This window comes from Pelodiscus sinensis, chromosome 1 (genome assembly GCF_052426305.1).
Source record: "Pelodiscus sinensis isolate ZL-2025 chromosome 1, ASM5242630v1, whole genome shotgun sequence".
Lineage (NCBI taxonomy): Eukaryota > Metazoa > Chordata > Testudines > Trionychidae > Pelodiscus > Pelodiscus sinensis.
In genome coordinates, this window is record NC_143052.1 from 293272997 (window position 1) to 293345085 (window position 72089).

General features: G+C 43.4%; 1 protein-coding gene across 1 annotated transcript; it reads left to right on the plus strand.

The window, feature by feature from the left end:
* The first annotated feature begins 25791 nt into the window (after positions 1-25791).
* LOC149525762 (uncharacterized) lies at positions 25792-51824 on the plus strand. Its single transcript, XM_089777292.1, has 6 exons — positions 25792-26535; positions 26731-27059; positions 30417-30574; positions 49504-49651; positions 50627-50714; positions 51802-51824. Exons 1-6 carry the CDS (start codon positions 25986-25988, stop codon positions 51822-51824), a joined length of 1296 nt encoding a protein of 431 aa, XP_089633418.1. The 5' UTR covers positions 25792-25985.
* Positions 51825-72089: the final 20265 nt, after the last annotated feature.

Sequence of the window (72089 nt, forward strand, 5' to 3'; positions counted from 1 at the left end):
GGGGTGAATTTCACCTTGAATACATAAAAATAGCTTAATCCAGGTACAAAGGTTTAGGCTAATGCAATTTAAACCCCTTAAATCAGGATCTAATGGGACTCCTGACTAATCACTAAGCACAATGCTGTATTTATTGGTTAATTTGTTTGTTTGACAGTTTGAAAGACTCGTCTTCTCTTGGAATTGATTCCCTTCCCTCTACCCATCCCTCTTATCAGTCTGCTGCAATTTAGCAGACATTTCAGGAAAGTTTGCTTTACAGAACATCAGGCAAGCACAAGAATCCAAGTTGCTGCTATTGATGGTGGCTCCCTGATCACCTGTAAGGAAAACAGGTCCCCTGCTGGCAAGTAACATTTTTAAGTTTTAGCAGAAGTATGTTATGCAACATCCCTAGCAATCCAGTTCAGAGAAATATATTTAGCAGGCTTCCTATCCAATATTGGCGTGAATTGTACTTACATTGAAACTTGGTTGTTTTGCTTTTTATGCAATTTTTTAGTTAAAGAGATATTCTTTTTTTAAAAGACACCATTGTCAAAAAGTTTTGTAGACATTTCATGTCAGATGAGATGACTGTGATCATCTATTCTGACCTCCTGCATAATACAGTCCATAGCATGATTCCTGAATATAGCTCTGCAACTGGTGGTTACACTTATGCTGTTCTCTGTATGCTGTGTCACTCAGGTTTAACTATCTGTATGTGCGATGTCTTATCTAAACCCCATCTTTTTTTTTTTTTTTTACGTGAAGATTCCTGTTGCGGGCAATACAGTTTAAAGTCTCAACATTCTTGACAATCAATTAGGAATAATTCTCTGATGCTGCAGACCTGGTTTAAAACTTGTTCAAACACAAAGGGAGCTCTTCAACAGAAAGGATAACACATTTCAAGGCTGCAAAATCAGCCCCTTTATGCTGTGGTTGTAAATGAAGGTGCAATAGCCAATGGCATCTGTATTTGAGTGAACTAAATTTCTAGGGTTTTTCCAGTCCTGCGGGCTGTTAGGAAAAAGATTTTCAAAAAGATATCTAGTCCTCTTTATATTTCTGAGTGGCTCATGTAAGGAGTCTGTTAACCTCTTGGTAATTTCCCAGTGCTTTGAAACATACAGCTTTCTTCTTAAATATTATTTTTTCTTTCCGTGGTTTGAACCACAACTTCCATGGATCATGCAAGGAGCAATCTTTCCTTAGCTCCATAAAGTTAGTTTGCTGTTATCTGCTCATGATAGATGCATAGTGGAAGTTAAGGCTGTTTTATGATTATGTTCCTGTGCTGCCCCCATATGGTTCAAGACTTCAGTTCAGTGCTCGGTTTGGAAACATGTAAATATTCTGAAGAGAAAAAATTACCTCAAAATAATTGAAAACTTGAACTTCTTGCTTCTTGCTCTCTCTATGATTCTAAAAGCCATAGCCCTGTTCACTGCCGTGCACATTGTGTATTCACTTTCACCCGTGCAACATGGATGTTAAATGCTACCATTCAGACCTGGTAGTAGTTTACAGTCATGTTGCACTAATGTAAATGGTGACGCTAGATGCAAAGCAGCAAAGAATCAGGTCTGTAACATGCCTTGTTAGCACTGTTGAGAAAAATAGCTATGAAATGGCAACATCTTCACATTACGGGCATGTAACTTGCACAAAAGAAGGTAATCATGACCATTGCAGACCATGTGGTCATGTGAGGCTTTATCAATCATTTCATACCATCCAAAACATTCACAATGAATTTCTAGTATCAGAGGGGTAGCCGTGTTAGTCTGAATCTGCAAAAGCGACGAGGAGTCCTGTGGCACCTTATAGACTAACTGAAGTGTAGGAGCATAAGCTTTCGTGGGCAAAGACCCACTTCGTCAGATGCATCCATCTGACGAAGTGGGTCTTTGCCCACGAAAGCTTATGCTCCTACAGTTAGTCTATAAGGTGCCACAGGACTCCTCGTCGCTTTTAATGAATTTCTATTTTATCTTTACTTTCCATCCTCAAATAACAAAGCATGGAATCAGAACATAAGAAAGGCCATACTGGGTCAGACCAAAGGTCCATCTAGCCCAATATCCTGTCTGCCAACAGTGGCCAATACCAGATGCCTCAGAGGGAGGGATCACAACAGGTAGTCCTCATGTGATCCCTCTCCTGTCACCAGCCTCCAGAGAAACAGAGGCTAGGGACACCATTCCTACCCATCCTGTGTATCACAGAAGAAGCTTATTGAGTTTTACTCTCAGCTCCTATCTATGTCTGGCATCTAGTTGCTTTCTCCCAAAAATCTGCCCTAAGAAACATCTACAGTGTAGCCTACTAACTTATATCTGCTTTATCTTGGCCTACTAAAATGATATTTGCTTTTTTTTTTTAAGTTCATTGATAGTTGTTTTATTTCATTTTGTTTTTCCTTTATATAGATTTGAATAGGCTGGTAACACAAGGTGCCTGCAGAATTAATTTTCTGAGATATGGCTTATAGCAGTAAGGGGATAAACTTAAAAACAACAAATGGTCTGGTAACACTTTATAGACTAACAAAACATGTAGATAGTATCAAGAGCTTTCATGGGCACAACCCATTTCTTCAGATAACTGGAGTTAGTTTTTTGTAATTTTCCATAAAAGGGAACCAAGAGTTTGTGGTTGGTGCAAGAGTTTATTTTTTGAATTCTGCCTGGAATTTGCAGAGAAAATCTGCTAACATGGTGATAACTGCCATTTCAAATCTCCTGCGCAATCGGTCCAGATGTTAAGTTCTAAAACTACATTCTCCCACTTTTTCCAAGTGGTTTTGGGAGGTCATCCAAGAAAACATCAGTCATTCCTAATAAATATTCATAAAGTCTCCGAATATTTTGTCCAATCAGAGATGGTACCCTCAGAAGCCTTAGGGAGCTAGGCCCAACTATGGACAAGGGGTTGAACATCCGCAACATTTTGGTGCCAAAAGGGGTATTTAGGCCTAGGGATTTGGGAGATCGGAGCTACTGACACAATCCACTCTGGAGTGTTTTATCCTTTCAGGTCAGAAGCTAAATACTTATATATATCTTATTTCTACACTGCTTTCTTGCTTCCTTAATTTTGCTTAAGTTTGCATTTAGGAATCTCACTACCACCTGCTCCCAGGTCTTTCAGGGGAAGGAAAGCCACCCTTCTCCGTCCAACATTGTATAGAAAATATTGTTGTATTCTGATTACTCTTTGTATACTTAGATAAGTTTTAATTTGATTGTGTTGATGACATCTTGGGAAGGAATTCAAGTGATTTGTGTTCTTGCCACTGTTTTTGCTGTGGTGGTTATCATAGTCATCCCTTTAGCAATAAAATAGTTTTCTATTTCATTTCCTGAGTTAAAGTGTGGTTGCTGTTGGTCACCTGCCAGCCCTCAAGAGGGGGAATGTTATGGTTCCACTGAACTGTAACCTGGGATTGAGGATGAACCTAGACTTTATGGGACATAGGGAACCTTCGCCACACCCATAAAAAAGTAGATATCCGGCTAACTAAAATCATTCTGGATGATGGATGTTTCATATTCAATCTGTAGTACATAGATGCCCAAAGATGAAAAGTAATTAAACAATTACTTACTGTAAAAATGTTTTATAATCTCAAATGAGGCTTGATTTCAGTAAAAGGCTAGAGAGGTATTTATTTTATCAGACTGCATTTGTCTAGCCATGCAGCTCGACAAATGCAGCCTTAAAAATAACTGCCATATTCAGAGTTTCATAAGTTGCCATTCCACATTTTGATGCAAAAGACTTACAGTTCAAATACACTATTATCTTTGCCTGTTCACATCAAACTTTCTCTCATTACTGACTAGACAAAATATGCATTAAGGCCCCATTTCAGCAATACATTCAAACACATGTTTAATTTTAAGCATGTGCATAAGTCTGTGCATATTCATGGGCTTTGTAGAACAAAGCTGAAAGTGAAGACTTTCTTTTCATTAGAGTTAGACAACTTCCGTTAACAAGTATTTTGCAATGTCAGTGCTTCTAGAGTACTGATTTATGATTCTTTGCCACTCTATTATACAGCGTAATGATTCTTGGATCATTACTATAAAAAATTCAGTACATTTTATAAGGACAAGATATTATAGAATATCATAGCTAAGATTTTTTTTAAATTGTGTGCCTAAAGTTAGGCTTCTGGGACATATATAAATGCCCTGACTTTCAAACCTGCTGAGGACTCAGCACCAGCCTTCACTGAAGTCACCGTTTTGAAAATTTTGGTCTCTCCCTATTTTAATGAACTGCTAGAAAGTAAGAATTTTTATCCCACAGGAAATGCTGATATTTTGAGATTTGTTCTCATCCAGAATCAAAAAGAAAAATGAAAGTATCAACAGGAAAAAAATTAATCCAGAAATGGGGAAACCTCTTTTAGAGTTAGTTTGACAGTGAATTGTGTCTACCTAAGCTGCCACACTGCCTAGAGTGGGTTGTAGTTTGGATGCCTCCTGACCCAATTCTTCGTAGGGGCCCAGACTTTTCAGACTAGATTACCTATGATGCACTGTGGTCATGGAATTTCAATGATCGTTGATGGGGTTCAGTTAGATGGTAGACCGCCATGCATTATGGGAAATATAGCCTAGCCAAGAAGCTTTCTGCATACAAAGAAGAGGACAGAAGGCACCCAACCTACATTAAGCACTGCAGCATCTCAAGCAGCTGTAGATTAATGTTAGACTGAATCAAAATTCAGTTCAACAAATATAACTGCTTCAATGTGAGTTGCTTTGACTTTCTGGATGGAAGATTGAAACTGCCTTCAAAATTTCATATTTCCCAAAAAGCATTTCCATTTTATGGAAATCATATTTCCCATATCAAAAAAAGAATTAACAGAAAATTCCCAATCAGCTCTATTATTTTATGTGGCACCAAAGCTTCAGTTGTATTTACAGATGCAAATATCTCAGACTATGTCTAGACTGCAGACTTCTTATGGAAGAAGCTTTTCTGGAAGAGATCTTCCTAAAAAACTTATTCCAAAAGAGAGTGTTTACACAGCAAAAGTGCATCAAAAAAGCAATTTGCTTTTTCGAAAGATAGCATCTATGCTCAATGGAAGCTGTCTCTCATTTAAGCTGTAATTACTATGGACAGAGTAGCCACCAGGGCATTTGTACTTTTTACTTTTTCCTCTTTTTTCGGAAGAACTCCCTCTTTCCTGTCCACACACGCCTTTTTCCGAAAGAGCTCTTTCATAAAAAGGCTTCTTCCTTGTAGAAAGAGGTTTACCAATGTTGGAAAAACCACTCTGTCCTTTTAATTTTTTACCAAAAGAATGCAATTGCAGTGTGGACATAACTGGAGTTTTTTTCAGAAAAATGGCCATTTTTCGGGGACAAAAAAAATCCCTCAGCAGTGTAGACATACCCTCAGAGAACACCATCCAGAGGCAAGTCATAAGTATGATGCATAGAGCAAGTGATTATGATAGCATATGACTTGTCAGAATAAAAAGCTCTCATTTAAAAAAGTTATAATGCAGATAGATCAAAGAAACTCCTCATTCAATCTCTCTGAAAGCTTCTGTTAAAAATTGCTGGGATCTTGTGCAGGCCATGACCTGACCATAATTATTGTTATATTGTACCAAAGAAGCTTCGAAATTGAAATATGATGTCACCAAGTTTTTATTGTTAGACCTTGTGATATCAATGTTGAGCACAGAGGTAATTACAAGGAGCAAAGAGCTATGCGCTGTTTATTAGCTTCAGTAGTTTTTCAAGGAGGAGAAAGCCATTTGGATGACACTTTTACTCTGTTTTCTTCAGCAGAGGTTTGCCCTACATTTAGGAAAAGCTTTTAAGCCTCAAATGTTTTCACATATAACTGATTTTGTACTGCATTTTGGCTTAGTGGCTACTGGGCTTTTTTGGTTTTGGAAGTGAGCTATATTGCAGCAAACTAAAACAAAAAAAAGTACTTGGAAATACACCATGCTATGCATCACGACAGCCAGAAAAAGACTTGAGACATACTGGAGAAGAGTGTCACCCCTAATTTTGTTTGTTTGTTTTTGTTTTTGTTTTTGCCACAGAGATTAAAAGGAATATGAAATTTCAGCAAATCAGAGAATCTATTCACCCAAATATACATAGAATCTCTCTCGCTCGCTCTCTCTTTCTCTCTAGCATCTGGGGATTAAGAGGCTTCAATTTGGTGCAAAATCAAATGAAAAGAACATTGAGAGGAAATCGGGACACTGTAAGTAGGAGCATAAGCTCTGTCATCTCCTGGCTAGGGAAGCGTGACTTATCCTCAATCACAGAATAAGCACACAATGAGCAAAACAAGTCACCAGAGAAAAACAAAATCTGCAACATGAGGAAGAAGAAGCTTTGTACATGTGTCTGGCAGGAAATTAATTGAACAAAAACAGACTCAAACTCGCCAGTTGGGCAGTGCCAGTCATTTGTCAGGAGAATAACAACCTGGCTACGTCTACATTGGCCGCCTATTACGGAATAGGCATGCTAATGTAGCACTTGGGAAGAGGCAAATGCGCGGGGGATTTAAATATCCCCCGCGGCATTTGCATTTTCATGGCCGCCGCTTTTTTCCGGCTTGGAGATAAGCCGGAGAAAAGCGTCCAGACTGGCGCGATCCTCCGGAATAAAGCCCTATTCCGGAGGATCTCTTATTCCTACTTGCAAGTCTGGATACTTGCAAGTCTGGATATTTAAATCCCCCGCGCATTTGCCTCTTCCGTAATAGGCGGCCAATGTAGACGTAGCCCCTGTGTCTTAACAAGGGATGAAGTTGGCTGGACTCTGACTCAGAACATAGAATCATAGAATACTAGGACTGGAAGGGACCTCGAGAGATCATCGAGTCCTGTCCCCTGCCCTCATGGCAGGACCAAATACTGTCTAGGCCATCCCTGATAGACATTTATCTAACCTACTCTTAAATATCTCCACAGATGGAGATTCCACAACCTCCTTGGGCAATTTATTCCAGTGTTTGCTTACCCGGACAGTTAGGAACTTTTTCCTAATGTCCAACCTAAACCTCCCTTGCTGCAGTTTAAGCCCATTGCTTCTTGTTCTATCCCCAGAGGCCAAGATGAACAAGTTTTCTCCCTCCTCCTTATGACACCCTTTTAGATATCTGAAAACAGCTATCATGTCCCCCCTCAATCTTCTCTATTCTAAATTAAACAATCCCAATTCCTTCAGCCTTCCCTCATAGGTCATGTTCTGTAGACCTTTAATGATTCTCGTTGCTCTTCTCTGGACCCTCTCCAATTTCTCCAATCTTTCTTGAAATGCAGTGCCCAGAACTGAACACTATACTCCAATTGAGGCCTAAGCAGCGCAGAGTAGAGTGGAAGAATGACTTCTCGTGTCTTGCTCACAACACACCTTTTAATGCATCCCAGAATCATGTTTGCTTTCTTTGCAACAGCATCATACTGCTGACTCATATTCAACTTGTGGTCCACTATAACCCCTAGATGCCTTTTTGCCATACTCCTTCCTAGAGAGTCGCGTCCCATTCTGTATGTATGAAACTGATTGTTCCTTCCTAAGTGAAGCACTTTGCATTTGTCTTTATTAAACTTCATCCTATTTACCTCAGACCATTTCTTCAATTTGTCCAGGTTATTTTGAATTATGACCCTATCCTGCAGATTAGTCGCAGCCCCTTCCAGCTTGGTATCATCTGCAAACTTAGTAAGCGTACTTTCTATACCAATATCTAAATCATTGATGAAGATATTGAACAGAGCAGGTCCCAAAACAGACCCCTGCGGAACCCCACTTGTTATGCCTTTCCAACAGGATTGTGAACCATTAATAACTACTCTCTGAGTATGGTTATCCAGCCAGTTATGCACCCACCTTATAGTAGCCCCATCTAAGTTGTATTTACCTAGTTTATTGATAAGAATATCATGCAAGACCGTATCAAATGCTTTACTAAAGTCTAGGTATACCACATCCAACAATTGCAGTCTAGCCACAAACACATGCATATATTTTCTGCAAGGGAGTCCTTATAAACCTGATGCTACTCTCAGCATAACTATACTTAAATCAAAAACAATGAAAAAGTGAACACCTTTGTTTTTACATTCAAGACAAGACAGAAAGCAAAGTCCTTAATGCTTCACATCCAGCATCAGAAATGATAGCTTGGATGGCAGTTCATTAATACTTCCAAAGACAATAGCCAAAGAAATGAGCCCCCCCCCAAAGAGCAGACACACTGGAGCATAAAAATGTCTGCACACTATGGCTATGTCTATACAGTAGCCTTCTAGCAGAAAAGAATATGCAAATGAAGCGTGGTGTGGAATATCGCTGTGCTTCATTTGCATAATTAATTAGCCGTTTTTGCGCAAAAACAAGCCATGTAGACGGCTCCTTTTTGCGCAAAAATCCCCTCTTGCGCAAGAGCCATGCTTCCTCATTTTTTCAGGAAGAACGGCTCTTGCTCAAGAGGGATTTTTTGCTGAAAAAGGAGCCTTCTACACTGCTCGTTTTTGTGCAAAAGCCTCTTACGCAAACATGGCTGGTCATTACTTATGCAAATGAAGTGTGGCTATATTCCACGCCGCGCTTCATTTGCATATGCTTTTCTGCAAGAAGGCTACAGTATAGACATAGCCTAAAAAAACATATCTTACTTTATTTCCTTGGTGGTTGCTTCCATCTGTTTTGGTAACTTCTCTTATTCCATTCACAACTATTCCATTCTATGATAGGAACTGGGATGGGGAAAGTGACAAAGGATGCACTGTATATCTGCAAATATTAGGATGATCCAAGAGTTCATTGTGAATACATTATCTATGAAGTTAGCACGTATTTCTTTCCATCAGGCCTTAGCCAAGGTTCTTATTTCTCTGCGTGTATCAGCTGAACAGATCACTGAGGTAAATTTTGGCCTGTGGAGTGTTTGTGGTTAATTCAAGTTGCTTATTTGCTATTTTCTGATTATTTTTTCAAGTGTCTAGTTGGTTATATAAGATTTTTCTGATACTAACTAGATGACTGATTTTTTTTTTTAAACAAGAGAACAACAAATAATCATTAGTGAATAGCAAATAGCTAATGACAGACTTGTTTTCGCTGGTGGAATTTACTCCTGCCTGAAATTCTGAGTAGGTCTCATATGGAAAAAATGTAGCTTTGCCCGCCTGTTTTAAAGGTTTCATTGTTACAGTTACACCAATAGCTATAATCAGTGAAAATGCCACTGTAGACTTTGCGGTGATTTGTGCTAGTTGGAAGTCTACTCATTTTTTGCCTGGAGATGTTGGCAGGTATATAATAAAGAACAGTGAATATTCTTGTTTGGACGCAAATACCTTTGTTTGTATCTTGATACAGGAGGGGCTTGAGAAATTGTGTGTGATCACTGGGCTATGCAAACACATCTGGAAAAATAGAATTTTCTGTTCTCTAAGAGTATGTCTACATTACAGCGTCATTTCAAAATATCTTATTTCGAAATAACGTGTCTACACACAAAATGCATTTAAAAATAGCTTTTTGCTATTTCAAAATAGTGCATCCACACTGATTAGATGCTGAATCACATTTAAGGCCAGCCAGAACTGGTTCTGGCAGAGCATCAGGTCAGAAGTTACCTTGTGGCCAGGGAGGCTAGCAGGGCACCCTGGGAAGGGCTGGAGGCCCTCTATTTCGAAATAAGCATCTACACAGTGCTTATTTTGAAATAGCAATTTCAAAATTGGTGTTATTCCTCATGGAATGAGGTTTACCAATTTTGAAATAAGCCCTCTGCTATTTTGAATTAATTTTGAAATAGCAGTTGGCTTGTGTAGATGCTAGGAAAGTTATTTTGAAATAACGGATGTTATTTTGAACTAACTTTGCTGTGTAGACATACCCTAAATGTCTCAGAGGGGTTAGTGTGTAACTTTTAAACCAAAAAAATCACCCCAGAGCACCTTTGAGACTAACAAAAACATATACATAGTATCAGGAGCGTTCATAAGCAAAACCCACTTCTTCAGATGAGAAAAATTGAGGAAAAATCTCTCAATTTAAAGCAGAAAAAGAAGGGTGGGGGGAACCCCGTTAGTTATTGTGCCGGAGCTAAATGAGGCTAATTCAGTGGGCTGTAAGTATCCCATACTTAGCTTTTGATGTCATTATGGTGTTAAATATAATGGCCCATCCAGTTCATGTATTTGTTTAGTCCCTGAGAGATAGTGTCAAATTTGCATATGAAGGCCAGTTCTGCAGTTTCTCTCTATAGATGGTTCCTGAAATTCCTTTGTAGAAGAATGGCTACTTTTAAATCCATTAAAGAGTGCCCAGACAGGTTAAAATGTTCCCCTACAGTTTTCTCTGTGTTACCATTTCTAATATCTGATTTGTGTCCATTAATCCTTTGTCATAGAGACTGTCCAGTTTGGCCAATGTACATGGCAGAGGGGCATTGCTGGCACAAATCATATTAGAGCAGTGTTTCTCAAACTGTTCCGCGGAGCCCCTGGGGCTCTGCGAGGTTGACAAACAGGAAACATCGATAGGTACAACACATACAATCAGTGGACCGCTGGGACGCAGCATACATTTTTACGCATGTAAAGGGCTCCGGAGCCCAAAAAGTTTGAAAACCGCTGCATTAGAGGATGTGCAGTTGTATGAGCCTCTGATGTGGTCTCTTATGTGGTTAGGTCCTGTGAAGGTGACACTTGTATAGCTATGTGGACAGAGTTGGCAATGGAATTTATTGCAGGGATAAGTTCCTGGGTGCGTATGGCTGAGATGTGATGCGTTGTTGCTGGAACAGGACAGAGGTGGCACATTACACATGGGACAATGCACAGCAGAGTGGGACCATCCAGCCGGCATCTTGCGTTATGCACCGGAGGGGGATCTGAGTGCTGGCCCAGTTGCAGCGTGCTTCTTCCCAGCGATAAAGGTATAGGGTGATAGGCCCGTCACATCTACAGTGTCTATGCATTTGGTGCCCTTGAAGATTTTGTTAAGGCGTGGGAAGCAAATATCCCCTTGGGAGCACCAGCACTGCTATCTGAGATCTGATGACGACAACTCAACAATGGAAAGGAGCTTGCAATGGGAATAACTGTTAGGGGGACAGAGGAACAGTAAAGCAAATTTAAAAGAGAAAGTTGGGGAAAGTCAAAGAGGAAAGGCCTAGAAAGGGAGGCCTTGTTGAAAGAGAGAGAGGAAAGGAGAGAATGGGCTAGTCTACTGTGAACAGATCCTCTTCTGCTCCATTTTTCTTTCTGAGTTTAAAAATACATTTTAAGAGCCATATTTATTAGTAGATTTGGAACTTCTTAACATAACATGCCACTTGCGAGTCTTCTTGAAAGTCTGTCCAACAGAAATGTTTGGTTGTATGACTGTCATTTGTTGCAGTGCTTCTGCACATGCAGTGCTTGTTATGTGCACTAACTGGCTGAATTAAACCAGCCACTCTACCCTCAATTCTCATATTGGCACGAGGGTTCAATTTTAAATCCCTGTCAAGGAGAGACACAGAATCCTTCTATGAATTTTTTTCTCAGTCAGTTACCAGAACCAGCTAGAGTTGAATAATAGTTATGTAAAGCTGAAATTTTTGAAGGGAGTGTTGTGTTTGTACACTGAACACCCGCTGTGAGAAAACAACATGACAAGGCATTTGAAAGCTTATAAATGTAGCCCGGTAAGTGTTAGCAAGAAACACCATGTTTCAGAATTTTAGTCCATCCACAAACAATAAGGGCACGTCTACACAGCAGGGCTAAAGACAAAATAAACTGTGCAATTTCAGCTACGTCAATTGCATAGCTTAAGTTGAAATTGTTTTGTTTTGGCTTTTGGCACTGTCTGCATAGCAGGAAGTCTGAGGTAGAGCATTCTTCTTCTGACTCCCCTTATTACTCATAAAATGAGGGTTACAGGAGTCAGAGTATGAAGTCCTCCAGCTTGCCATTATTTTTATATTCTGTCAAAATAACTGCTTGTAGTGTAGACAACAGACTATGTTATTTCTGAATAACCTCAGTTATTCTGAAATAACACTGCTGTTTAGATGTACCCTAACAGACTCTAGGGTACCCTAACAGGGACTAGGAAAGTGTGCAGCCTACAAAGACTATGAAATGTCTACCTGTTAATACCCTGGGGCATACTATACCAATCAATAAACAGTCACTTTCTGTTTTGGTTGATTTGGGCCTTACAAGGTATGACAATTAGGAATGCTGTCTCATGAATTCTGTGTGAAATTATGAACTCTCTGTATGTCTCCACCAAACTGCAAACTCCATTTTCCATGTGGAACCTAGTTACCTTCTCTTTGCTTTTACTTCCATCTTGGCCTGAAATTCCAAGGCAATGACAATAAAGAGTCAATGCATTGGTAGGATTCTGTTTCAGTGCAAACATCCTAGGCAATAACCAAAAAAATAGCTCCTACTCAGAAGAAATGGTTAAGGGGAGAAGCTGCCTGGCCGTGAAGTCACTAGATGGGGGCTTTGGTCATCTAACGAAGATAAGCAGGAGGTCCCCTGGTAGAGGGACAGGAAGGCTGTAAAAGGGTAGAAGTTGCTCTATTTGGAGTTCTTCAGCCACTTTTCACTTACAGACACAGAGAGAAGCTATGTGCCAGAGCCTCTTGAGGCAGGGGAAACCCTGCCTAAACACAGATGGTTTTCCAAAGGAAGGCACAGCTAGTCAAGGGCATTGCATTTAGGATGTTTGCTCTTTTCTAAATTATCTGTACTCTTTATGCTTTACCTGTGAAGTAAAGAGAATTGGTGTTAGCATTCCATGTAAAGCATCTTTGTGTTATATGCTACACCTGTCATGTGGCCCATTAAAAAAACAAAACGAGAAGATTCGCTCCCTGGGGTGGAGTTCTGGGACAGGGTAGGTGTAAGCTACAAAGGACATGATTAAGGGGTAGCACATGTTCCAGTGCTTGGGCAGGAAACCATAAGATTGCTGCTAGATAATGCATCTGACACCCAAGCCTGGTGTGTAGACGCCTGAAGACCAGGGCACTGATTGGATGCTGTTCAGACTCCAAAGGCAGAAGAAAAGCCTTAAAACACTTGTGAATTCAACAGCTGATCAGAAATCTGGTGAGCCTGGCCAGATTAGTGACAATGAGCAAATGATACTGTTGGAAACTTATCTCCTTTCCCACCATTTTTCCATAAATACCATGATACCTACTATGTGAACAAATTTGCACAAAAATGCTATTGAGGTTAGAGCCCCCATCTGTTGTTCATTCACACCACATACTCCCAGTAGCCTTAAATTGCCTCCAGTTTTCTTACAGGCTTTGGTCATGCTGGATGGATAAACCTTTCAAAAGAACATGTAGTTCTGCACTCTCTAGCAACACTTTTTTCATGCTTTCCCATTTCTGAAATACGTTCAGAATATACTGCTCCTGACTTTGTCTAAAGAGGAAAATCCCATGTACATACCTTTTCTTCTCCAGCAACTTAGCTATGGTTTTCATGTGCTTCTCTCCTTGATCTCTTCCTCTCCAGGATCACAGTTCTGCACCTCTGACAAAATGTTTTCTTGATCTGTCCTCTTTAGTCTCTAAAATGCATTGTCACCCCTGCTTTTCCTGGCGTTGGGTTCATTTTGCTGCCCTTTGTTTCTATCTCTTTCTATCTGCTTCTTTGGGGCCTGATGCTACTGACGAACGTATAGCAAATATACAGCACTCTCCACTACTGCTGACTTCAACTGAAGCTGAAGGAGCAGAGATCCTCCATGACGTATGCTAATTCAGAAATGACCAGTGATTTTGGATGCTTCCATTTTTGAGTGCCTAACTTGAGACACCCATGCACAGTGGGCATCATGACTAAGACAGCCTATTATTTCAAGGCTTGAGCTCTGCAATTCAAAATAAAGCTTGGCCATAATCCATTACACATGGCAAAAGCCAAACCACCTAGAAGGTGGATTTTTGATGGAGGGGCTTTATGACAGCTATACAAAGTATAGATACAGGATTTCCATAGTACTGCAATGGATCAGTAGCTTCTTCATTAGAGAAGTCACTTATTTCTGAAGAAACATTTTCAGTGTGGGAAGGTTCAAGATAACCAGGACTGCAGTTTGCACATGGCCATGAATTAAACACCTTTATGACTTTCATTTTATTTGAGCTCTTGGATGAGAGATTGGATGTCAATGCAAGATATTACCATTGTACCTTTCCTTTCATAGCCTTTTTATAACCTTGAATGTGACAGTCTAGAACACTGTTTCCTAAAAGTGCAATTCACCTCTGTGCCACACAAGATGTACCACTTACATCCTACTTAATTCCTCAAACTATGGCCTAAGTGAAACAGAGGTGGTACGTAGTCTTTCTCTGGTACTCTAAGTTCTTCATCTGAGTGGTAGAATGTTTTTCTTCCCCACACACTTAAGCTTTGTCTACACTACACAGCTTTTAGTGACACAGTTGTGTTGACACAGCCAGGTCGCTAAAAGTTGGGCAGTGTAACTGCCATTTGTCAGTTCTTTTGCTGAGAAAAAAATTTCACTCCCAATGAGCCACATTCATGTTGTCAGCAGGAGAGCACGCCTGCCGACAACATGCTGTTCACATTGGCACTTGCCCACGGCAAAACTTTTATCTTTCAGGGTGAGGGGGGTTAGCACCTTTGAATGATGAAAGTTTTGTCATTCAACTGCCAGCGTAGATATGCTCTAAATATGTTACTAGTCAGAACTAGTTTGGCTGGGAGCCCTTGTCAGTTACTGAAAAGCACCGATACGTTAGGCCTGGTCTATCTTAGAAAATTAAGATGGATTATCTATGTCACTCAGGGTGTGAAAAATCCACACCTTTGAGTTCCATTATCAGGCTCACTGACAGGGGGAGGAAAAGGGGCAACTGCCCTCGGACTTGGCGATTCAAAGGGGCCCAAGATTCCCAGCCCCTGCTGCCACTACTGTGGCAACAGTGGCCTTTATATCACTGCTGGAGTCCTGGGCAATATGCTGTAGAGCCCCAGGCGGCAAGGTCCTGATGGCACTGGGGGAGCAGCATGGTCCAGATGGTGCCAAGGGCTGACTGCCCCATCCTCCCTTCAGCCCAAAGACTCGTCCTTTCCAGGTGCATGGAGCTGCCCCCCACAACTTTCCCAGAATCTCTCAGCTTGCCTGGGTATAATTAAGCTGACCTAATTTCTAATGTAGAAAGCATTAGGTCAGTGCAAGAATACTTCAGTTGACCTAGCTATCACTCCCAGTGAGATGAACTACATACACCACCTGGAGAACTCCTCTGTCGACATAGGTAGCATCCACACTGGCACCGCTGTGTTGCTGCAGCCTTTCAGATATAGGCAAGCCCTGAAATACCTAATGGAAAGAAATAGACATCAATTAGGGTGTGTCTAGACTACATGCCTCCGTTGACGGAGGCATGTAGTTTAGACGTACCCTTGGGCTATGTCTAGACTGCAGGTTTCTTTCGAAAGAGGCTCTTTCGAAAGATCGCGTCTAGACTGCAGGCGGATCTTTCGAAAGAGAAATCCGCTTTTTCGAAAGAGAGCACCCAGCGAGTCTGGATACTCTCTTTCGAAGACGGCCTCTTTACATTGAAGAACGCCTTCTTTCGAAAGAGGAACTTTCGAAAGAAGGCGTTCTTCCTCGTAAATTGAGGTTTACCGCCATCGAAAGAAAAGCCGCGTTCTTTCGAAATAATTTTGAAAGAACGCGGCTTGAGTCTGGACGCAGGGGAAGTTTTTTCAGGAAAAGGCTACTTTTCCCGAAAAAACCCCTGAGTCTGGACACGGCCTTAGAGAGCATTGGGGAGCACAGTGGGGGGAGTGTTTATTTGACGGGAGGAAGATAGAGCATAAATAAAATATAAAATATCTTCCAGTTCTGCATATGTATCTCAGAAAATGCTATTAAGGTAAAATAGCATAGTTTAGTCCAAGATAACTATTTTAGGCACAACAAAGTGAAGATTCTTCTTGAAATGACCACAAAATAGTTGTTGTGGTAATATGGTAATATTTCCAATTTTTGTCATTTTCTGTGGTACATAAATGTTCTAAAAGGATTCCAGTTCTGTACAGCAGAACTGAAAATAGGTACTTGTATATTAACTTCTAAAAGCTCATCTGAAAGGTAAGTGAGACTTTTCAAGAGCTACATATTAAGGAGTCATCACTGTAACAAACAGAAGTACAATATTTTTAGTATTCTTTTTAGCCCTCTCAGCAGAGAACTCCATTGCAATATTATGCTGCATGACGAATTCAGTTTATGTTTCTAGGGATGTAATACTGTATGTCTAGCATGTTTGGAACTGCAGTTACTTTTAGCATAAAATCAATTTAGTGTGATTTTCAAGTGTTACCAAGATATTTTATATCCTCTGCTGGATTAGAATTACTCCAAGGATAATAGGAAATGCACTAATCATAACATTTCTAAGTGCCCATTCAAATAAGACAAGGCATAGAGCAAGGGAAAGCAATTTCTTGTAAAATTGAGCTCGTCCACTGGAGTTTGTAAATATGAATCCACCCGGTATTTCCTGCCGAGAGGGAGTGTGATGTCCTAAAACAAATTAATAAGATGGAGGTTAATGAGGACTGGTTTATAGTCTTTAGCTACTTATATGAGAAACACAATTTGATAATGGGCTTTTCAATGCAGCAGACAAAAATATAACATGACTCAGTATCTGGACATTAAAATTGACATGCTCACACTGGGGGAAAGATATACATTTTTAACTGAGATGGTAATTAATCACTGCAACAATTTACCATGAGTCATTTAAAATTGCAGGCAGTTTTAAAATCAGTATTGGTTGTTTTTCTAATGAATATGCTCTAAGGGTTATTTTGAGGAAGTTCTCTTGCTTAGGTTATAGAGGAGATTAGTATAGATGATCACAGTAGTCCCTTCTGGCCTTTAAGTCACTAAATCTATAAATCAAGCCTTATGTTCATTTCTATGACATGGAATTCAGACTTAGAAAAAAGTTCAAGTGTTAGAAGTATGTAAAGGACTTTTCCTTCTGACTTTGTAAATATCATCAAATTAGGTCCAAGTTCATTGATTTTGGATGGGTGGTGGGTAAGGCTAAAACCCAAAAGGGATGGGTTTTAAAATTAAGGAGGAAAGGGAATAGTTTCAGGTTCATAAAGAATAACGTTTGAAAAAATGGGAGGAAATTAAGCAATCAAAAATTTAGGGTGAGTATCAGGAAAAGCAATTGCTAATGGTAAGCTCTTTGAAGCTGAGAAATAATCTGCCAAAGGAAATGGTAGAAATCTTATTGCCTACATAATTTACAAAGCATGAGACTATATTCCACAGAGAACAATCCAGTTCTGACTAGCACAAGGGAATGAATTTGATGACCTAACAGGGGTTTCTATCTTTAATTTATATGGTATAATTCAGAATTCAGCCTTTTGGCTGTTTACCAATCCATAATGAAAACATGTTGTTTTTTTTAACACTCTGCCTCTAATTCCAATTTTCAGGACAGAAATGGCTGGGAGTGCAATTGAGATAATCTGCTTTCAAAGTGGGGGTGAGCAGAACTAGACATACCATAAGCATTTCTGAGATATGGAAAATTATTACCATCACAAAGCAGGAGTAAAAGTCAATAGCAAAAATTCTCAATCTCAAAATCTATTAAAATTGTTCAGTTTTTAGCCAATTGGAAAGTTTCCTTGAGCTTTTGACTTTTGAAAAAATTGTCTACATTTACAAACAAACAGAAAGCACTTCCAACCCAAAAGAATGAAACTTTCTGGCTTGAAAGTGTCAACATGTAATTTCAAAACTTTATTCCATAAAACTTTTGAGTCAGCAAAAATGGTAAATCATGGGAAAAGCTTAGCCTCACCTGATAAGCTTTCCTATGGATGCTTCAGCCAAAATATAGGTAATGTCTTCAACGATTCACTTGCTCCAGGGGGGAGCCGAGTTAGGGTATGTCTACACTACCCTCCTAGTTCGAACTAGGAGGGTAATGTATGCATACCGCACTTGCTAATGAAGCCCGGGATTTGAATTTCCCGGGCTTCATTAGCATAAGCGGGGAGCCGCCATTTTTAAATCCCCGCTGCTTCGAACCCCGTGTAGCGCGGCTACACGGGGCTCGAACTAGGTAGTTCGGACTAGGGTGCCTATTCCGAACTACCGGTACACCTCGTTTCACGAGGAGTAACGGTAGTTCGGAATAGGCACCCTAGTCCGAACTACCTAGTTCGAGCCCCGTGTAGCCGCGCTACACGGGGTTCGAAGCAGCGGGGATTTAAAAATGGCGGCTCCCCGCTTATGCTAATGAAGCCCGGGAAATTCAAATCCCGGGCTTCATTAGCAAGTGCGGTATGCATACATTACCCCGCTAGTTCGAACTAGCGGGGTAGTGTAGACATACCCTTAGTCTGTACAGGTTAAACTTTTTTAAAAAAATAGTCTGGTAACACTTTAAAGACTAACAAAACATGTAGATGGGAGCATTCGAGGCCATATGACTAAATCATGTCATATTGGATTAATGTTGGTGCCTGTACTTTCCTATAAACTGGACAGAAGAATTCTTCCCTGAGTATGTAAAACCTGTAACCTCTCTGTACTAGCAAACAAGGTGAGACATTGCTTGATTCAAATTCTATCTGGTTTATAAAGCTTAGATTTTATTTTTATTCTGTTTTATTTCTTATGTTTTGAGCTACATTCTCACTATTTATAATCACTTATAATCTATCTTTTTGTAGTTACTGTGTTTTATATTTGATGGGAAAGGGGAAATCTGCTCAGTAACAGGGGCTAGTGCATTGTCCTCTCCAGTTTGAGGGAGGGGTGGACTGAGTAATAAATTTATATTGGTCAGGCTTTTGACCAGGGCAAGATGGTAGAGCTCTGGGGTCCAAGTAGCTGGGAAGTAAGCTATTTGGAATCTCTTTATTATTAGTTCATGAGTGACTGAGGAGAAGCCTTCATATAACTACAGCTGGCTGTGTCTCTGCCGGTGTAAAGTGGGTGGGGAGTTGCAGGACTGGGAGGAGTCTGCAGCTTGTCATAACCTCATAGTGTGAGAGGGGGCCCAGAATGATACGCCAAAGTTACCACAACTCCAGGTGGTACTCTGAGGAAGTCGGTCACAGTAATATTGACCCTAAATTGAAAGAAAAGGTGACATGTTGATGACTCTCCTTTGGAAGACTGATGGCTCAAGCAGGGAATCTCTGGCTCAAGCAGGGAAGAATTCCCTTTCACTCAGTACGGGTTGTACCTCCCTTAACTAGAACTCTCTGGTTTGGCAACATCTGTGGTCCAGTAGGACTATGGATGTTCCTGGACCACAGTGCCCAGATATAGGGAGGTTGGGCAGTGGGGAAGGAGCGGTGGGGGAGTAGGGAGCATCAGCTGGGAGCCAGGGGGCAGAGTGTGGAGGGGCAGGTGGCGCAGCAGGGAGCTCTGGCTCCTCTGGCCAGGTGGTAGCTGGGGCCTGGCAGTGGCAGCCGCAGAACTCTGTCCCTGACTGTGGAGCTCAGGGACTGCAGCAGAATCTATGGAGCTTGGGAACAGCAGCAGCAGCCGCAGAGCTCTGGCCCTGGCTGCAGAGCTCTGGCCCCGATCGCAGAGCTCCAGCCCCAGCAGCAGCCAGGGAGCTCTTTCCCCGTTTGTGGAGCTACAACTCCAGTGGCAGCCATGGCTGGACAGGCAGCAGGGCTAGGCTGGAGCACTAGCCGGGGGCAGCAGGGCAGCACAGGCCGTGTTGGGAGGGACCTCCCCTGGTCCAGCAAATCCTCTTGTTTGGGACCACTCAGGTCCCAAGGGTGCTGGATGAGGGAGGTCCAATCTGTACTTCAAATTCACACAGAATACAGGAATACAAAAATTGTGATTTATCAACAAGACAACAAAAATAAATTGATGGAAATATAATGTGTGGTAAGTCCAGTTGGATCAGTAGTTATTGTAAAATCTACATTACTTAATGTAGTTCCCCAATTATCACCTGTAATACCATTAACTCACAAACATCCCACTCTCCCTACCTTTAATATCAGCAATTCACAGACACTTACCTTCCTTCCTCCCCCTTCCCACCCCCCCGCATCCCCCTTCTGTTCTGCAATGTGATTTGTCCTTTTCATATTTGTTCATTTTTTTAAATTCTATCCTTTGGTATATATGGTTGTGACTACTTTCTTCCACTATTTGATCTGAGGAAGTGGGTCTGGCCCACGAAAGCTCATCATCTAATAAACCATCTTGTTAGTCTTTAAAGTGCTATATTGTCCTGCATTTTACATTACTTAAGACCACTTTCTGTCCTTACCTAATAAGAGAGGAAGGGAGACAGGGAAAGAAAGAGGGAGGGAGGAAGGAAGGAAGGAAGGAAGGAAGGAAGGAAGGAAGGAAGGAAGGAAAATTCTCATTTGAAATGTGTCCAAAGCTGGTAGTTACATAGAGTGTCCTGACTCATTTTTTAGACTATAGACAAGGCAGAAAGATAGATAAATGAATTATAAAACTTCCTTCAAAGTCTAGGTTGTTACAATAATAGCCTTTTCCAAATTATTACTCAGACAGAAGATGACACAGCAATGAAAGTCAGGATGTGATGTTCCAGTGAAGTTCGGCTGTTATCTGATTTAATGGGAAATTAAATGTGCAGACAGTGGCATGAAAAATGTCATGAAGAGAACTAAAACGTAAAGTCTCCCAACCCTCTTGGAAAGCAATGGGGGAGAAAGATCAGCAGAGGAGGAACTGATGGGCAGTATTCTTGTTCCTTTTTAGGACAAAGGAGATATTCAGAATTGATATCTCTTTCTACAATGGGAGCTAAGCACACAAATAACTGAGGATCTGGGCCTTTCTTCTCTCTAGCCATGTGTACGGACGAACTCTCATAGTTTCGTCACTGTCATCAAGATTAGTTACTTTGTAGTGCTCACAGGTGCCAGGCCCTCATGGAACACAGATCCTGGTAAAATATATATTTTGGACCCAAAGACCTTTCAATCTAAAGGCCAGACCTCACCAAGTAATCCAAATAGGAGCTGAGTGGTTACTTGGACCTGTAGAGCCACATGGAATCCTTGTAGAAAGATTCTCAACACCTTTGAAAAAGAGCACACTTTTATTTAGGTATATAACTATGGATTTAGGAGCTGAGTTTTGGGCACAATATTTTTAAATTATTAGACAAAATATACAAATAATTGAGTCTATGAGCTGCTCCAACCCTCTTTACTTCCTTCTCCATAAATCTCCTCAATAGTAAACTTGAACTGTAGAAAACGTAAGAACATAAGAACGGCCATACTGGCTCAGACCAATGGTCCATCTAACCTAATATCCTCTCTGTCAACAGTGACCAATACCAGATGCCCCAGAGGTAGGGAACACAATAGGTAACCCTCACGTGATCCCTCCCGTCACCCATTTCCAGACAAACAGAGGCTAGGGACATCTAAGGATATTGTCTACACTTGAAATGCTGCTGTAGCATGGCTGCAGCACTTAACTAGAGACACTTCTTACTTCCTGTCATCCTAGATAGTCTACTCTCTGAGGGCCTGTCTAAATTACATTCCTCTTCTGAAAGAGGAATGTAAATGAGCCTGATCGAAAATTCAAATGAAGCGCGAATTTACAAATCTTGTGCTTCTCTTGCATAATTGTGAGCGAGCACTTTTTTGAAAATGAGTTTTTCAAAAACGAAACTGGAGTGTAGATGGGGTTCTTTCAGAAAAAAAAAAACCCCTTTTTCAGAAGAACTCGTACTCCTAATTTTTTCAGGAGTATGGGCTCTTTCAAAAAAGGGTGTTGTTTTTTTTTCAAAGAACCCTGTCTAGACTGCGGGGTTTGTTTGTTTTTCTGAAAAAGTGCTCTTGTGCAGTTATCAAATGAAGCATGAGATTTGTAAATTTGCGCTTCATTTGAATTTTTGATTGGGCTCATTTACATTCCTCTTTCAGAAGAAGAATGTAGTTTAGACATAGCCTGAGAGACAGTAGCTAGGTTGACAGAAAAATTCTTTCATCAGCCTAGCACAGTCTACACCAGGAGTTAATTCAACTTAACTATATCACTGTGGATTTTCATACCCCTGAGTGAAGTAGCTGAGATGACCTAACTTTTTAGTGTAGACCAGGCATCGGGGTTTCTCCTCTAGGTTTGATGCCTTATGCTGTGCACCGAGCAGGAGAAATGCCTGCAGCTCTATTAAAGGCAAGATTTGAAAACATGACAAAAAAACTGGGAAAGTGGATAAAGTCCCATCCCAGCAAAACATTAAGCTCAGACAGAGAGATCACCATGGAGACATCGGTCCCTCTGTGCTGCTTCACAAAATCCCAGGCTGAAACCAGGCACTGAAGAAAATACAAGTTTATGTTACTGCTGAAAAAGAAATATGATTCCTTTCAGGGGCACAAAACCAAACTTCAGATCATCATGACCAGTAGAAACAGGAATGTAAATCGAAACACTTTGCAGGACCTGGACAGTACAAATAACAGGTCTAAAGAGGTAAACAAGCCATGCCAGTGAAACTTATATATCCCGAATCACTGCTATCTCAGCAATAGCAATAAGAAGGCAGCAAGCCAGCAGATAGTGTGAAAACATTCAGATGAGCTGAAGAAGGGAAAAGTCTCAGGTTACAGTAGCCACCCTGAAAAGCATAGTGTTTTCTGTTGCCTGTTTGTGAAAGGCAACATTCTTTCATCCAGTGTTTAAAGCCCAAACAGATTATATCATCTGGATGGATTTCCTCTGTCACATTACATTTCATCTTGTTATTCCTGTATTGAGCCCACTTACAGGCAGTCCCCGGGTTACATGGATCCGACTTACATCAGATCCCTACTTACAAACGGGGTGAGGCAACCCCGCACTAGCTGCTTCCCCCCAGCAGACCAGGGAGACGCGAAGCTAGCGCCCCCCCCCAGCAGACCAGGGAGACACAAAGCGGCTTTTCTCAGCAGACACCTCAGCTTGAGAATAAAGGACTGAGGGAAGTGAGGTGTAGGAGAATAAAACTGAGCTCTGGAGAAATGTTTGGCTAGAGTTTCCCCTACAATATGTACCAGTTCCGACTTACATACAAATTCAACTTAAGAACAAACCTACAGTCCCTATCTTGTACGTAACCCGGGGACTGCCTGTATTTGTGTTGGACTGAATTGTATCTTTCAGCAAGGCATCTGGCCCTGAGCTAGAGACATCAAGGCTTGGAGACTCCACCAAGCCCCTTAGAATATTGGTCCACGTGTTAATTGCCCTTACTATTAAAATACCGATAACTCAAATTTGTCCAGCTTCACTTTCCAGCCATGAACTGAAACTGCCTTTAACTACATGAAACCCTGCAGCAACCATGAACCAATTTCCCCCAAAATGGCTGTGCATGTTCACAACTTGTTCATGTGCAAAAGCACACACCCACCTTCATCAGCTACCATTACACTAGGCTGGATTACCATTGTTTTTTTAAAATGGGGATATAAATTGTCCTGCTGCATATCACATGCCAAGCACTGAGGCCCCGAGCCAGCAAATCACTTCTGTGTGCATTTAATTTGACATCTGTGAGGAGTCCTATTGAAGTCAATAGGGATATTTATATACTTAAAATTAAGTATGTGCTTAAATGCTATGTTGAATCAGAGAAGACCTGACTGGGCCTAGAAGGAGAGTTCTTCTATTGTCAGTTTAAGCCATAAATATTTACTATGGAGCTTAAGAATGCAATGGCCATACTGGGTTAGACCAATGGTCCATCTAGCTCACTATCCCATCTTTCAGCAGGAGCTGGTGCCAGATGCTTCACAGGGAATGAATAGAACAGGGCAATTATTGAGTGATCTGTCCCTTGTAGTCCATTTCCCATCTTTTGGCAGTCAGGTTGTGTCCCTGTCCGTCCTGGCTACTGGCCATTGACGGATCTATCTTTCATGAGCTTATCTAATTTTTTTGAACCCGGGTATACTTCTGGCACTGTCCCCTGAAACATCCACCATGAGAGATGGGGCAATGTAATAAGTGAGAATATTCTGTACCCTAAGGTGCTAGGCTGCCAGTAGTGTGCCTGGTGTGCCCCTTTTCAAAGTCAAGCATTATAGATGCTTCAGCAGGTAGGCTTTGTAGGTGCTAATCCTTCTGAGTCCCACTAGCCACTTACATACATGGCTGGGGGAGGTTTTTGCTAGTTTTGGCAGGAAATTGGAAAGGTTACAAATAACCTAAGTACAAAGGCTCCCATAGGTACAGTTCAAGGCGAGCAACAGTGCTTCTGCTTCTCCTTGGGCCTCTTTGTTCTCTGCTGTTGTTCCTACACAGACCTACACCCAGCTGTGGTGTCTGGCAGTCAAAGCCTGTTTTGCACATGACTGTCCACAGTTCCTAAGGTTTCTCTGCAGCTTCTTCCTATCCTGTGACTCCTAATCCCAAATAGATTCACTTCCAGGGTCATGGTCTATCCCTTTACCTGGCAAGAGGACAGGGAAGTACAATGGGGAGGGCTCTGATGGGAAACACTCCTTGTTTTGCATCTCTATCACAATCTTCAACTAGTGAAAAAAACAGCAAGCAAATTGTCTGGTAGCACTTTATAGATTAACAAAACATGTAGATGGTATCATGAGCTTTCGTGGGCACAGCCCACTTCTTCAGATGCTCATGATACCATCTACATGTTTTGTTGGTCTATAAAGTGCTACCAGACCATTTGCTTGCTGTTTTTTTCTGTAACAGACTAACTCGGCTACCCCCTGAAGCTCTTCAACTAGGCTATGTCTAGACTGCAGGCTTCTTTCGAAAGAGGCTCTTTCAAAAGCATCTTTCGAAAGAGCCTCTTTCGAAAGATCGCGTCTAGACTGCAGGCGGATCTTTCGAAAGAGCAATCCGCTTTTTCGAAAGAGAGCACCCAGCGAGTCTGTATGCTCTCTTTCAAGGAAGCCCTATTTACATTGAAGAACGCCTTCTTTCGAAAGAGGAACTTTCGAAAGAAGGCGTTCTTCCTCGTGAAACGAGGTTTACCGCCATCGAAAGAAAAGCCGCGTTCTTTCGAAATAATTTTGAAAGAATGCGGCTTGAGTCTGGACGCAGGGGAAGTTTTTTCGGGAAAAGGCTACTTTTCCCGAAAAAAACCCTGAGTCTGGACACAGCCCTAGTGACTCACTGGTCTGATGGCAGCAAGACAGTCCCTATGTCTAAGCCTGAACTCTATAACTTTGTGCAGCACAGAAAGCAATAAGACAAGCCTTTTGTGCTTTATAGATGGATGAATGTTCATATCACATCCAATCGACTGAAAAGAAATCATTGCATTGCATTGAGCTGACTGTATGCTAAGGACGGACATGCGGCAGTAAGTTTAAAAGCTAATATTGTTGTCAAAAGCTATGGGAGAGATGTGAAGATAAAGGTATTTAGCACGGAACATTTTCTGTATGGGAAGAGGGAGATATCAAAATCAGACAATACAAAAGAAAGGAACAAGACATTTTAGAGTAAGTGTTTCAATTTCAGCGGGTGGCTCTGAAGATAAAATTATTAGACTGTCGGCCACTATATGGGTATGTCTACACTAGAAAGTTAGTTCGAACTAACGGACGTTAGTTCGAACTAACTTTCCTATGCGCTACACTAGCGCTCCGTTAGTTCGAACTTAATTCGAACTAACGGAGCGCTTAGTTCGAACTAGGTAAACCTCATTTTACGAAGACTAACGCCTAGTTCGAACTAGCTAGTTCGAACTAAGGGCTGTGTAGCCCTTTAGTTCGAACTAGTGGGAGGCTAAGGCTTCCCAGGTTTCCCTGGTGGCCACTCTGGCCAACACCAGGGAAACTCTATTGCCCCCCTCCCGGCCCCGGAGCCCTTAAAGGGCCACGGGCTGGCTACTCACTTTCTGCCAGTTGCAAGGCTGCAAGCACCCGTGCCTGCACAGCCTGCACCTGCCACACTATGAGCCAGCCATCCGAGGGCTCCCAGCCCTCCACTGCTCCCCACGACCAGCCTGGCGGCTCCCGGGAGCCTGCCCGGGGGCGCAAAAGGCGGGCGCCCGCCTGGTCAAGTGCGGAGATCGTGGACCTCATCGAGGTTTGGGGGGAAGCCTCAAATGTCCACGATCTCCGCACTAGCCACCGGAACGCGGCCGTCTATGGACGCATGGCTGCCAGCCTGGCCGCCAGGGGCCACCAGCGCAGCCGGGAGCAGGTGCGCTGCAAGATTAAAGACTTGCGGCAGTCCTACTCCCGGGCCTGCCTGCCAGGGGCTGACCCGGAGGCCTGCCCCCACTTCCATGCCCTGGACCGCATCCTGGGGCCTCATGCCGTCCCTGCCCCCCGGGACGTGATTGACCCCGGGGCAGAGGGACCGCTCCTGGACACCGAGGAGGAGGAAGAGGGCTCTGAGAGCCAGGAGCCTGCTGCCAGCCTTCCCAGGACCCGGGACCCCCGAGGCACCCCACAGAGCCGCTCGCCTGCATCATCAGAGGCCGGGGAGGCATCCACCTGTGAGTACCCTCGTGTTCCCCTTATGTGTACGGGGGGCTGGGGCGAGAGGGAGCCCCGGGACCGTGCGCCTGGGCCTTGCCCACTACGGAGCAGCAGCTGGGGATCCTGCAGGGGCCCTGGCCTTGCAGAGGGGAGCTGGGTTTCACACACCTGGGCCCCTGGGGTAATTGACCGCTGGTCTTCTTGCACCACAGCTGCAGCACCGGGGACTGCAGGGCGCACCACCCCGCCTGCAGCAGCCGCCCGCGCCCGGGCAAGCAGGACAGCCAGGAACCAGGAGGACTACCAGAGGCGGCATCTCCGGTTCCTGGACCGACAGCTCCGTCTCCAGGACCACTGGGTCCAGGAGGACCTCAGGCTGCGCCAGAGGAGTCTGGAGGCCCTGGAGGAGCAGGGCCGTGCCCTGCGAGGCCACCTCCAGAGCCTGCTAGACCGCTTTCCATTTCCTCCTCCCCCTGCTCCCCCTCTTGCTCCCCCTGCTCCCCCTCTTGCTCCCCCTCTTGCTCCCCCTGCTCCCCCTCTTGCTCCCCCTGCTCCCCCTCTTGCTCCCCCTGCTCCCCCTCTTGCTCCCCCTCTTGCTCCCCCTGCTCCTCCTGCTCCTCCTGCTTCCGCTCCTGCTTCCTCCACACCCCCTGTCCTCTCTGCCCCCCCCTCCACAACCATTCCCCACCGACGCCCCCGGACCCGCAGTGTGGCGAGACGGGAGAGGCACCCAGACTCCCACCCCTGAGCTTTCCTTTCCCTTCCTCCCTTCCCTCCCCTCCCCTTCCAGCTCCCTCGTCCCAGGTTTCCCCCTCCCTTCTCCCACCTTCATTCCTCCCTCCCCCACCCCAGTTCTGTGAAATAAACAGACGTTTTTGTTGGAAAAACAGGTGTCTTTATTTGACAGTAGGTAGGGAGGGGAAAGGGGAAGGGGGGTAGGGTGGAAGAAGGCCCCGGTGGGGCATGCAGGGAGAGGTCAGTCCTCCTCCTCCTCCACCTGGAAGCTCTCCCGCAGGGCTTCCCGGATCCGGATGGCCCCCCGCTGGGCTTCCCGGACGGCGGCGGTGCGGGGCTGACCGTAGTGTCCAGCCATGCGGTCAGCCTCAGCCATCCAGGCTGGCAAGAAAGCCTCCCCCTTCCGCTCACACAAATTGTGGAGCACACAACATGCCGCCACCACGGGAGGGATGTTGTGCTCGGCCAGGTCCAGACGGGTGAGGAGGCATCGAAAGCGGGCTTTCAGTCGCCCGAAGGCCCCCTCCACCACGATGCGGGCCCTGCTCAGCCTGTTATTGAAGGCCTGGCGGGAGGGATTGAGGTGTCCCGTGTAGGGCTTCATGAGCCAGGGCTGCAGTGGGTAGGCGGCATCCCCCACCAGGCAGACGGGCATGTCCACGTCCCCGACCCTGATGTGGCGGTCGGGGAAGAAGGTCCCGTCCTGCAGCCGCTGGCACACGGAGGAGTTCCGGTACACCCGGGCGTCGTGTGCTTTGCCGGACCAGCCCACATTTATGTCCGTCAACTGTCCCCGGTGGTCACATACGGCCTGCAGGATGACGGAGAAGTACCCCTTGCGGTTCACGTACCGGGACGCCTGGTGTTCCGGGGCACGGATGGGGATGTGCGTCCCGTCGATGGCCCCCCCGCAGTTGGGGAAGCCGAGGGCGCCGAATCCCCGGATGACGGCATCCGGGTTGGCGAGGCGGACCACCCTGCGGAGCAGCACCCGGTTGATGGCCTTGACCACCTGCGGAGAGAGACACAGCAAAGCGTCAATCAGTGGGGCGCCCGGGTGGCTGGGAGCGTGCGTGCCCTGGCAGTGCCCCGCGCCCCACTCCCGGAAGCAACCCCCCTGGCGGCGTGTAGTACGGCCGGGACAGCCCGACCCCTCCGGTGCGGGGCGCTTTCGCCTCCTCCCCCCCCCCCTTTGTCCCTGGGGCGGCCCATCCCCTCCTCGCAGCCCCCCTCCCCCCCGGCTCGGTGGCCGACGAGCGCCGTACCTGCATGAGCACTGCTCCGACAGTGGATCTCCCCACGCCGAACTGGTTCCCGACGGATCGGTAGCTGTCCGGCGTGGAGAGCTTCCAGAGGGCGATGGCCACCCGCTTCTGGAGGGGGATGGCGGGCCTCATGCGAGTGTCCCTTCTTTGCAGGGCAGGGGCGAGCCACTCGCAGAGCTCCAGGAAGGTGTCCCTCCTCATCCTAAAGTTCTGGGTCCACTGTCGGTCGTCCCAGCGCTCCAGGACGATGCGGTCCCACCAGTCGCTGCTGGTGTCCAGACGCCAGATGCGGCGGGGCACGCCGGTGCCGGGGCGCCGCCGCGGCTCCTCCACGGCCCCTAGGGCGGCCAGGCGGAGAGGCAGGGGGCTGACGTTCCCCAGGTGGTGCCAGGCAGCCTCGAGCCATTGCTGGCAGGCTTGCAGCAGCAAGTCCAGAACGTGCACCAGAAGGTGCAGGGCGAGCCGTGGCTCCATGTTGCCACCTGCGGCGGCCCCCCCGAAGGGAAGCACCGACACAGACGGGCACAGAGACCGACGCTTTGCTGTCCCTCGGCGAGGTTGGCAAGCAAGCAGGAAAAGCTGAGAACCGGCTGTCCAGGGGGGGTCCCTTTAAGCACGAGCCTCAGATAGCCTCAGACAGCAGCCACACAAAGCAACTGCTGACCTGATGCCCTGCCAGAACCGGTTTCAGCTGCCCTTAAATGCCCCCCTGCGTCCAATCAGTGTGGACGCGCTAGTTCGAACTAGCAAAACGCTAGTTCGAACTAGTTTTTAGTTCTAGATGCGCTAGTTCGAACTAGCTTAGTTCGAATTAACTAATTCGAACTAAGTTAGTTCGAACTAGCGCTGTAGTGTAGACGTACCCTATCTAATGGTGGTGTGGAAATTCCCAACCCTTTAGAAAAACAACAAAATCATTGATTTTATCATTGCACTTTCTTATCCTCTCCTACCAGCTCAGCAGTTTATTCAAGAGACAATATCCAGGAAAACTCAGAGGTACATCGTTAAACTCCCTGGTCTGATTCCTTCATCAGTTATTCTGGCAGCCTCCTGGCTGCAGACCCACCTGTCTGGGGTACAGCCCTGATTTGCAGAGCTTCCGTTGACTTCAGTGGCACTCTTTCAAAATAACAAAGTGAGCATCTACACAGCAAGCCTGTTATTTTGAAATAATTTTGAAATAATGGGCTTCTTATTCTGAATTCATGAGGAATGACACCTATTTCGAAGTAGTTATTTTGAAATAGGGTGTGTAGAGACAGCGCTGCTGTGGTTATTTTGGAATAAGTGGCCTCCAGGGATTTTCACAGGTGCCCTAGTAGCCACTCTGTCCACACTCATCAAAACTCTATAGTTCCCCTTCTCCTGCAGCCTTTAAAGATGCAGCCTCAGGGGAAAGGGCTTGTGGCACTAGGAAAGCCCTGCTAGCCCTGTGGCACACAGCAGCAGCCTGCTCTTTCTTCCCCGCCCTCTGGTGCACCTACTGGGCCCTCCACGGCTGCAAGGGAGACAGCAGCCTGCTCTGAAGCCCCTGCCTGGGGGCAAAAGAGGTGGGCACCACCCTGGTCTGGTGTGGAGATCCTGGATCTCATTGAGGTCTGGGGAGAGGAGACAGACCTCCAGGATCTCTGCACCAGGTGCAGGAATGCAGACATCTATAGCTGGAGGGCCAACAGCTTGGGCCAGAAGGGCCACAGCTGTACCCAGACGCAGGTGTAGATGAAGGTGAAGGAGCTGAGGCAGGCCTACACTAAGGCCCGGGAGCACTGCTCCCATTCTGGGGTGGCACCCCAGACTTTCCAGTATTTTGACCAGCTCCCCAACATCCTGGGAAGGGGGGTCAGTTCCTTCCCTCCACTTGTGGTGAACTCTGGGCTGGAGACTCCTGTCATCAGCCTTCCCGGGGGCGTGGCTATGGAGAGGAGGAGGTGCAAGAGGAGGAAGATGAAGAGGCCGGCACCGACACCATGCCCACCAACCAGGAGTTCAGCCTGTCCCTGGAGCCATCCCCACCTCCCAGGATGTGTCCAAGGGGTCAGGGAAGGCCCATCAGGTGAGTTCCATGACTTTAAGAATCATAGAATCACTTTAACTGGAAGGGGCCTTGAGAGGTCATTGAGTCCAGTCCCCTGCCCTCATGGCAGGACAAAGCACCGTCTAGACCATTCCTGATAGATGTCTATTCAACCTGCTCTTAAATATCTCCAGGGACAAGGATTCCAAAATCTCTCTGGGCATTTTATTCCAGTGTTTAACCACCCCGACAGTTTTTCCTAATGTCCAACCTTAACCTCCCATATTGCAGTTTGGGCCCATTGCTTCTTATCCTATCATCAGAGGCCAAGGAGAACAATTTTTCTCCCTCCTCCTCCTCCTTGTGACACCCTTTTAGATACTTGAAAACCGCTATCATTGCCCCAGTTCTTGCAGTCTTCCCTCATAGCTCATGTTCTCTAGACCTCTAATCATTCTTATTGCTCTTCTCTGGACAGGATGGTCCCTTTGAGCATGAGCCTCAGCTAACCTCAGGCAGCAGCTACAGGAAATGATGCCCTGCTGTTCTGATGCCCTGCCCAGAGTGCTTCCGGGGGGGCTTTAAATGAGATTCAAGCGCCAATCAATGTGAATGCGCTATTTCAAAATAAGCCATTTTTGGGGGGAGGGGTTCTGAATAGATTATTTCAAAATAAGCGTGTAGTGTAGACACAAACCCTAGTGACTGCTTGGGTGGGGCAATGTACAGGACTGGGGCACAAGCTATTTAAACCTATGCCCATTTGGAGTAACTCCATTGACTTCTATGGAATGTAAAAATATCCAGAACACATTGTCAATGATTTACCAAATATGGTGTTATGATCTTTGGCAGTCCTGTATGCAGTTTTCAAAGCGTTGATTTTCTCCCCACCCCTGAGATCAAATCCGCTGAATCTCCTCTTCCGCCAGCTATTTGGAGACTTCCTGGTAGAAGTGTTGGTTTCAGGTACTTTCTCCCGAATTATAAGTCTTCCTGATCTCACATATGAACTTCCACAGAAGACAGGCGTTATCTTCAGACCAGCTGGCAGCACACTGGGGGAGAAGGATTCCTCAGACAGCATGTCTGTTCAAATGCAGCAGAAGCACGGCAGAAATGTAGCAGGCAAATGTGGGGTTTAAATGTCAAGCCAGGGTAGAGGATTTATGGTGTAGAAAAAAAAGAGGGGTTCGAGAGCTAGAAAATAAAGCCCTGTGGAATTATGGGAAAGCTTTGAAGGTCCATTAGCACCTGGGCTTGATTAGCCTATCCTCAGTGCAAAACAGGTGGATTGCCAGCCCAGGCTGAAGAGAAACATGCTCAAATCTATAGCTGTGACTTCTAGAATAGGCTTAAAGCACCCTGAAGGCTGACTGAACATCAGCAGGGTTGGAGGCCATACACAAGAGCCTGAGACTGATTCTGTGGTGATGACCTATCCTAAAGGAAAGAAGGAATCCTGATGAACTCCTAGATCTTGTATGAAAATATGTTGTCCCTCATTTTAGAGTTGTTTTACACATTGTGTCTGACATTTGGGCATTGGTAGGTTGAGAGGTAAGAAATATGAAGAGTTGCCAGTATTTATATGCTGAGGAAGCCAGTGGAAGCACAAAATGGACCAGTACTAACTCAGGGTACGTCTACTCAGCTGCATTATTTTGAAATAACGCCAGTTATTCCGAAATAACAAAGAGCGCATCTACACTACAAGCCATTATTTCAAAATAGTGTTGAGCTGGAGGACTTCTTACTCCAACTCCTGTAACCCTCATTGTACGAGGAGTAAGGGAAGTTGAAGGAAGAGTGTTCTTGCTTCAACTTCCGGCTCTGTTGACAGCACCTAAAGCTGAATTAAGCTATTTCATCTTAAGTTACGCAATTGACATAGCTGAAGTGGCATAACTTAATTCGAGTTTTGCCCTGCAGAGTAGATGTACCCACAGAGATAAGGGATTTTAACTCTTCCACGCCACCATCTCACATTTCTACACTCCCCCACCACGTGGAACAGAAAGCAGAGCGCCAGTGTAGATAGCCAGCATGTAGTTCTGTAGATTCTTAAATCTGTTTTCAACCTACACATGGTCTATAAATAGATCTGAGTCACACATCCTAAGGAGCAGTTGCAAAAGGGGAAAAAATTGAGTGTAAGAACAAATGCCACTTAAAATTTTCAGTGTAAAAAGGACACATATTTGAGGAAACCATTCTCACTGAATCCAAAACACTGCCAGCAGAAATAAAATATCGAGTTTGAAACTAAAATCCTTCATTTTAAACAGGCACATTTCAAGCTAAGCCAAACATAGCCTGAAGCAAAGGCTTTTTAAAACTGATTTCCTCTCAGTCTATACAGTGTCACTGAAACCAGTATAATCATTGGCAGGGCTCCATCAAATTCACAGCCATAAAAAGAAATGTCACAGACCATGAAATCTGGTCTTGCCCAGTGAAATCTGGTCTTTTGTGTACTTTTGCCCCATACTATACAGATTTCACAAGGGACACCAGAATTTCTCAAATTGAGGGTTCTTACCTAAAAGTGAGTTGTAGGGATGGTCATGGTATTGCCACCCTTTGTTCTGCACTTCCTTCAGAGCTGGGTAGCCTGAGGCTATGTCTAGACCACAGGCTTCTTTTGGAAGAAGCTTTTTTTGGAAAAGATCTTCCGAAAAACTTCTTCCAAAAGAGAGTGTCCACACTGCAAAAGTGCATCGAAAAAGCAATCTGCTTTTTTGAAAGAGAGCGTCCAGACTGAATGGATGCTCTCTCGCATGTAAGCTGTAATTACTATGGACAGAGTGGCCACCAGGGCACCTGTGCTTTTTCCTCTTTCCTCTTCTTCTGAAAGAAACTCCCTCTTCCCCATCCACACACGCCTTTTTGCAAAAGAACTCTGTTCTTTTGATTTGAAGAACGCAATTGCAATGTGGACGTTCCTCAAGTTTTGTCAGAAAAATGGCCGCTTTTCTGACAAAACTCTGTAGTGTAGACTTACCCTGAGGCTATGTCTACACTGCAGAGTTTTGGCGCAAAAGCTCGCAGAGCGTCCATACCTCAAGCACGTTTTTGCGCGAGAAAATTTACAGTGAATTGACAGAACAGAGGGCTTTCTATGGTATGGGTATTCCTCTCTCTACAAGGAATAACTCCTTTTTGCGCAAGAGTTATTATGCAGAAAGATGTGTGCGGATGGGCAGCAGGGTTTTTTTGTGCAAAAACAGCCTATCAAAAGAAGCACAAGTGCCCTGGTGACCATTCTGTTAATGGCAATCAGAGCTTTCTTGTGAGAGAGTGTCCATGCAGTCTCTCTTGCACAAAAGTGCATTACTTTTCTGATGCACTTTTGCAGTGTGGACATGCTCTTGCACAAGTTTTTGCGGACGTTCTCTTCCACAAAAAGCTTCTTGCGCAAGAAGACTGCAGTGTAGACGTAGCCTGAGAGTGCTGTCTGCTGACCAAGGGCACAACTTTTCAGGCAGCTTGTGCAGATATAAGGGTGGCGATATCACCCTATGCCTTTCTTACTTCCACTCTGCTGCTGGTAGTGACTCTGCCTTTGGAGCTGGGCTCCCAGCCTGCAGCTGCCACAGTTCAGCTGCCCAGCTCTGATGGCAGTGCCCCCACTAGCAGCAGCATGGAAGTAAGGGTAGCAGTACCATGACCCCCTCTACAACTCTTTTTTTGGGGGGCAGGAGCCAAACAATTACAACACTGTGAAATTTCAGATTTAAATAGCTGACATCGTGAAATTTACAATTTTTAAAATCCTATAGCCATGAAATTGACCAAAATGGACCATGGATTTGGTGGGCCCCTATTCATAGGGCTAAATACATTTGCTAAGATTTTCTGTTTGCTGTATAGTATGAGTCTCAGAAAATAATTGACAAGTGATGCAACATGATCTAGTAGACAGAGCACTGACTGGGAACCAAAAACTCCTGATCACTACGGTGAGCATTTCCAATAACTCACCTATATTGATTTAAGCAAGCTATACAGTGTTTGGTTTTCAAAAACACATAGGCACAATATGTGCTTAATTTGCCCTGTAAGTTTCTGGGATTCCCTGCACAAATTGGACATTTGCATGTGCAAACAGCTAGTCAGACATTGAGCAGTGATTTGCATTAATACCAGCTGGAACAGCTCCTTATCCTGAGTGGGATCCTGCCTTACACTGGCAGTTTAATTTACTGAGTTGTTGGGCTAAGGTCGCATCCACAAAGGAAGGAAGAACAAGTGTTCCCACAGTAGACTGTGACTGAAACCACAGATCAGTGAAGCATTAGGAATCACAGGATGTCCGGTCAGAAGTTCAGCCCGGCACCCATCCTAATACAGCACCACTGCGGATGCAGCCAAATGAGTCTGGCATGGATAATATGCCAAAGGCATGCCTGTGCTCATTCTGTGCTGAAGGTAACCCCATAGGATACGTCTACACTGAAGGCTTCTTGCGCAAGAACATCTGTTCTTGCGCAAAAACTTGCAGAGTATCTACACTGCATGCATGTTCTTGTGCAAGTAAATTTACAGTAAAGCGTGAGAGCAGAGGGCTTCTTGCACAAGAGTTATTCCTCTCCCCACAAGGAATAAGCCCTTTTACACAAGAAGGTAGTGTGGACGGGCAACAGGGGTTTCTTGCGCAAGAAATCCCTATGGCTAAAATGGCTATCAGAGCTTTCTTGCGCAAGAGACCATCCACACTGCCATGGATGTTCTTGTGCAAAAGCACATCTCTTGTGCAAAAGCACATGGCAGTGTGGACGCACTCTTGCGCAAAAACTTTTGTGCAAAACAGTTCTTGGGCAAGAAGCCTGCAGTGTAGACGTAGCCTAAAGCTTTGTCTACACTATGAGTGTTTCTGCCTTTTCTCATGCTTCATTTGCATACTCTCTTTCATTCCGTTTTTGCACTGGGGTTTTTGTACAAAAACCCCTAGTGCAAAAACCGAATGAAAGAAAGTGTGCAAATGAAGCACGAGAAAATACTAATCCGCACTTCATTTGCATTGCCTCTTGTGGAAAAACTGATACTGTAGCCATAGTATAAGGTTTTGTCTACACTATGAACTTTTTGCAGAAGAGGCATAAGGATATTTTAGAGGCATAAGAATCTTGTGCAAAAGGGTTTTTGGGGGGAGGTTTGCTTGATTTTTGCGCAAAAAGGATCGGAAGAGACTATGCAAATGAAGTGTGCAAAGTTGCTAATGAGCACTTCATTTGCATTGCCTCGTCCGCAAAAAGTTCATAGTATAGACGAAACCTAAGAGTAAAGAGATCATTGTATCATCTTGGTAACATAATTATTTCTGAGGTAAATCATTTTCAGCACTAAAAGTCAGAAAAACACACGTGTGTGAAGTGTAGATAACTTTAGGACTAAAATGAATGACCTTGAAATAAGGTGCCTTTGAAAAGTACACAACTCTCTGATTGAGCAATACTACAAATTGTTATTTGTCTTCGGCCATTTATGACAAAGGGTACATGTTATTTCTGCTCATGACTCCAAATGATATAGTGACGACATTACCTACAAAGTAAGGAATATTTAGGTGCAGTCTAAATAATTAGGGAAAAAAGGTTGTTAAGCAAAAGTTCTGGCATTTCTTCTTTAACAACTATGATTAAATTAAGACCATTGGACTGCTGTTCACTAAAAACTATAGAAAATCAGGGTAAAATCAGGGTTAGCCATGCATCTTCAAGTCCTTATAACACGAATAATAGATTAGAAGGACAGCTGAAATGAGAAAACTCAAAACTGAGAAACTCACCAGAACTTATTGAACACAATGGATGATAAACATTACCTCAGAACTATAATGTCAAGTTACCAGCAATGTGCTGATGTTGAACTCAAACATTTGGGTTTAAATGCAACACAGGATCCTTGCTGTTAGACAACAGTTCTGGTAATTACATTTCATAAATATTTTCCTCTGATAATGCTGTGTTCATTTTCTTGTTTATTTCACAACAGGGTTTTGGAGAGGCATAAGGATCTTGCGCAAAACAGGGGTTTTGCACAAAAAATGCCCATCCACACTACTTTTTTTTCTGCAGAAACCCTTTGTGCAAAAAATGGCTTGCATAAATTATGCAAATGAGGTGCAGTGATATGCTAATCTGCACCTCATTTGCAGGCTCACTGCCGGAAAAACTGGCAGTGTAGACAAAGCCAATGGGTATGTCTACACTACAGAGGTTTTTTTCAGAAAAACAGCTGGTTTTTTGAAAAAACTAGTTACATCCACACTGCAATCACATTCTTTTGAAAAAAATCGAAAGAACAGAGGGATTTTTCCGATATTAGTAAACCTCTTTCTACAAGGAAGAAGCCTTTTTCTGAAAGAGCTCTTTCACAAAAAGGTGTGTGTGGATGGGAAAGAGGGGGTTCTTTCGAAAGAAGAGGAAAAAGCACAGGTGCCCTGGTGGCCACTCCATCCATAGTAATCACAGCTGAAATGCAAGAAAGCGTCAATTAAGTGTGGACACTATCTTTCGAAAAAGCAGATGGCTTTTTAATGAGCTTTTGCAGTGTGGACACTATCTTTCAGAAGAAGTTTTTTCGGAAGAGCTCTGCCAGAAAAGCTTCTTCAGAAAGAAGCCTGCAGTCTAGACATAGTCCATGGTGCTAGGCTCACTCCGTGGGTCTTCAGTGACTCAGTCCTCCAACTAAACAACACACTCCACAGATGACTTTCTTCCAGGGTAACAAAGTTTAACAAATAGTTGGCTCTTACCAGGGTCTTCTTGTCTCTGTACCAGCCCCTGTCTCTGCACCTGTTTAAATTCCAGCCAACTTTTCATGAGTCTTTTCCAAGTGGAAGTTGGGCCACTTCTCCAATGGCTGGTATGGGGGCCTAGGCCTATCTACTACTCTGCATCTTTCCCCAGAGACCCCTCACGTAGCAATCCGATACTGCTTCCAGAACCTACCCTTCCCCAACAGAACCTACCCTGCTCCTGGGTCTTTCCTTATTCAGGCAAGTCCAGGCTTCTCTGCAGTCTCCCCTTTGTCCCTCCCCTCCCCGCCACTCACCAATTTAATAAATTGCCATTTTCGCAGTTGCAGGAAATTGGGAGAGGAGGGGAGTCATTGATTTGTGTGTGTATAGTGCACTCAGTGTTTATTGGTAAAAACCTAATCCCTCCAAGCATACATATAATAATAACTAATTCTTATGCAGCACTGTTCAAAAGTACATCTCAAAGAACTATATAAGGTAATCAGTATAATTATGCCCATTTTACAGATGGGAAAACAGGGTCTTGAGAATTAAAGTTGCTCAACATCACTCGGCCAAAGTACTAGAGCCAGGCCTAGAATCCAGATCTCCAGAATCCTATCTAATATACTATCCACTTGGACAGAATCCTTCTTGTATTTATGATAAATGAGTGTATGCAAAGGCAACACAAACCACCTCCACTCCAACTATTAGTAAAAGTGGTTTAAAAATCATACTACTTATGTGAGGGACTAAAAGATTTCTTGGTTCTGGTAGCTCCTGCCTAAGCCACTAGCCCACATGGAAAGGCTACTTAACCCTTATACCTTAGCTATTGCATGTGAAATATATGGCTACTAAGAGGCACAGTTTGGACATCTTTTCTATAGGACGTGAATACTTCAGAGGTTATTAGTTTTCAATATATAGATATTCTATTTTTTGCATTCTTCTAGTCTAAAAGCAGCTTTGGTTTTAAACGGAAGTCTGAAATTGAGGATGGTTTATGACAGCTAGAACAGCAGGTGGCCAAAGATCATTTCATTTTAAAGGGAGCTGACTAATTCTCTCCTGTCACACTTGAAAGCTATTTCAATATCAAACAGAGTGTAACTTTGAGTGACTGCATTACCCTTTGAGCACTTGAACCCTGAGATCTCTCTTTTCATGCAAAATTCTCTGTACTCCGCATGCATAACTTTCACATCATGTTTCTCAGGGGTTTCTGAAACAATCTTGCCCATTTGTATTATAGGGATTATTCTAGTTGCACATACAGATGTATCAATTCTCATTTCTGCTGCTAGTATTTCACAGAGATGTGTGAAAATAAAACATGCCCAGTAAAGGAAAATGGGAGACAGGGACAGTGCAGCAAGGGACAATATCAGATCAAGTTTTGTAAAATGTAAAGAAAGTTGAGTAGACTGTTCACACAACCAGAGGCAGGTCCCCATCCCCATTCTGGGGGCTTAGCCCAACAATGGGAAAACAAACAAACATAAAGCCTGTTCAATGGCCCTTTGAAACTTCTTTCTAAGTAGCCACCATCAGCGCATCCTATCCTTGCTCCCTCCCAACCCGCCTTAGTTAAGTCGCACTTCCAGGAGAAGAGACATAGTCAGGGAATCCCTATATCCCAGCCTCTGGGGGTTTTGAGCACCCACTGTATGTCACTGTATCCATTAGACTGCTGTAGTTTACACCAGGGAATGGCCTATGATCAGAAGGCTTCAAGAACTGAGAGCCACGCAGCTGACTTAAAGCCGCCTTTGCTCTTGCCTCCTCTGATCCTGAGTCAGTAACAGTTTGGCTGGACCAGAAGATCTGGTCACTCCATTTAAGTCAGTTAAATTCCATTGATGCTAAAAAATGATGTGACTGTCAGGGAATGAGCCCTTTGGATTTCATTGAGGAACAGTGGTCATGGTCCAGGATTCTGTGCTTGATTTCCCCATCTGGAATCCTGATTTTCAATCTACAATATTTACACTTATTCTCATTTTTGCATCTGTCATCTCCTGAATTCGGTCATGGCCTGGGATTTATAGCTCCTATTCCTAACAAGAGGTTTCATTCCACAGCATTATTCACCTCGGCTTCATCTACACTACAAGGTATTTTGGCAGAAAATATGCTAATGAGGGACTCGCTAGCATGTGTCGTGACCTCATTAGCATATTTTCTGCCATTTCTTTTTTCGCAAGGGATTTTTGCACAAAAAGAAGCAGTGTGGACATTTTTTGTGTGTGTACAAAAACCCCATTTTGCGCAAGAGCCTGATGCCTGTCCTGGAAAGGCATAAGGATCTTGTGCAAAACAGGGATTTTGCACCCAAAAAAATGTCCACACAGCTTCTTTTTGTGCAAAAACCCCTTTCACAAAAAGAAATGGCAGAAAATATGCTGATGTCGCAACTCATGCTAATGAGTCCCTCATTAGCATTTTTTCTGCCAAAAAAACTTGTAGTGTAGACGAAACCCTCTAGAGTAGGTCCATCATGGAAGTCTAATGCAAGAGCAGTCCTGTGAAAAAAATAGTATGTGATCCTACAATGAAAGACTGCATCATACTGCAGTAGCTCAAGGGGATCAAATTAAGGCTGCACAAGCAACCTTGGTTCTGGCATTTCCTATCTTTTGAGTCCATAGTCTAAACAAATGTTTTCAGCTACATCATACTCTAAGCCCTGTAAAGAACTGAGAGGAAATATATTCATACATTACTAATGGGAATCAATAGATGCTCTCTGGTTAAAGGACAGACTTTGTCTGCCTATAAAACAATAATGTGGTACTTAAAGTAACCCTGCAGTGACAGAGGGGCTAAATGGACCTATAAAAGTCAAAAGCAGATAAACTCTGTGCATTTGGCTTAAAAGCAGCTTCTCTGTGAACCATATGGCCATGAGAGAGTACTACTAATAATCGCTCTCAAAGTGAGATGTGATCAGAACAGAATTAGACTGACAATGGCCTTAAAGCTAATTGTTATGTAAATAGATTAGAAATGGTAGTGTGGATACAAATTGTATAAGCAAAGAAATGAGGGGCCAATGATCTCCTGCTTGCCCGACTCCTGCACACTGCCTTGTGTTATGGAGTGCATTCATCACAAGTGAAGTAACTTGGATCAGGAGGCGAATGTTGGCCCTAACTTCAGCTCTGTGGACTCCTGCAGGCCATTTGCCTACCAGTGGGTCTTGGCTCACAGAATGGTCCAAATGAAAGTCCAAGTAAACCTTTTAAACTAATAAGACTTTCATCCTCTCAGTCTCCAATTAAGTGTTCTTACTGAGCCTACCTCTGGTTCTCCATCCACAGGGCCTAACCTGCTCCTGCAGAGTTCATCCTCTGTCGCTTTGCGTCCCCTCCCGGAAGTCTTCCCCTAGGGTTCTCTTTGCTTCTTCTAGGCCTGGCTCAGGCCTCCCCACCAGAACCTATCCTGCTCCTGGGTCTTCCCTCCTGCAGGCTTCTTTGAAGTCCCACTCCCCACCACCCAAGCTTCTTCAGTCTAAATAGGTCCCAAGTGACTAAGAGTTCATCACCCAGCTCTGCCCCCTCTGTCCAGGAAGCTATCAATTACCCCACAGGTGTGGAGTATTGCACTAATTGGTATTTTCCCCTTCTGTAGCAGATGACAATGGTTCATCTTGTCACACCCAAGTATTACAGACATTTCAAAGCAGCAAGCAATAGGGACTGCGTTATGGAGATGGGGGGAATGTCTACTCTTTCATGAGAAGTGTGACTGCAGCATGCAGAGACAGACCTAAGTTGGCTTTGACCTAACTAGTGCAAGTACTAACAGTAGTGAATACATGATAGCACAAATTTCAGTGTGTGGTATATATACATGGCCACTCTGGACACTGAGTCCTTTCTTAGGCGAATAGCCCATGCTGAAGTCGGTGTGGCTGTGGCTAGTCACACTAGCTAGATGAAAGCCAACTTAGGTATGTCTATGCATGCTGTAATCTCACTTCCAATGGCAGTCTAGACATACCCTTCATAGAATGGGATAATCCAAGGTAAAATGTCAGCTTTCATTGAATGCTTACCAGTATTGTGAAATTGTTTCATATTTTATTTCCTATCACATTTTTAACAGTCACAGACTTTTCAACAAAACGAAAGCCCATAATAATACATGAAGTATAATGTGAGACCTAACATCATATGTGAATTGAGCAATTACACAGAACCACACTATTAACCTGCCAAATTACATTACAAAAGCATATGCAATCCAGCAATTGAAAGGCTTATTCCAACCTGCCTTTAAGGAGTACTGAGAAACTGTTCTTTCAAGGCCACAAACCAGAAGCAGGTGGCAAGTGAAATGAAACGGAAGAGTTCTTCAAGCAAGTGTTGGAGCCCAGTGATACTGCACCAGAATGCAATGTGCTGGTGATTTCAGGTGGTTTCACATTTCATTGCTTATCTCAGGAGAGAGGTGTGGGGAGAATGGAATGGATGGATTGAGAGAGATTGAATGAGAACACTGATCCATTAAGTTCTTCTCCAAGAATCCATTTGTTCTTACAAATACTTCACTTGAAGGTTAAAGCAGGAAGAAATACAGACCTGCTCAATAGTCCATTACACTGGTGGAAGTTTCATCTAGTGGTTAGAAGAAGAGGCTGGGAGTACTCCTTTTCTGCTCTGTCTCATACTCACTTTCTTACTTGGGGCAAATCTCTTAACCTGCATGTAAAATGGGATAATAATACATGCCTACCTCAGCAGGAGGTTGGGGTTTATGCTGTTAGTTAATGTACTAGAGTGTGGCATTTCACTGTCCCCTGGATTAGGGGCATCAGAGAGTGCAGTGCCCCAGATGGATCTCTAGATAAGTGTGCAAGCAGAGGGTGTACATGCAGCCCTGTCTCATGGGGTGAGATGGGGCTGCATGCACCTACCACCTCTCATGTAAGTGGTTCCTACACTGTCTCTGAAAGCAAACAACTCTCTGACATACCACCCCTGAAATGTTATGTAAACATCACATACTGAAAAGGAGCAGTGGTGACACAAGCATATGTCTGAGCACAGTATACTTCCATGTTCAATATGACATATATGGATATTCAGCATGGATATAGGATCTAAGTGTTAGCAGTACATGCATGTATAATTGTGTACACTTGCAAGTGCAGTCGTAGCTCAAGGATGAAAAGTATATGATGAGGGCAAAGAAAACATAAGAACGGCCATACTGGGTCAGACCAAATGTCCATCTAGTCCAGTATCCTGTCTTCCAACAGTGGGCAATGCCAGGTGTCCCAGACAGAATGAACAAAACAGAGAATCATCAAGTGATCCATCCCCTGTTTGTTACCCATTCCCAGCTTCTGACAAACAGAGGCAAGGGATACCATCCCTGCCCATCCTGGCTAATAGCTATTGATGTACCTATCCTCCTTTAATGTTTTTTTTTTGAACCCTTCACAGCAACCTCTGGCAAGGAGTTCCACAGATTAACTGTGCGCTGTGTGAAGAAATACTTCCTTTAGTTTGTTTTAAACCTGCTACCTATTAATTTCATTTGGTGACCCCTAGTTCCTGTGTCATGGGAAGACGTAAATAACTCTTCTTTATTCACTTTCTCCATACTGGTCATGATTTTCTAGACTCTAACATATCCCCCCGCTACGTATTCTTTTTTACAAGCTGAAATGTCCTAGTCTTATTAAACTACGTTCATACGGCAGCCATTCCATGCCCCTAATCATTTTTGTTGCCCTTTTCTGAACCTTTTCCAATTCCATTATGTCTTTTTTTAGATGAGGCGACCACATCTGCACGCAGCTGTCTAACTCTGACACAAAGAAAAAGTATGCAGCAGTACAGAGTAATGTGTAAAAATTGGTAAGAGAAAAAAGCAATTCTGACTGAGCGGTGAATGATCAGCAATGGAAGCAACCCCTGAGTCTCATTTGGATGTCAAAGCTTATTACAGACTTCCTGTCAAATATAGACAATATTGAGCAGTCCCAACAGCTAGAAAAAACAGAATAGACAACTGAGGACTAAGTCCCCATGGCCATGTTGGAAAATTGAAAATCTGAGTATTAGTTTTAAAAGGTCTCTAGGGGGACTGCTTAGGCTCCAAATAGCATTTGAAAAATCAAATAAAGATTTTAAGTGTTCATATGTGGCCAGAAAGGACTCAAAATGCCATTTGTAAAGCTAGGGGAACAATGATACAGTGCACAGTTCTTGCAGTTTTGCTTCAGGATGAACACACTTTTAAAGTGACAGTAATTGTACCATCAAATGAAACAACAAAGTCAAGGGTCAGTGTAGAATGGTGAATGGGGTATTTTTCATGTGACATGAAATGGAAGAAATGGAATGCTGGATTTCCTCAAATAGAAGACATTCCAGCTATTGCTAAGAAGGAACTTCTAGCTTAATAACTGGGACACAAAGGATTCCCACCACTTAAGTGAGGAAAAAGTATCTGCATGTACATAGACATATAGATAATATTTGCATGTGTCACAGAAAGGTATACAAAAATGTGTTGTGCACTAAGCACAATGCTCACCTAACTCTGAGGGTGTGTCTAGACTACTGAGTTTTGTCGACAAAAGTGGACTTCTGTCGACAAAACTATACCTGCGTCTACACTACCGCTGAGTTCTGTCAACGTAACGTCGACAGAACACAGCAGTTTTGTCGACGCTGGCAAACCTCATTTTACGAGGCATAACGCCTTCTGTCGACAGAGTTCTGTCGACAGAAGGTGTTATTGCCTGTAGGGTTGCGTCTAGACTACAGGGTTTTGTCGACAAAGCGGCTTGCTTTGTCGACAGAACTGAATGTGTCTAGACGCTCTATGTCGACAGAAGTTTTGTCGACAGTATCTGTCAACAAAACTTCTGTCGACAAAATTCTGTAGTCTAGACATACCCTGAGTGTTCCAGGGCCTGGCTAATTAGATACATTCATCTGCCTAAAATTTTCAAGCCAGGATAGCTGTACAATCAATCTGAGTAAGGTAACTAACCTTAATTGTTCACAGACAGCAATGAGTGAAGCTGGAGCAGATCTGTAAATCACTACTAATAATAGGTGGATTAAAAAACTGCTCTAAGACAGGATGTTCAGATACCACAGTTGAGACTTGGGGAGCTGGGAGTTAAAACAAAAGGAGAAATGCTGAATTTGTTTGTCCCTAAGCAAAAGAGAAAGAAAACAGGAAAATAGAGTAAATATGCCATTGTGACTGAATGCATTCCTGTACTCACACCCATTATAGAAATAAATTTTGTACAAAATATGCCCTGCGAGGTATCACTTGAAAACAACTCACTGGGCAGTAATATCATGGTCAAATATATGTAGCAACATTATATGTTAATTTATGAATATAAGTGAAATTATGATAGAAATGTGGTTACCAGACCTGTCTGAGGAGTGCACAAACCTGTTCCTCAAAGACAAAAGACATGCTGATGTCTCTAGACCAGCTGTGGCCAACCCAAGACTCACGAGCTGCATGTGGCTCTTCCCCCGCACCGGGTGCGGCTCGCGAAGTTCCCACCCATGCTGCCCCTGCGCCCCCAAAAACAGTCCTCTCTTCCCCCTCAAAACATGTTTAAATGTGGTTAAAGGGGCAGAGGCTTTTTCTTTTCTTTTTCTCAACCAAACATGACCAGGGGCTCCTTTCAAAGGGATAAAAAGGGCAGTCTTTTCTTTTTCCCCCCTTGACAACTTTGCCCCAGGTCTTCGTACTGGATCCACTGATATCTTGGCTCTTTGCCCAGAATGGGTTGGCCACCCCTCCTCCAGACAGTCATCAAAGTTGTTGGGCAAGCCACTGTCAAATGACCTTTTCAGGCAAAGAAAGGGGACAGAAACATGTTCATTTACATTTTAGCACACAACAGCATGGAACTGTTTTACCACAAAACACATGGTTCCATCCTCATAGCGGGAATGAACTTTATCTACAGATAAACTTCAGGAAAATGCATTTTGAAGGGATGACTGGAATATGAGAGTGAGGGGCAAAACCATCCTAAGGTATGTTTCCCTATCCATCTCTCTTTCTCATTCACCAAAGAAGACAAAAGAAGCAGCCATTTGACTCGGTGAGGGATTCTGACCCGAAGTTTGATCAGCTGTATTGCTGAGAATATGTGGTATGAATTTGATCTTGAACCAAGTCTAGTTTGTTCAGTTTTGACACTAAAAAGTATTTTATCTTTATTTCTTTTGCAACTGTTTCTGACTTGTATGCTTATGCTTGTACTCTCTTAAAATCTCTCTCTTTGTAGCTACATAAACTTATTTTGTTCTTTAATCAAAACTAATCCACTGTTGTATTCAAACTGAATTGTTTAGATAACTCCATTTAAAGTGACAAACTATTGGATATTGTACCCTTCTTAGGGCTGTGGACCTTTAATATCTGAACTGTCCAGGAATTCAAAACCAGAAGTATGTTGGGATTACCCTGCAAGTGGCAACCAAGACTGGTGGAAGCTCGACAGTAACTGGAGTTTTGCTGTCAGCTGTACACAGACATTCAGGGTGTGACTTGTCTGTTGGTTGGTGGTTTCTGAAGGGCCTGGTTTGGGAACTACAGCAGCAAATGACTTCGAGGCATGCCAGGTTGCAGGGCAGCTGGTGACATACCTGTCACGGGTCTGGATTGCACCTGGAATGTGACAGCAATATAAAAACTTTCTATACCCAATAGACGAGAGGTGATTTGAAAAGAAATAATCCATCTCTGTGGAAAGCATGCCACTGAACCAACTGTCTAATAATAATTGGGGCTAAGGGAGGGAGGAATATATATGAAGGGAAGAAAGACCAAGGTGGGCAGGCCAGAATAGTTTTTTGATCATCCATTCTCTTTTCTAGTGATGAATGAAAGGCTTCTTTTAGTGACAATCTGTGTGGCTCTAGAAGCTTTGACTACCATCCCTGCTAAGGTACTCAAGGCCTGATCCAAAACTCACTGAAGTCAATAGAAATCATTCCTTTGAATTTAAAGCCCTCAGTTTGCATTTTCGGTTAAGATGCTTCGGTAAGGAATAGTACATTACTGTGGCCTATATTGTTATGATTCACATTTTGTTGTATTTATTTCAATGTTAAGCAAAATTTTAATATTTTCAGCTTTGTAATTAGAAACATGAAATTAAAAACTCTTGATTAAACAATCTTAATTCCTTTTATATTTCCATAAATAATGAACTAATTTTTCATCACTACTAACCCTCTGGAGTTATTACAATTTATGTCAGCACTGTGTTTTTGAATGATGACATTGCCACAGTCAGTATGGGTATGTCTACACTACCCCGCTAGTTCGAACTAGCGGGGTAATGTATGCATACCGCATTTGCTAATGAAGCCCGGGATTTGAATTTCCCGGGCTTCATTAGCATAAGCGGGGAGCCGCCATTTTTAAATCCCCGCTGCTTCGAACCCCGTGTAGCGCGGCTACACGGGGCTCGAACTAGGTAGTTCGGACTAGGGTGCCTATTCCGAACTACCGGTACACCTCGTTTCACGAGGAGTACCGGTAGTTCGGAATAGGACCCTAGTCCGAACTACCTAGTTCGAGCCCCGTGTAGCCGCGCTACACGGGGTTCGAAGCAGCGGGGATTTAAAAATGGCGGCTCCCCGCTTATGCTAATGAAGCCCGGGAAATTCAAATCCCGGGCTTCATTAGCAAGTGCGGTATGCATACATTACCCCGCTAGTTCGAACTAGCGGGGTAGTGTAGACATACCCTTTGAAAGCTTAATTAATAGCAATTTAATCCAGACAACTTTGGAAAATGAAGAAAATCCTGAAACAAAGTTTCATCAAATGAAACGCAAATGATTATATTTTGCTTGGATGATTTATACAGGCAGTCCCCGGGTTACATGGATCCTCGTGAAATGAGGAGTAACGGTAGTTCGAACTAGGAAGCCTAGTTCGAACTACCTAGTTCGTGCCCCGTGTAGCCGTGCTGCAAGGGGTTCGAACCAGCGGGGTTTTAAAAATGGCGGCTCCCCGCTTATGCAAATGAAGCCCGGGAAATTCAAATCCCGGGCTTCATTTGCAAGTGCGGTATGCCTACATTACCCCGCTAGTTCGAACTAGCAGGGTAGTGTAGACATACCCCCAGAAATTTGCAGAAATACACGTATAGGACTGGGAGGTAATTCAACTGGAAATTGACTCTATTCTCAACATTCTCAACACACACCATTGGATCACGAGAAAATCCTGCTGCTTGCCTGCCTACCAATCATGAAAAGGACAGGAAAAGAATAAGACACACCACAGTTTTGTCTGGTTCCTTGAAGTTTCAGATCAGCACCACAACACCCTTTGCCGCTCTACTACAAAAAGACCCAACACAATATTTATCCAACTACAAGACCAGATGCTTCTGCCACCCCCATTTCCTCCAAATTGTGCAGCATGGAAGAGGCAGTTTAAGTGCTGCAATCTTCCAAAGGAAAAAAAAGACCATTGCTGTTCTCTTTGCTTCAGACAACCAAACTGTTCTATAATTGTTCCCTTCCCTCACTTCAGCCAGTCTCAGCTTCAACCCACAGGCACAGCTGCACAGTGTTTTCTTCATGACTGTGTTTTTAAAACATAGATTTACTCACATGCATATGACTTCTTCCTGGTAAATCAATACAGTACAGTCATTGATTTATACCCAGGTCTTGCTCAAGGCCATTTTAAATGCCCACCTCTGTTTCCTCCTCCCTGAAATGTCCTGGTCTGCTCTAGGCGAAGTCGTCAAGAACAATATACTCTCACCACACATTGACCAGCACCCAGATGTGGTCAGTAAGCCACATAGCCGCTCTCAGAGCAGGATCCATGTTCACCAGTACTGATCAAAACAACGCAGTGCAAAACTGTTCTGATGTAATCTGGTGTGGTCAGTGCAGCTCACTACGACCAGTGAAAACAGAGGGATGGGCACCTCTGGAGGTTCGGGTAAAGGTCAGGATTCAGTGTATTTTGGGAATGGGGTGGAGGACTACTGAAACACAAGACATGGTCTGCACTTCTTATCTCAGTCCACAGATCCATGCAACAGCACGATGCACGTACTGACTGATACACCAGAGGTGCACTAGCTTACTCACCCTGTAGTAGCCTTCAGTCATGTGCTGCTGAGGTTTAGTTGTGAACAATAGAGGGGTTATGGTACAACCAACTACATGGTCATGTGTAGAACTACAATTACTCTTTCTCCCCAGCACAGGCATGCAGGTAAAGTTTCAATCTAGCCAGTAAGGAGCAACGCTGTATACAATAGTATAGGAATATCATAAATGGAGATGGGTGGAATTCGGAATTTCTATCATGCTGGAAATTTCAAGATGTCTAAATCTGATTTTATCCCCACATGGAATGATATAGTCAAAATCTCTGGATTTTTGTCCAAATGAAATATTCAGAAAATTAAAACCTTTAAAACATTCTCTTTTGACTTTATTCAAGTACTATAATTAATTTTAATAGTTGAAATAATAATGCTGAAATTAACTCTCTCAAAAATTTCCTGGGAAAATTGAGACAAAACCGATACATTTCCACAAAACCTATTGGTTTTGTTGAATCAGAATTTTCTCACAGAAAACTGTTCCGTCATTTTTTTTCTATGAGCTAATCATAAATCATCCAGCAGGAAGAAAGCCTATTTGTCAACAAACAATCAATGGCCTGGGCCAAAGGTATTGTCAAAGACTGCATCATGTCTGGAGTTAATAACACTACGCCTTAGCATAAATAAGCTTTCTCACATAAGCTAGCTGTGCAGCAGACAGAGCTTTCTTGGGAGACTGGTCTGTGACTCTGGAGTAAATGCCAGGAGAATTAAGGACCATCACAAACTACTTTTCACTAAAAGTGAAGGTGCCCTTCTTTATTCTGCTTTCTCTGACAAAGATATAGTAACGTTTATATATAAAAAACAAAACAAAACCAAATACTGCTGCACACACAGTTATCCCCTGGGGACAAGATGAGTAAGAACACAAGCCATGCATGAAACGTGTTAGCTACATGGCTTAATGCACTGCTGGAAGGTGCTCAGAGACTGTGGTGATAAGTGTGGAAATATGAACCTAAATAGAATAGAATAGGATAATAAAGACTCAGCATCCTGAATTCACTCGTCTCTCCATTTCGCCCCTTGGCAACCTTTCATCCTGTTTATTAATTTTGTGCCTGATCAGGCTGAATTCTGCACTGATGCTTCCATCCCTTGCACTAAAATGTATCTGCATTTTTTATTCAAAACTGACCACCTATGCTATTGTCTTCTGCATGATGGATGCTGTTACCATGGCAACTAACATCTGGATCCTGATTAAAGCTGTGAAGGTAAAGGCAAAAGAGCCCTAATTCTTCCATTGTGTGAATAATGCTATGCCCTCAAGGGCTTAAAATGTATATAAGACCCGGAGAAAATGAAATTATTTACTCTGAGATGAATTACAGCTTCATCCTTTACCAATAGAGGAAGGATGGTGAGAGGAGGCCAGAAGTTTCTACATGAATGCTACAGCTGCGCTATAAGCTTTTTCCGGAAGAGGAAATGCAGATAGAGTGCTCATTTACATATGTCACATTCATTTGCATTTTCTCTTCCGATCCTTTTTGCAGAAGAAGTTTTTGTACAAAAAAGCACTTTGTAGATGGCGCCTTTTTGAGCAAAAACCCCCTTTTGCACAAGATCCCGTCTTGCACTTCTTCTCTTCTGCAAAAGGGGGTTTTTGCTCAAACAGGCGCCATTTACACAGCACTTTTTTGCACACAAACCTTTTCTGCAAAAAGGATCAGAAAAGAAAATGCAAATGAGAGTGCAACATATGAAAATGAGCACTCCGTTTGCATTTCCTCTTCTGGAAAAAGCTTGTAGTGTAGCTGTAGTGGAAGAAGGAAAAAACAGGAGCGTGCCCACAAATAACAGAATGGTAGTATTAATGGGGAGTGCAAATAGAGGGGTGTCAATCAGCCTGCCTACCTATCAGTTTCTGAACATTATTTCCCCTACATTATTGTTTCTGTTGAAGGGGAACAGAAGATGAGTGAGAGGTTCCAGGGGGAGACAAGGAATCTCTCCAAGATGTGGCGAAAGTAACCTAGAAACAAAGAGAAAGGGATATGGAGATATACCTACCTCAGAGCTGGCAGGGACTTTGAGAGGCCATCAAGTCCAATCCCCTACCCTCATGGCAGGACCAAGTACTATCCCTCACAGATTTGCCCCAGATCCCTAAATGGCTCCCCCTCAAGGATTGAATTCACAACCTTGGTCAATGCTCAAACCACTGAGCTATCCCTACTCCCCTTCAGGTGGATGAAGAAAGTGTGTATGAGAATTTATGGCAGAGTTCTAGGCGTGCACCAAAGAGGATGATAAAAGATAAAGGAGACCAAGAAGGTAGGGAAAAGACTGATGGAAGCCACTAGTGATCCCTGTCTGCAATCTGGGTGATATCATCTCTCCAGTGAGACTCGCTATGGACCTCTGTAGATTTACATCCATCACTGAGTGGGAGCAATTGTCAAATATATGAAAAGTTCAGTAGTTCCTCAGGTTGACAATTTTTTACTGGATTCTCTAACTTGATAGCGCCTACAATATCCCTCCTCAAGAAGAGGACTATGTTTAGTTGGTCCATATACACATGGGTTGTTTTTGACAGTTTGAAAATGTTTTTCTACCCTCCATTTTGACTCATCTGGGCCTCGCAAGGCTTTCATCATTGAAATCAGTGCCTTGACCATTGTGATAGATATGGCTCTCTTGCAGTTTACAAGCCCTCAGCAGATGCATCATACCTGCACTTTTTTCTCTCAGAAATTTACTTCCACTGAGAGAAATTATGATATATGAGACTGAACGTTCATCTTAAAAGAGTATTGCTAACTCCTAGAGGGTACATCTACACTTGCCCCCTACTTGGAAGTAGGGAGACAAACGAAGCATGCCAAAGTTGAAAATCAAGCACAGGATTTAAATATCCCACGCTTGATTAGCATATTCGCAGTCAGTCGCCATTTTAAAATGCCAGTCACCCGATGTAACTTGCCGCGTGTAGACGTGGTAGTCCGATTTAAATCCCTTCCCTCGAATTAACTGGTATTCCTCATGAGGGAAAGGATTTAAATCAGACTACTGTGTCTACATGTGGCAAGTTACATTGGGCGACCGGCGTTTTAAAATGGCGACCAGATGCAAATATGCTAATCAAGCATGGGATATTTAAATCCCGCACTTGATTTGCAACTTCAGTATGCTTCATTTGCCTCCCTACTTCCAAGTAGGGGGCAAGCCTAGACATACCCTGAGAGGGCTTCACCTTTGTCCATGTATAGGCAGATCATAAAAATTTGGAACATCTACTGACAACACAACCAACGTGAGATTCACTAGCTTCTGGCTAACTCTGATGCTCCACCAGCCAGTCAAACTGATATCTTTTCTTTTTTTAAGTAACTTCTTCCTCTTTTTGTTTCCTTAACAGGATGCCTATGCAGTGACACCTGAGAGGAAAGATTTGTTCTAGACCTTTTAGGCATGGGTGGTAGCAGTAATAATGTGTGGTTATGGTTATACGCTTCTATAGCACGTTACCATTTGACATCAATTAACCTAGATTCAAAGCAAAACTTACCATGGATCACTACAGGTCATCTCGAATATGTACAGATTCCAACTTCTAAATAAAATGCATAGAGATAGAAATATGTAATAAGTAATTCAATCATTGATGTTATGTTAACTTTGCAATTTGCTTACTTATTGTTGTCATGCAAAGATTTAGATAACCAACTTTAATGTACATTGGTGCTAACTTCTTGATTTGAATAACTTGACTTATGTTGTAATCTCAATCTAATTTTCATATTGTTTAGTATTTTAGGGAAGTTTAATAAATTAGCTAACGTTATAATTGCTTATGCTGTTGATTAAAAGCCATGAAACCACACCAAATGTGTTTTCTCTGGTCAAATGGTGAAGAGGTAGGAACAACCTTAATTAAAGGGACTTTAATTAAACATTAATAAAACATTTGACTCAGACCCTGAAAAACTCCTGCTTTTACTACAACAGGTTCCAGTTCAACTTTCAGGAGTGGCTTTGAAGCAGAAGTTTGTGCTGGGAAATTCTATAAGCTGTATTATACAGGGGTGCGTCTACACAGCACCCTTAGCTCAAAATAAGTGACGCAATTTGTGTTACTCAAATTGCATAGCTTATTTCAAGTGTATTTCAAAATAGCCTATTTCATTATTAGTTTCACGAGGAGTAACGGTAGTTACGGAATAGGCACCCTAGTCCGAACTACCTAGTTCGAGCCCCGTGTAGCCGCGCTACACGGGGTTCGAAGCAGCGGGGTTTAAAAATGGCGGCTCCCCGCTTATGCTAATGAAGCCCGGGAAATTCAAATCCCGGGCTTCATTAGCAAGTGCGGTATGCATACATTACCCTCCTAGTTCGAACTAGGAGGGTAGTGTAGACATACCCCCAGATGTATAGTAGATTAAAGTAATTCCAGCAGAAAGTATAGGGTTTTAAAAAGAGAGAAAGACAGAGAACATTTTATTTTTCAAAGAGTACGATAGGTTCTTAAAGCCAGTGTCCTAGCCAAATTCTCACTCAGATAATTGTATCTTATCTGCCTGCTGTTCCAAATGGATATGATATTCTTTTACTCTTCCAGTCCCAGATGGTTCTGCAGTGTGTGTGTGAATTGTTAAATGGCTGTTTACATGAAAGGCAGCAGCACTTCAGCAGTGGGTAAAGTGATCTGTTTATTTAGTTTGTCTAACATTTTGTAAAATGCTGTGGGCTCCTCTAGGATGAAAGTCACTAAATAAATATATGACTATTATAACGTTACCATTTCTTTCTCAATGTTCACCTTAAATATCCATGGATTCCTTTGCTTCATTAAATGTCCTATTCACCTTCTTAGCAGTGTTTTGACTGCAAATTCTAATCTTTATTATTTCTTATTATTATGATTCAAGTTATATTCATAGGTTATATCTTCCTGACCTTAAACTATTATTTTATCAGAAATAATTCTGCTGTACTGTATTCTACATTAATTACAAAAATTCTGGGTTAGAACAGATGCATTCTCATTCTGTGAGTAGCCAAATCTGTTCAGCTTCTCTGCTTTTTGGATTCCTTTGATTATGATCTTCAGTCTTTTGAGAATCTTAATGTATGTCTCCAAATTGGCTTATTTCTACTTTGTTTTTTTATAGTGAGGCTCTAATTATGCTTTGATAACATGGAAAGATTCAGGGTGTAATTCTATGGAAGACAGTGGAATCAGGACCTTTGAATTGATGACATCAGTCAGGAATAATATATTACAGATTTTCTAGTGTGCTTAGCCATTTGCTGTTGCTTAAACCTGAGCAACACTTAACTTGCCCTGCAAATTGCACAATAACACATAGGGCCACTCAGTAAAGCATACCTATTGTTATTTGTACAATTATTTCATATTTATATTGTGGCAGCACATAAAATTCCCAATTAGAATTAAGGCTCCATAGTGCTAGGTGCTGCATGAAAACAAAGTAAGACAAGGTCCCTGCCCTTCAAAAACTGCTTCAGTCTTTTTTTATCCTCCTGCACCGTCAGGTTCCTAAAATGTCCATTTTCTGCCATTTATTTCGGTCTTGTGCAGGTCTGTTCAGGCTCCTTAGTGTCACGTTGATGGATTTGGCTTCTTTCTCTCATGTTCTAGGTTATGTTCCTCTTGGTCACCCTCTTTTCCTCTTTCCTTGTGGTGTGCAGATTGTCACTTGATGTGGATGGTCTGTTGGTGGTGCTGGTATTGTATATTGTATAGCCTGGATTTCTCAATGTGCTTGCACAGGACCCCATCTCAGGAGGGCCCCTAACCACTAGGCCTGAGCATCGCTGTGACCTCACACACCAGATCACAATGCCACTCACTCAAATTTAGGCCTCCGCCCCCTGTCAAGAAGCCAAACATAAGCTGCAAAGGGCCATGTGAGTGCAGGGCAGGAGATGGGAGTGAGCAGTGCTGGGCAACCAGGGTTGGAAGGAGATGCCTTAGCCCAGCACCAGAATGGAGCATTGAGTCAGGGTGTACCAATGAGTGCCTGGGGCTGATGAGCAATGGATATTTAATTAGGGTAGGTGGGAATTGTGGGGGTTCAGCGGGCTGAGTTGTGGTGGCATGGGGGGCCAGTGGGGATGGGGGATGGGATGTTGGGGGTGAGTTGCTGGGGACTATGTCATGCAAGGTGTCAGGGTTGCTAGGATGTGGGTGTGGGTTGTCAGGATACGTGGAGGCTGGTAGAGAGTTGTTGGGGTATTTGTGGAGAAGGGAGCATTCAGAAGCCTATGTGTGGTGTGGGGCATGAGTGTGTGGAGTGGAAGATGCGTTCTGGGACCTGTGCAAGGTGGGGTTGGTATGTATGGGGCAAGGGTGCTTTGGTGAGTAGCCCCTGTGCAGGAGCTTGGTATGCTGTGGAGGGCTGGCAGCAACTCAAGCAGAGCTCTACTCCAAGGAAGGGGGGGAACCCCCAACTTGCATCAAGCACAGGGCTCCAAAGTTCTTTAGTCTGGTCCTGCATAAAGTATGACCCAAATACATCCATCATTCTCTCTCAATATTTGATGCTGTAGGTAGTGTTGCTCTCCAAAAATAGACTCTGAAAATCTACGGTGTTTAGTTTGGAAGAAAGAGCTCGCCACTGTTACAATCTTCCCTCTTCAGTCTATATATCTGTAGCCCTTCTGCCGGTTAGGCCTGGCAGGAACCAGGGCTGGGTTCAATATCTTGGGGTCAATCTCACAAAGAACCGGCTCGAGCCCCCACCCAGTGATCTGGGAAATTCACGCACCCCTGGGCGCCTCTGAGAGGCAATGCTTCCCCACTCGCAAGCACTGAGTCTGAGTGTAGGGAAAGAACATTTAATGAAACAGAGGAAGAATTCATACGGCATTAGCTTGGAGAAAACACCACAAACAGAGTTCATAACCCAAACATGAGCCCCCACCCCGGCCAAGATTCGCCCAAAGTCCACCGACTCCCCAAAAGTCTCTGTGCCACCCAGAGTCCCAAAGTTCACCCACAGGGTTTCACCTCCCAACCTGGGTAGAAATGGGGGTGGGGAGATAGATAGGGGGCACCTTATATGAAACTCTGCTACGCTTCACCAGCTGTCTCGTCCCACACCTCTGGACGCTCCGCTGGGCACCTGTCGCCGCTTCTCGCCTGCTGCCGCTCCACGCCACGCCGCTAATGGCCGCTCCTCGCCTGCCGCCGCTCCACGCCACGCCGCTAATGGCCGCTCCTCGCCTGCCGCCGCTCCACGCCACGCCGCTAATGGCCGCTCCTCGCCTGCCGCCGCTCCACGCCACGCCGCTAATGGCCGCTCCTCGCCTGCCACTGCTCCACGCCACGCCGCTAATGGCCGCTCCTCACCTGCCGCCGCTCCACGTCACAGATGGCTGCTCTTCGCCTGCTGCCGCACCACGCCACACCGCTAGTCGCCGCTCCTCGCCTGCTGCCACTCTACTGGCTGCAGTAGGTCTGGCTCTCAGCCAAACCAGTGATTTCAGCTTAGTGATTTCAACTCTCAGCCAAACCAGTGATTTCAGCTCTCAAATGAATCCAGCTTTCACTGGACTAGCAAACAAAAAGACTCCTCAGGGAGTCTGCTTTAGGTCTGTCCTTATAACAAAGGGGGAAAGGTGCAGGCTGGGCCAGTCTTATAGCTCACACCTGGTAGGTGTGAAGCAGGCTGACTCAAGTCCTTTAACCCTTTCCCCCAGCTCTGTTCACTCAACTCTGGAAGGGGGGAGGCTTGTTCTTCCGAGACCTCTTACCATGATGGTGGTGTCTCTCCTGCAAGCACTGGTGGCATGTTTGACAGTTCCCACATTTAGGGGTAGCATGATTAGTGACCCCCACAACAGTCCCAAATTATATACAATTCTCCACATTCCATTCCAACACTGACCCTCCATCAGCCCTGGCTGAATGGGATTTACATAGCCACACCTTGGATTCTCTCCTGAGCAGTATTTACATGTCAACAGTTAACAGTTAATTACCTTGTAGAGCTAAACAACTGTAGTGGGCACACCCACCCCTCCTTTCAGCTGGCTGACAGCAAGCAGCAGTTCAGCCCCTGCTTACATCTCTAAATTGTTTTTAATGAATGCTTCATTCACCTATGTCCTACAAGCCCATATAGCTCTAAGGAGAATTTGTGTTCTAGAAAGTATGGGCTAGAATCCTTAGACAAAATGTCTGAACCTAGAAATTATCTGTTTGCACATTTGGCACTTTTTCTAACCTTCGTACTGGATTTCTAAGGGATGTGGCTGTGATGTATGATCCCAGTTAGGGGTCAGATGCAGTATGTGCAGCTCTATCATTACAATGAGAAAAGAAATCCCAAGCCTCTGCCATTTTTAATTTAAAAAGAACGCTTGGAGCTTCCATTTCAGAGTTGTCATACCAGAAACACCCAGGTGTACAGCATCCCCTCTTCTTTCCTTTCATGGGCCTGAATCAGGTTGGAGACCATTCTCAAAGAGTAGTTAGGAATGGTTCACTTTCAAATGATTTAGGAACTGTTTAGGAAAAACTATTTCACTAGGAGGGTGGTGAAGCACTGGAATGGGTTACCTAGGGAGGTGGTGGCATTTCCATCCCTAGAGGTTCTTAAGTTACAGCTTGACAAAGCCCTGGCTGGGATGATTTACATGGGATTGGTCCTGTTTTTAGCAGGGGGTTGTACTCAATGAGCTCCTGAGGTCTCTTTCAACCCTAGGATTTTATAAAACTTCAAGGTTATATATCACAGGGGTTGTCCTTGGAACAGTACTATTCAGAATTTTCATTAATAACTTATATGATAGAGTGGAGGATATGCACATAACATTTTCAGATGGCCCCAAGCTGGGAGGAATTGGAAGCACTTATAGGACTGAATTAGAATTCCGAATGATCTTCATAAATTGGAGAATTGGTCTGAGATGAATAAGATGAAATTCAATAAAGACAATGCAAAGTGCTGTGCTTAGTGCATTTGACTTTTCCTTCCTAATACAAAGTGGGGAATAACTGATGAGGCATTTATAATGCTGAAAAGGATCTGGAACTACAGGGGATCACAAATTGAATGAGACTACAGAATGGAGCTGTTGCAAAAAAGGTAAATATCATTCTAGGTTGTATTAATCAGATTGTTGTATGTAAGATGCAGAAGATCATTGTTGCACTCTACTTAGCAATGTCGAGACCTCAGCTGATGTTCTACATCCAGTTTTGGGCACCATACCAAGAAAGATGTAATATACTGGAGAGAGTTCAGAGGAGAGCAACAAAAATGATAAGATGTTTACAAAACAAGTCCTATGAAAAAAGTTGAAAGAATTGGGCATGTTGAAGCTATAGAAAAGAAGGCTGACGGGGGACATGATACCAGTCTTCAAATATGTCAAAGGTTTTTATAAAGACGATGCTCTCCATATCCACAGAGGGTAGAACAAAAAATAACCCTCTTAGACTATGTCTTCACTTGCCATGCCAGAGATCGATCTTTTGATGTTTGATTTAGCGGGTCTAGTTAAGACCTGCTAAATCAAACACTATGATTTCAGTCGGGATCAGTATTCCTCACAGTCATGACGAGTAAGAGAAGTCGATGGAAGCAATTGCTCCTGTTGGCCTCCCTCTGTGAAGATGTTGCCATGCTTGGCTTAAGGTAAGCTGACTCCAGCTTGAATTGCGTAACTTAACCTGACCTTCCAGATCTAGTGTAGACCTGGCCTTAACTTGCAACAAGGGAGGTTTAACTCAAATATTGGGGAAAACTTTCTAAATATAATGATCATTAAGCACAAGAACATGTTATCTTGGGAGGTTGTTGAATTCCTGTCCTAGTAACTTTAAGAACAAGTTAGATAAACATCTGTCAGGAATGGATTAGGCATACTTAATCCTGCTTGGTGTGAGGGGATGGACTACATGACTTGAAGTCCCTTCCAGCCCTTTTGAAAAGGAATTAAGAAGTACAAGTTGGACCTCCATGGTCCAGCACCCTCGGTACCTGACCCATCCTGGCCCATGGGAGGTCAATGCTCCACTTCTGGCTGCCCCACTGCCAGTCCCTTTCCCTGGGGCACGCAAGGCTGGGGTTCCCCACCCCTGCTGGTCCTGGTTCCTCCGGGGATTACTTGGGGTTTCCCAGTCCCAAGGCCACCCAGCCTCTGCCTGCCCTGATGCTGTGGCCAAGCTCCGCTGCTCCCAGAGAGTTCCTGATTAGGGCCATCTGGCTGCCGCCGAACCCACTACCACCAGGGGGTTCCCCTCCTGTGCCTAAGCCTCCTGGTTGCTACCTGGTCCTGCCACCGGGGTTTCCTGGATGGGGCTCCTAGGCCACTGTGTGACCCTGCTGCCTCTGGGAAGTTCTCGGGGTTCCCCAGGCGGAGCCACTCCAGCCACCTGACCCCACTGACACCGGAGATTCCCTTGGCCAGGCCAGAGGCTCCCAGAAGCCATCTGGCCTGGCTGACACCAGGGTTCCCCTACCTAGCCACCACTGGCCCATATAGCCTCTCTGTGACTCAATTCTCCAATTGTGAAATGAGGATAACAGTACTCCCCTACCTCACGAAGGTGTTGTGAGGATATACAGTAGTCTTCCAATAATCCAGAACCTTTGGGACCTAGGTGGTGCTGGATTATCGAACATGCTGGACTATCAGAAGGTACTATAGACTGGTTTTATATATATATATGTGTATATATATATATATACACACAGTATATACTGTATATAACATGTTTTTAACCCTTTTTATTGTAGCACAAGCACTGTCCAGCGTCACAATATGCTAGTGGCAGACTGACTCGGTCCCATCCAGTTTCACTTGGTTCAGCTGATGCTGCTGATGCCTTGTGACTCGTTTTTTGCCAAAGCTCACTCACTAGGCTCTTGCCATTTTGATGCCGGACTATCGGGAGTACCGTATAATTGGATGCCGGACTATTGGAGTTTTACTGTATATGTTAAAGATTATGACACACTTAGCATTGCAACACCTATGGCTCTGTGGATCTGGACAAAAAGGCTTTCAGTTCTTTGGTGCTCATGGCAGAAGCTGGAGAGCTACCGCCTGGTCAAGCTTGAATGAAATTGAATGGTATGTGGCTCAGTCTGAATAGCCAAACACAGCTGTAGTATGACACTTGAAAAAAGCTACCCTCTCCTTTTCTAAAGACTACATGTCTTTTTATATACTGTGGTAGGGCAGAGTTCACCAAGTTATATTCTTTGAACTGTGTTACGTAGAAGGTTAGATCATAATTTCTTCTTAAAATCTGTGAATCTCTAATGCCATCCCAAAATCCCCCAGAAACTCCACCAAAGGTGGCCTTTGCTGGCATGTACCAAGCCCCTGTTGCTAAGTGATGATCCTGGCTGGCCACCGACCCATTCATATTGCCCTCCACAGTCATACAATCCCCAGCTGCAGGTTCTTTCTGCTTCAAGCAACTTTTTTGGATTTAGATCCACTGTTAACTTATGGCTGCTGAGAAAGCAACTCCTACATTGTAGCATTCTGGGACCTGTGGCAGATTCTCATATAATCACTGGGCTGCTGCCCAGAAGACCTTGAATTTTTGGTAGAGCTTGCCAAGACTGATTGATGGATGAGGTTCTTTATAATTAAATATTAGCAACAAAATCTTTGCTCATAAACCAAGAGAGAGAGCCATTTAGGTGCATCACCTAATGGATATTAGTCTTCAAAAAGATTTTTGGAAGAAAATTTAGTGAAAGACAAGGTCTGTAATTCCCCACCCTCTTTTTTTTTAAACCCAGGAAGTATACTTCCATGGAAAAGATATTAATGTGCATATTTCTTGGAACCAACATGACAGATTATATTCCAAATATTTTCAAACAGAGAAGACCTTGGTTCAATGTATCAGTGGAGTACTATTAGGCGGAATATTGCCATATTTATTCAAATTCCACAAACACATTACGTGCATCTGCTTCCTTAGCATTGGTACTACTTTGATGTCAGTCTTGTAATGTGTGCCAACAGTTACTGTAGCCTCAGACTGCATCTACACAACATTTGTGGTGGTGGGTAGTGTGCATATACATGGGTACAGAGAAGTGAGGGGCAGGCCCCATCCATAAAGGGGTATGTAGCTACATGTCAGTGTCAGGTTTTGGCAGAAGGGAGCTGCAGAAATCTCTCCACACCTCAGGGTAAGATTCTGGCAGTGGGGAAAGGCTCATCCTTTCCCTGCCGCTAGAGACTGTCCCCACTGCAGTGGGGAAGGGCTCAAACCAAAGGGAGGGAGTCAGACACTACTCTGCTAAAAATAGCAATATAGATGGGGAGCATGGCTTGTGCATGTAGGGTGCCGGGATACGAACATCCCCACACCCTTCACACATGTCTCTGCTTGCCCAAGCTGTGCCACGTGGTCAACAGTGCTATTTATACCTTTGCTAAAGGAGCGGGGCGGCTCCATCTTTATGTATAGGAGGCCCCCGAAATGCGACCGCCTGAGTTCCGACTCTCCACATTTTTGTAAGTGCAGAAGGGGCTGGAAACCCCCGACCTATGTCCTTGGCCCGCATTTACGATGGCGCACAGCACCTACCGTAAATGCAGGTTCGAGTTATGATGCCCCTGACTTGCGACGCTTCCTCCGGAAGCGCATCACAAGTCAGGGGCCTCCTGTATATGCCTCTGAATGAAGTAGATGTGCCCTATATGTCGATGTCAAAACAAAGAGCTATAGTCAGAAACTAACATTTGAAAATATCCACCCAGTATCATAGTGAAGACAATGAACTCAGTACTGCTTGGTTGTGTTCTGGATTTTATGACCAAATACTAGATTCTCTTTTTATGCACATGGGTTTTTCCACCAGGGTAACTCCTTTTACTTTGATGGAGTTAATTCTGATTTACTGATTCTCCAGTATGAGAGGAGAATCACACCCTAAAAGAATGTTATTTTCTGTATAAACCAAATGCTGGGCTGAATTCTAGATCAACACTGGCACAAACAGGAAGGCAGGCCAGCCAACGGGAGAGAGAGGAGTGAAAAGGGGGCAAAGATTGAAACTATACCTGGGTTCAGTGATTCAGAAGGGCCCAGGGCTCCCAGCAGCCACCACAGTGGGCCCTTTAAATGGCTGCTGGAGTGCCACGTGGTGAGCTGCAGGAAGTTCGGAGGGATGGATGGTGGCAGTCTGCCCGTGATCTGGGTGTCACTGAGGACTGGCTGTCTCCAACCCTGCCCCTTCCATGTGAGGCCCTGTGGTGTTTTAGATGCTGTTTGTAATTATTAGAACTGGGAGCATTGGCTGTTGGGAGTCTGGAAGCACAGGAAACAGGAAGGAGTGGGAAAAAGATTAGCAGGGGCTGAGTGAGAGCTACTGAGGGATGCAGCCTATTCCTCTTCCTGATTCTGCATGGGAAAAAGTTGCAATTGACATCGTAGGACCTTTTGATACTGCTCCAATTTATTGTCATTATGCCATCACTTTAATAGACTATTTCAGTAAATGGCCTGAGGCAGCGTTTATATCACAAATCTCTTCTGCTATAGTAATTAAGTTCCTCTCTACAGTTTTTAGCAGGGAAGGTAACCCCGAAGAACTGCTTTCAGATAATGGTTGTCAATTTACTTTCCTGGAATTTGAAACTTTTCTAGCAGAGAGGAACATTTTACATAGAAGATCATCCCTGTATTACCCTCAAGCCAATGGGGAAATCGAAAGGTTTAACAGAAGCATGAAAGAGAGTTTGCAAAGGACTAAACTGGAAGGGCCATCATGGATAACCTTCACTACTGATTTCTTGCAAGCATACAGGGCTACACAACATGCCATAATGCAAAGATCACCCACAGAGTTACTGCATGGAAAACAGATGAATACTAAACTGAACATTGCTGAATTGTTAAAGTCAAGACCTGATGCACCAAAAGAGGATGATGCGAGAAAAAAAGTTGAACAGAACCAAGCAAAGTATAAGGCTTTCACAGACAAACGGCAGAGTGCTAGGGAACCAAAGTTTGAGTGTGGTTCCTTCGTTAGAGCAAGAAAACCTGGAATTCCATGCAAAGGGGACCATAAATTCACATCTCCTCTTAAAATCATTGAGAAGAGGGGACCTTGCACCTATCGACTTTCTGATGGGCGGGTATGGAATGCTTCTTATCTTGCACCTGCCTATGCACCAAGAGGAGATGAGGCCAACACCCAGCCCGTGTTGGATGACTTCACCATAGTACAGAAGAAGACATTGCACTGGAACCGGGGTTTGAGAGACAGTCTGTCAGACCCAGATGACCACCTATCTGGACTAGAGACTATGTTATGTAGTATTTACAGTGTAATATTTCTGCCAACAGTATAGTGGCTTGTTCCATATTTGTTGCTGTGGTTAGATCAATGGTTATTTTATAATTGAGAGCGTTTCTTAAGAGAGGAGGGAATGTGGTGTTTTAGATGCTGCTTGTAGTTATTAGAACTGGGAGCATTGGCTGTTGGGAGTCTGGAAGCACAGGAAACAGGAAGGAGTGGGGAGAAGTTTAGCAGAGGCTGAGTGAGAGCTACTGAGGGATGCAGTAGCTTTGTAAAGAGGCTCCACTTTTGGTAAATAAAGTCCTGTTGAAGTTTGTTAGTGCCTTGCTTGCATGATACAACAGGCCCTCCCAATTCTGGGATCATGGAGACTTTCCCCCACCACACACATACACACACACCTTGCCCAGGAGCTCAGCGAGACTGTCGGCTCCCCTGCAGAAGAGAAATGGGCCCATTATTCTTTTTAAAAATTAGCTCTGGCTGTGAATTATTTAAAGGGATATGCTCACACCCCAGCTGTGAAGACACTAGAGTGACATTAATTTACAACAGCTGTGGATCTTGTTCAAAAACTGTATTGCCCCCAGGCAGAATTCCTCACACTGAGTAGTATCTTACTCCACACGTACCTCTACGGACTTTAATGGGAGACAACCCACAGTGTTAAGAACTATTCATTGTCTGTAACAGTATGTGTCTGGCCCTAAAGGATGATCATAATGGTGGAAATAGACTGATACGGTTGCAAACAATGAATAGTTCTTTTCTACATGGGTTGTCTCCTGTTAAAGTCCATAAAGGTTCATGTGGAGTAATATACTACTCAGTGTCAGTAATTCTGGTCATAATGTTTGCCTTGGGGGCAATACAGCTTTTGGACAAGATTCTTGGCAATTTGGAGTTTCTATGCTAATTACAGGACCCTTGAGTCCCTTCTCTGGATCCCTGTCAGTTTAGCTGAGTGACTGCAGGCCCTTTGCGATTTTCCTCAGCTCCTTGGCAATGAACATGGCCTACAGCAGCCCCAGCAGGGAGCTGGCAGCACAGTAAAAGTTATACAGCCCGAGGCAGTTTACTTTCCTGAAGTTGCAGAGTCTCTGTAACAGCTTTCCTAAGAGAAAATTAAGTACAGTGTTGCAGCTCCTCCTAGAAGTCTCCCCTCGCTGGCTTTCTCCCTCCTCATAGGACGGTCCCTGGACATACTGCTTAGCAGTGTTTCCAGTTCTCACAATTTTATTGCCAATTCTCTGATACACTGTGCTCTTCTTAGGATCCCCACTCCTAAATGTAGGTGAGTACATGAGAATCTCAGCTTTCATTTAAAAAAAAAAAAGGTTTTCATAAGGCTGTCAATTAAATCACATTAACTCACTTGATAAACTCAAAACAAATTAGCTTGATTAAAAAAAACTATTTGTGATAAATCACAGTTTTGATGATACTGTTAAACAATAATAGAACACTAATTTAAATGACTTGTAAATATTTTGGCTGTTTTTCTGCATTATCAAATATATCGATTTCTACTATAACATGGAACACAAAGTGCACAGGCTCACTTCGTATTATTTTTTACAAATATTTGCACTGTAAAACAAAAACAAAGTATTTCTCAATTCTCCTTATACAAGTACTGTTGTGCAATTTGAATCATGAAAGTGCAACTCAGACATGCAGACTTTTTGTGTTACATACCTGCACACAAAAACAACACAATGTAATACTTTAGAGCCACCTAGTCCACCCAGTCCTACTTCTTGTTCAGCCAACTGATAAGACACACAAGTTTGTTTACATATACAGGAGATAATGCTACTCACTTCTTATTTACAAAGTCACCTGAAAGTGAGAACAGGCGTTCCCGTGGCACATTTGCAGCCACTATTACAAGGTATTTATTTCCCAGTTACGCTTTGACCACTCTCCCAGAGGACAAGCTTCCGTGCTCCATTCTACTCAATTAGCATATGTGGTATATAAATATTACAAATATTTAATAAAAATAATATAAAGTGAGCACTGTACACTTCGCATTCCAATTCTGTGTTGTAATTAAATTCACTACATTTGAAAATGTAGAAAACATCCAAAATATTTAAATAAATGGTACTCTATTTTTATTGGTGTGATTAAAACTGATTCATCTTGGGAAGTGTAATTTTATGATTTATTACTTTTGTAGTCATTTGACAGACCTCGTTTTCATGGCTGTGGAGAAAAAACCTAAAAATGTAAACATTTAAGACTAGAACACCAGAAAGCAAATAGATAGACTCCTCTCCCCCCCCCCCCCCCGCTTTCCCCTCCCCGATATAATTTCAGATAATCTCCTTATTTCGGAGGACCTGACTTAAAAATTTTTAATAGTGGTTATGAACTACAACTGACACCCTATGTGTAGCTCAACCATTAGTCTCGCTGACCAACAGAAATTGGTCCAATAGCAGATATTACCTCACCCACCTCATCTCTCTCAGGGTATGTCTACACTACCCCGCTAGTTCGAACTAGCGGGGTAATGTAGGCATACCGCACTTGCAAATGAAGCCCGGGATTTGAATTTCCCGGGCTTCATTTGCATAAGCGGGGAGCCGCCATTTTTAAATCCCCGCTGGTTCGAACCCCGTGCAGCGCGGCTACACGGGGCTCGAACTAGGTAGTTCGAACTAGGATTCCTAATCCGAACTACCGGTACACCTCGTTCCACGTTCTACGCTTATGCAAATGAAGCCCGGGAAATTCAAATCCCGGCTTCATTTGCAAGTGCGGTATGCCTACATTACCCTCCTAGTTCGAACTAGGAGGGTAGTGTAGACATACCCTCATATCCTGGAGACAACAGGGCTCCAGCAACAGCACTGAATACCTCTTCCACGTGGCAGTTTATGCCCATCAACTCCCATGCAGTTACTGATCCAGCTGCCAGATGATTAGAGACCCCTTGGGTGGTTGTATGGGGCATGATTTAGTCTCTGAGTTCTAAGATTCACTGCAGGAGATCATCACAATAATTTCATTGTGCTAACTTAAAACTATTTTAAAAAGTGAGAGACTTATGACAAACAGCGGTTTTGTAACCTCAGGCAAGAATAGATTCTCTTTAGCTTTTTTACATTCAGTTCTAAATCACAGCACAAGTGAAGGCAGATAAAATATAGTAGTGCAAACTTCACCAATACAGCAAAAAAATTGAAATGTAAGTAATTACTTTTGTTGAAATAACACGTTTATAGTCAAGCTATGTGATTTCTTTAACTCCTATGACTGTATTATTGACATGCTTTCTAGGTAAATTAGATTACATGATAAAGTCCCTAATGGACTTTGTTGAGTCTTCTTCTCTTCTCCCTTTCAAGGTTACAGGAGGATCTGCTTGTATGTTTATCTCAAACACTTGCTGTGTAGTTTACATGGAATCAAAGTAATGTAGTGCTGGAAGGGATCTCACAAAGTCATCAAATTGACCCTCCTATACCAAGGCAGGACCAAGTAAACGTAAAAATAATCCCTGACAGGTGTTTATCAAAACGGTTCTTAAAAATCTCCTAATATTTATCCTAAATCTCCCTTGCTGAAGATTAATCCCATTAGTTCTTATTGAACCTTGAGTAGACATCGAGAACAATTGATCACAGACCTCTTTATAACACCCAATAACATATTTTCAAACGGTTAATGGGATCCCCTTCAGCCTTTGTTTTTTCAGGATTAACATACCAAGGGTTTTGGTTTTTTTCACCTTTCCTCATAGGTCAGGTTTTCTAAATCTTTTATCATTTCTGTTAGTCTTTACTGGACTCTTCAATTTGCCCACATCTTTCTTAAAGCATAGCACCCTGTGTGGGACATAAAACCACAGCTTAGGCCTCAGCAGTACTAAGAAGAGTGGGACAATTACCTCCCATGTCTTGTATCTGGCATTCCTGTTAATATGCCCCAGAATGATATTAGCCTTTGTCATAGCTACAACACATTGTTAATTCATATTTAATTTATGATTCACTATAACCCCCATTTTCATGTCAGCAGAACTACTCTTTAGTCAGCAATTCCCTATTTTGTGGTTGTGCATCTGATTTTCCTTCCTAAGTTAAGTACTTTGCACTTATCTTTATTAAATTTCATCTTCTTGAATTGAGACCAATTCTCCAATTTGTCACAGTCATTTTGAATTTGAATTTTGTCCTCTAAAAAGTGCTTCCAACATGAACTGTGTAGTGATCCAGAAACACTAGTATGCAGATCAGGACAAACATCACATAAAGAACTATCTTGCTCTTGCTACTTGAACCCAAATTTCAAAACTGAATATAAACCAAAAGAGTTCAACAGAAGAACATAGGTAGTGCCAAGAAAAAGGTTTTTTGCTGGCACAGTGGCTAGTTATGCACTTGAATTACCTTCCCTCATTCCTGGACACCTGGTGAGCAATTTGTAATTTAAATAAGAAAGTATCAGGGAGATGCTTTAAAATTTTAAATGAGTATTAAAATAACCCTTATGAATAATAAAAATGTCTACAAAGAGATCAGGAGACTGGCGCAAAGAACAAATGGACATTTTAATAGAAGAACTGTGGCTTTGGAATTATAGCTTGCATAGATGCCAATTCCATGGGTGCTCCAGGGCTCAAGCTCCAGGGCTCACTGACAAAACCAGGGGGTGCTTAGCACCCACAAGCCATAGTCATAGGTAGTGTGTGACTCTGGTGTTTGGAGGGGCTTGGAAGGAGTGTTGGAAGCTCCCTAGAAGTGGGGAAGCCACTGACTCCCAGACTATAGCCCCATCCCAACTTCCCAGCAATCCCACCTTTGCTTGATTTCCTCCCCCTGAGGCCCTGCCAGCGCTCCATCTCCACTGTGCCCCAAGGCACGTCTTCCACTGCACCTCTTCCTCTGAGCCCCCACTCCCACTCTGACTCTTCCTCTCCCCACACCATCTCTTTCCCTGAGACTCCCTTCCCTGAGGCACCCCCACTCACTCCCCTCCACCCCCTCCTCTGAGCCCCCCCACCCGCTGCTCACTCCTCTCCACCCCCTCCACCAAAGCTCCTTCCCACTCACTTAGGCTATGTCTACACTACAAAAAAAAGTCGGAAAAAGATATGCAAATTGCAAACCACAATTTGCGTATCTTTTTCCACTTTTCTTCCGAAAGAGGCTTTTCCAATATTTGGCCCATCTACACGGGGCCAAATGTCAGGAAAAAACCCTCTTTCAGAACATCCCTTCTTCCTCGGGCAATGAGGTTTACAGGGATGCCAACAAAACGAGTCCACTTCCCTGACATTTTTTTTGGAAAAGCGGACATATTCCTTGGATGTGGCAGAGCTTTTCCAGGATACCTCTGGTATCCCGGAAAAGCTCTAGTCTAGACATACCCTAAGAAATCACTGGTAGACACATAACTAGAATATGACAGACATATCTATGTATGCTGAAAATAGCCTCTCCCTTCTTCCAACACAAAAACCTCTTCCAAAGCACCCACTGGCAATAACAAAAGTTAGTGCCTGTGATAGCTTAAAATAGAAACCGAAAGGGTACTGAATTGACTGTTTCCAATAGTCCAAAGGGATGTGATCTATAGTCAAACTGAAGTATCTCCCTAAGCTATTTCTTTTTCTTGATATTTGTTTACTACTTGTTCATTTTCTATGAGTATAACAGCATGCTCTTGTGAACCTACAATACAAAGGAGAAGGAAGCCTCATCAACAGAATTCTTCACATAAATGGTGTTTTCTTTCTTAGAGCAGGAGGTCTCTCTCACTTGTCAAAAGGGTATTTCATAACTCGTTCTGACATATATCAGTACACAGCAGATTAATATAAAAGGTCTCATCCATGCTATTTCCCTCAGCTGAAGATTTGTATTGATCACACCTGTTTCTTTCATTCAATTCTCCTTGTTCTTCTCCCCTTATCCCCGTTTCAGGTGTGGGCCCCTAATTTCCAGCTGTGCAATCCACAAAACTCCTAACAACCCTTGTAGGCCTCTAAACTTACTCAGGCTACATCTACACTGGCCCCTTCTTCGGAAGGGACATGCTAATTTCAGACTTTGGAATAGGGAAATCCGTGGGGGATTTAAATATCCCCCGCGGGATTTAAATAAACATGGCCGCCGCTTTTTTTCCGGCTTGGGGAAAAGCTGGAAAAAAGCGTCTAGACTGGCATGATCCTCCGGAATAAAGCCCTTTTCCGGAGGATCTCTTATTCCTACTTCAAAGTCTAGACGCTTTTTTCCAGCTTTTCCCCAAGCCGGAAAAAAAGCCATGTTTATTTAAATCCCGCAGGGGATATTTAAATCCCCCATCGATTTCCCTATTCTGAAATTGGAAATTAGCATGTCCCTTCCGAAGAAGGGGCCAGTGTAGATGTAGCCTCAGTGTTTAAGTTTTCAAGATAATTTCTCCTTAAGTAGCCATGATTCTGCCTCTGAGCATGTGAAATGCTGCATCCCCACTTAAGCCTTGGGCAAATCATAAATTGGGGGAAGACAGGAATTCAAGCACCTAAGTTGCACATTTAATAGGCATGTTCAGAAGCTAGCTACTGGGTCAGGTCCCATTTGAAATTCAGCAAGAGACAGTGTCCACCCTATAACTTTTATCCCATGTTTAGAGCATCCACCTGAGAGGTGAAAGACCTGTGTTTAATTCCTGCCTCTGCCAGAGCAGGATAAAAGTTCTGAATAAGGGGTCTCTGACCTCTCAGAAGAATGTTTGAAACACTTAGGGTACGTCTAGACTACATGCCTCTGGCGACAGAGGCATGTAGTTTAGACTTCCCGGCATAGGAAAATGAAGCGGCGTTTTAAATAATCGCCGCTTCATTTAAATTTAAATGGCTGGCGCTGATCCGATCAGTTGTTTGTCATCTCAGCGCAGTAGTCTGGATGCTCCGTGGTCGACATCAAATGCATTTGTCGACCTCCCAGGTATGCCTACTGGAATGAGGCATACCTGGGCAGTCGACAAATGCCTTTGATGTCGACCACGGAGCATCCAGACTACTGCGCTGAGCCGAAGAGGCATACCTGAGAGGTCGACAAATGCCTTTGATGTCGACCACGGAGCATCCAGACTACCACGCTGAGCCAACAAACAGCTGATCAGCTCAATGTGGCAGCCATTTAAATTTAAATGAAGCGGCGATTATTGAAATCGCCGCTTCATTTTCCTATGCCGGGTAGTCTAATCTACATGCCTCTGTCATCAGAGGCATGTAGTCTAGACGTACCCTTAGTTATGGGACATTCCAACTACTTAAGGTTTCCTCTCTCACTGGTATTTCCAATTGGCTAGTTTAGGCTGTTGCCGTCACCCTGAGCCTATGACCTTTTTGCCATTTAGCATTTTGTGTGCTGGTGCTCATACTCAAGGCAATGTAAGTTGGTTCTTCAAATAAGAAATGTATTACTTTATTGAATCTAGGCTATCACACACTCAGTTCTCCCAGAATGTATTGTAACATCTTAGTGTGTCAAGATGAAGTTATTCTTCGGTATACTTAATGGAGTTGCAGCAAGCGATCGATATTTCTTTATGAATTCCCATTTTCCAGCCACTGCATGATTATTGATTTTGCAAAACCCTGTTCACTTGTTTATGAGGCTGAATTAAGAAAGTGGCTTTTCAAATCATTTGAAGATAACTAAAAAATATTCTCAGTAGCACGACATATTTATTAAGATAAATTACTTTGCACCCTAAGGGACATAAAACTAACATAAAACTAACACTGTAACATTTCATGCAAAAGGTTACAATACAAAGCTGTCTTCTGATCATCATTTAAGATTACTCCTGACACTTCAACATACCTTGGGCTAATTCATCCTACAAGATTAATTTTCTAGTCAGCAAAATAAATTGAAACGTGAAATGTGCTATGCTGAGATCCATCAGAGAGTTTAACAATTCCTTATCTCTTAACATATCCAGAAAAGAAGAGGCAAATATCTGGGATGTGTGTTAAGAATGAAGCCAGAGTTTCTGCCATGGCAAGCACACTGTTAGACAACTGGAGGAACATGCTAAAAAGGCCAACCAAAAGAATCCCTATGTTGAACACTACTGGAGAGAAAGAAAAAGTACAGGGTTTAATATGGGTCTCCACTGTAAATTTGTCAGTATAACTACATCACATAGGGATGTGCAAAATCCACTCTTCTGAGTGACACACTTACACCAGCCTATCTCCAGGTGTAGACTGTGCCATGTCAATTAGAGGGCTTTCCTTATCAACATAGCTACTGCCTCTCACGGGGGTAGAGTACCTACACTAAAGAGATAAGCTCTGCTGTCAATGCAGGGACAGCTGAGCCACTGCAACATTTGAGTGTAATAAACACGCCTTTAATGGAGAGGCTATGCAGACCAGTCCAGGACAGACAGAATGCTATAGCCTTGTTTGTGCCCTTAGCAATAGCTGATGATGCAGGAAGGAGTCAAATTCACACTGGACTATCACTTGAGTTTACAAAACCAGCCCATATTCTCATTTCTTCTGCAAAGATTTGCCTTGCAACAAGAATTTGGAAATTCTCAAACCTGTCAATGCTCCAAGAGTGGATTATTGATGTTTCAAATCACACCCCAATTTTAAAAAAAGTGTGCCTGACATCTGTGGGGAAATGTGGGATTCCCACACTGACCAAATATTATAGTCTGTTTTTATTTGTTTATAAAATAAACACTCTTGGAATAGAAAGTTCCTTCTAATGCTGTATTTGTAGGCAAATAGATAGTACCACAATAAGGTACTACCTTTGTTACTTCCCATCTTATTATTATTATTATTAATATTAATAATAATAATAATAATTCTCCATTTTTTCCTTTCAGTTCATGCATCAGCCCTCAAACCAGTTCAAATGGAAATTTCAGCTTGAAATTAAATACATTATTAAACCCCAGCCTATAGTCACTAACTTAAGATGAGTGTGTTTGCACTGTTGGGAAATCTACCTGAACCCAAACCAGCCCCACTTATTCCCACAATACACTCTCTGGGTGCTTTCAAGAAGACATCAAAAGTAAGACAGAGGGACCCCTTAGAGCATTTGGGGAGAGAATAATGGTGACCTTATTAAGTGAATTTAGCCTGGTCTTCTGTTGGCAAGTTGTCCATTACTGGATTATTATTTTCTTGAACATACTTCTTATTCAAAATTATTACATAATTTCTATGACTTACTCATGACATGAAGATGGAATGCAGACAATTTCTAGAAGATTCCATTTGCCAATATCACTCCACATATTTGCAAATTCAAAATCTGCTTTGGGGCAGCTATGGAAAGGTCTTCAGTTGGTACCAATCAGTCCAGTTTTATTAAAGTCTATGGCATTCTGCTTCTCATTCTCCAATGTTCACTCAAAATTCACT

Excerpts from the sequence above, each read along its gene's own strand:
- LOC149525762 (XM_089777292.1), top strand. The coding sequence starts at position 25,986 with ATGAGCCAGCCATCCGAGGGCTCCCAGCCCTCCACTGCTCCCCACGAC. Across the intron at positions 27,060-30,416 it reads CTCCCCCTGCTCCCCCTCTT|CCTTCCCGGGGGCGTGGCTA; the intron begins GCTCCCCCTGCT and ends TCCTGTCATCAG. Across the intron at positions 49,652-50,626 it reads TCCTGATTAAAGCTGTGAAG|GTGGATGAAGAAAGTGTGTA; the intron begins GTAAAGGCAAAA and ends ACTCCCCTTCAG.